This window comes from Capricornis sumatraensis, chromosome 1, assembly GCF_032405125.1.
Source record: "Capricornis sumatraensis isolate serow.1 chromosome 1, serow.2, whole genome shotgun sequence".
In the NCBI taxonomy this organism is placed as follows: Eukaryota; Metazoa; Chordata; class Mammalia; order Artiodactyla; family Bovidae; genus Capricornis; species Capricornis sumatraensis.
Genome location: NC_091069.1, coordinates 90,005,647 through 90,066,594, shown reverse-complemented (window position 1 = coordinate 90,066,594; position 60,948 = coordinate 90,005,647). Strand labels below are relative to the sequence as shown.

General features: G+C 39.4%; 1 non-coding gene across 1 annotated transcript; it reads right to left on the bottom strand.

Annotated features, from left to right (window-relative positions):
• Window positions 1-22,192: 22,192 nt before the first annotated feature.
• Window positions 22,193-22,265, bottom strand: TRNAS-GGA (transfer RNA serine (anticodon GGA)). Its single transcript has one exon. It is a non-coding gene; the product is annotated as a tRNA-Ser (tRNA).
• Between the last annotated feature and the right edge of the window lie 38,683 nt (window positions 22,266-60,948).

Sequence of the window (60,948 nt, the reverse complement as noted above, 5' to 3'; positions counted from 1 at the left end):
TGGAGAATGGGGGCTACTCTCCAGTTGTGATGTGCAGGCTTCTTCTTGTGGTGGTTTCTCTCGTGGAGTGCCAGGCTGCAGGAATTGTGGCATATGGGCTCAGTTGTATCACATGCATTTAGTTGCCCTGTGGCATGTGCAATCTTGTGGGACCAGGAATCGAACCAGCATCTCCTACATTGTAAGGTGGACTGTGGATTCTTATTCATTGGACCGCCAGGGAAGCCCTCATGCCTATTATTTTAATGCATTAGATTGGCCAAAAATTTCATTTGGTTTTTTTCTGTATCCCTCCTGTGGTTCATCTGTATGTGGAAAATCAGCAAGTTTGCTGCTAGGTCTCTGATCTCTGTCCTGTTCAGCTAATGGCCCATCAGTAAGAACTGTTTCTACTCCCCCAAGCTTTTCCTTCATTTATTTTAGAAGCTTGTCTCCTCAGTGCCTCAGTGGCAACACTGTTCCTCAGACAAAGCACTTCAGACTCAGTGTTAGCTTTTTTCTTTTTTTATGCCATTCTGGGTATTCAGTCTTTATATCTTGATCAGATAGGGGTTTTCCACCTCTTAATCTGTATTGCCGTGTTAATTCTCCAGTCCCTGGTCATTTCTGATCTCCCATGCTATATAAATGTGGCTATAGACCAATGAAACTAATTTTGCTTTGTACTGATTCTAGAATTCAGTCTTAGCACATTAGCTTAGAGTCGTACCCTGCATCATTTTCACCTCATTGATCTCTTTTCAAATGCAGTGCTAGCCATCTTGATTGTCACTGAGATTATGTGACAATTATGATTATTTTTATCCCTTAAATCTTTCAGTGGTTCTCTGTTTTCCTCTTCATTATCAATGTTAGTTGTAGTCAGTGTTTTGTCATATTATTTCCTTTATATCCAAAGATAAACTTTCCTGTTTCTTCTGTACCCTTTAGAAGTCTTTGATCTGTAAGCTATTGCTTATCTTTTCTTTGCTATCTTCCTTCCACTGTACTCTAGAAATATGACTTCTATTCCAGACTTCAATCCATATATTTTATTAAATTGTTCTCAATTATTTAGAAGAAAATACAGGCTGATAAACCTCAAGCAGTGAGGGTATCTTCCCTCAGTGCTAACACTTCTGTTACATACAAATGAGGATTAATAATTGCTACCATTTCAAGAAAGGATGAAGTCACCTATAAGTGTTTGATGGCCTCTTTTGGTGCAGCTGGCTCTACCCCATGAAATATTTTCTGAAGCCAAAGTTATCTTGTGGAGTTAGGTGACAAAACACATCCATTGGATGGGCTAATAATAATAAAATTATTCCTTTTATACACTCTGAATCTTTAATAGCTTCTCTACATCCAGTTAGACAAATAAGCCAACAGTGAAAAGATATGGAATTTTGGAAAAATTTTGGAAACACTTAGTTAAAGTGTATTTTCAAGGCTGGTATCTTAACTTAGACTACTGTAACAAAATATTATACACTAGGTAGTTTAAACAATAGACACTTATTCTTCACAGTTCTGGAATTTGGTAAGTCCAAGATCAAGGTACGAGCAAGTTTGATTCCCGGTACTTGTCCAAGGTACTAGCCTGCTCCCTGACTTATAGAAAATCACTGCCTTGTGTACTCACATGGCCTTTCTCTCAGTCTCCCTATTCTTACGAAGACATTCATCTCATCATGAGGGTGGAGCCTAATTTAAACCTAATTGCCCCAAGGGCCACATCTTCAGGTACCATCTTATTGGAGGTTAGGACTTCAACATATAAAGTTTGTGGGGACACAAGCAAATTTCACTAACAGTGGTTAGGACTCCTCTGTGTGTTTGGTCCCTTGTTGGGGAACTATGGATCTTACAAGTCATGAGGCGAGGCCAAAATAAAGGAAAAGAAAGAAGTGCCATTGGAAGTATTAAACTATAAAACTTCGCCCTTCTGCAGTCTCTCTTGACATGTTAATAGTGTCTTTTCCTTGCTACTTAATGTCATATTCCCTTGAGCAAGGAGATACTTGTTGGTTGAGTGTAGATCCTCACAGGTACCTGGGGCCCCACTACTGACTGCCAGCACCCCACCCCCCACCTTCTTGTCAGTACTAGACCTCCATGGAAAATCAGTCTCCCATTCCCATGGGATTGCTATCTTAACCAGCAGTGGATAGGTGATCTCCAAGTGATTGCAGCTGCCACACTAGGGTGTGCTGGATCACTGGATAAGGGGTAAGTTAGAAGCTTACCCTCCTTGTCTCCTGCTAAGCTTACTGTGGTGCTTCCAGTCCAAAAAGGGGATGGCCAACACCATATTCCCCCCTGAGACAGGGGTATGTACTTTCTTTTACACATCACCCTAAAGCCTGCCACACCCATACCGCAACCCACTGGGAGGTTGTGTGGAGAGGGTGCAGAACACCACTGAAGTCGGGAGCTGGGCAGCTGAGAACACATCCCAGGGAGGCAGTGGGGGTCAGGATTACATGTAAGCCAAGTGTCCAGCGCCTCCTGGCACATGCTTCATTGTCCTATTGGACTTCACTTAAAGAAACACAAATTGAAAGATGAAATTATTAAGAATTTTAAGGCAAAGATTGCAGTGCCTTAGCTGCAACCAGGAGTCCCTTCTGAGTGTGAGTCTGTGGTGCTGTACTGGTCATGCACACATAGAGGCAGCCTTACATGCAGTTGGTGAGACTTGACTGGTACATAGTGTAACATTTAAGATCAAGTTAATAAATCCTCTAAGAATTGAAAGGATAGCATAGCACTGTATCCCTCCTTGGGAAAGGCTATGTGGCATATTCATTGTCTGGCATGCTCAGTCACTTCAGTCGTGTCCAACTCTATGTGACCCTATGGACTGTAGCCCTCCAGGCTCCTCTGTCCATGGGGTTCTCCAGGCAAGACTACTGGAGTGAGTTGCCATACCCTCCTCCAGGGGGTTTTCCTGATCCAGGGATCAGACCCACATGTCATTTTCTGCATTGGTAGGCAGGTTCTTTTCCACTAAAGCAACCTAGGAAGCCCTAGGAAAAATAATCTGAGGGGTACCTTTGTAAAGAGAGTGTCCAACATGGGAACATATATGTGTAAAATTGAAATGTCTGTTTAAAGTATTATAAATTATATCACTAAATGGATTATATCTAGTTGTTGGTTCACTGTCTTGATATATGTTTAACTAATAACCTTTTCACGTATGCTAATTGAGGGGATACTGTGGGGTTCAGAGAGGCTTCCCAGGTGACACCAATGATAAAGAATCCACCTGTAAGATGTGGGTTCCATCCCTGGGTCAGGAAAATCCCCTGGAGGAGGGTATGGCAACCCACTCCAGTATTCTTGCCTGGAGAATCCCATGGACAAAGGAGCCTGGCAGGCTATGGTCCATTGGGTCGCAAAGAGCTGGGCATGACCGAAGCAACTTAGCACGCATGCACACAAATTGATCAATATTTAGGAAGGAGGAGCATTCACAGATAGAATCCACAAGGAGGAGCTCTGAGCTCATTTAAGCTTCGCGATTTGCAGTTTCTGTCTCAGAGTGTATCCATGGAGAGTAGGATTATCTTGAAGTATATAATTAGTTCCAAGGGAGAATTTTATCAGGTAAGTCTTTGGGGAATAGTAATGTGTAAATACATATTAAAATGTTGTGGGAGAGGGCACAATTCTGCATAAGTCAAATTAGACAGATGCAAATAAAACAAAAGGCTTCCTGCCCTTGGGATTATTTGTTCTTTGGTTGAAGATATATGTCACATTTTGGATTCTCATCTATGTTAAGAGATAGCAAGGAAAGAGTATGGACGTTTTTGCAGTTTTTGATTAGCTCTGACAAATAGAGATATAAGCTTTGCAGATTCTGGTACTTTTCCCAGGGCAACTTTCCCAGGGAAAGTTATTGAATTATTTTTCTATATATTGTTTTCATATCAAGAAAGCATGAATTAAAGTATATTGTGGATGTCTTTCTCTTCAAGAAAATTAGAGATACCAAGGGAACATTTCATGCAAAGATGGGCACAATAAAGTACAGAAATGGTATGGACCTAACAGAAGCAGAAGATATTAAGAAGAGGTGGCAATAATACACAGAAGAACTATACAAAAAAGATCTACACGACCCAGACAATCACGATGATGTGATCACTCACATAGAGCCACACATCCTGGAATGCAAAGTCAAGTGGGCCTTAGGAAGCATCACTACAAACAAAGATAGTGGAGATGGTGAATTCCAGCTGAGCTATTTCAAATCCTAAAAGATGATGCTGTGAAAGTGCTGCACTCAATATGTCAGCAAATTTGGAAAACTCAGCAGTGGCTACAGAACTGGAAAAGGTCAGTTTTCATTCCAATCCTAAAGAAAGGCAATGCCAAAGAATGCTCAAACTACCACACAATTGCACTCATCTCACACACTAGTAAAGTTATGTTCAAAATTCTCCAAGCCAGGCTTCAGCAGTACACGAACTGTGAGCTTCCATATAATCAAGCTGGATTTAGAAAAGGCAGAGGAAATAGAGATCAAATTGCCAACATCTGTTGGATCATGGAAAAACAAGAGAGTTCCAGAAAAACATCTGCTTTATTGATTACACTAAAGGCTTTGACTGTGTGGATCACAACAAACTGTGGAAAATTCTTCAAGTGATGGGAATATCAGACCACCTGACTTGCCTCTTGAGAAATCTGTATGCAGGTCAAGAAGCAACAGTTAGAACCAGACATGGGACAATGGACTTTCCAAATTGGGAAAGGAGGATGTCAAGGCTTTATATTGTCACCCTGCTTGTTTAACTTATATGCAGAATGCATCATGAGAAATGCTGGCTGGATGTAGCACAAACTGGAATCAAGATTGTCGGGAGAAATATCAATAACCTCAGATATGCAGATGACACCACTCTTATGGCAGAAGAAGTAAAGAGCCTCTTGATGAAAGTGAAAGAGGAGAGTGAAAAATTTGGCTTAAAACTCAACATTCAGAAAACTTAAGATCATGGCATTCACTCCCATCACTTCATGGCAAATATATTGGGAAACAGTGACAGACTTTATTTTTGGGGGCTCCAAAATCACTTTAGATGGTGACTGTAGCCAAGAAATTAAAAGAAGCTTGCTCCTTGGAAGAAAAGCTATGACAAACCTAGACAGCATATTAAAAAGCAGAGACATCACTTTGCCAACAAAGGTCCATCTAGAGCCAAAAAATTGATGCTTTTGAACTGTGGTGTTGGAGAAGACTCTTGAGAATCCCTTGGACCGTAAGGAGATCCAACCAGTCCATCCTAAAGGAAATCAGTGCTGAATATTCACTGGAAGGACTGATGGTGAAGCTGAAACTCCAATATTTTGGCCACTTGATGTGAAGAACTGACTCATTGGAAAAGACCCTGATGCTGGGAAAGATTGAAAGTGAGAGGAGAAAGGGATGACAGGATGAGATGATTGGATGGCATCATTGACTCGATGGACATGAATTTGAGTAAACTCTGGGAGTTGGTGATGGACAGGGAGGCCTGGCATTCTGCGATCCATGGGGCTGCAAAGAGTTAGTTGGACATGACTGAGTGACTGAACTGAACTGAAAGTTTGTGTGCTGTGCTTAGTTGCCCAGTTGTGTCTGACTCTTTGTGATCTCATGGACTATAGCTTACCAGGCTCCTCTGTCGATGGGGATTCTCCAGGCAAGAATACTGGAGTAGGTTGCTGTGCCCTCCTCCAGGAGATCTTCCCAACTCAGGGATCGAATCAAGGTCTCCCACATTGCAGGCGGATTCTTTGCCATCTGAGCCATCAGGGATGCCCATTGTAAGGTTGGTATCAGTGATTTGGGAAAGAGTGATATAGTTTGACTGGTAGTTCTAAAAGAGAAAGGAAAGTTTCGTTAGACTCACAGGGTGAAAAACTGAAGAGGTCTTTCTTGGCAAAGTAAAACCACCTACCCTTCTATCACCACTCTTTTCCTTTGATTTTATTTTTCACTATCTAGCTTTGTGTTGTATATTTATTTGCTTTTAACCTGTTCCTCCTACTAAAGTGTAAGTGTCATTCTGAGGACAGAACTTTGATTTGGTTTAGATTTATCCTTAGAGTGTAGAACTGTGCATTGCACAGAGTAAGTAGGTGCTCAATAATTATTTGTGAAATGAATAAATCAATGAATGTAATACCACATGATTTATTTTATCATCTTTTAAAATCATATTTTTTTATCATCTTTTGATTGAGGTAAAAATCATAATGTTGTGATGTAGTGCTATTCCTATCTTGATATTGGGAAATAGGGAAATTCTCAGTAGTAACTAGGCTGATAATTATAACTTCTTTGACTGAGGGAGTCTCCTATACCTCCCTACTTGAAGTGAGTGTCTGCATATCAACAGAACCTGGGGTCCCTAACCCAGTGGTATTGAGTCAAGATATGCATTTTCACATAATATCCAGGTGATTTGTGTGTATATTAAAATTTGAATAGGTGACTCCAAAGAATTGGGATTTTAACCAAGCATGTGATTAGATTAAAAAGTCTGGCTTCTATTTACTCCTGAGCAAAGCTGAAGAAGAAAGGAGGCTGCAAATGGGATGAAATGGGATGTTTTGTAATGCCCTTCACTCTTTCTGCCTTTATACCCTCCTAAATACTTCTATATAAAGTCCTTTCAACTGTAAAGCTTTGTTGATGGTTTTCATTCCTTTTCCATCTTCATTTTTTCCAGGTTTCATACATTGTAATAGTTTCACCTAGTATGTCAATAAGCAAATAGAATGCTTTGTATTTCACATATGAATGCACTTTATTCAAATAATGGCCTGTCCTAAAGTTCTTACCTCTCTGTATATAAATATTTTCTTCCTCTGCATTCTTAGATGTTAAGAACAAAGTCCATTTTATAAGTAACAGTTTACCCTTCAAGTAACATTTTACAAAGGATCTTTCTTCATCTTTGGTTTTAAAAATGTTTTTTAATTGGAAGATAAAAGCTTTACAATGTTGTGTTGGTTTCTTCCTTACAACAGTGTGAATCAGCTAGAAGGGTATGTGTATCCTCTCCGTCTTTGAACCTCCCCTCCCACCCCCATCTCATCTTTCTAGGTTGTCACACAGTAACAGGCTGAGACCCCTGAAATATATAGCAACTTCCCCCTTGGTATCAATTTTACACTTGGTAACGTATTAATACATGGCAGGCTTCCAGGTGACTTAATGCAGAAGACTTGGGTTCACTCCCTGGGTCTGGAAGATCCCCTGGAGAAGGAAATGGCAATCTGCTCCGCCTGAAAATCTCATGGACAGAGGAGCCTGGCAGGCCAGTCCCTGGGGATGCAAAAGTCAGACATGACTGAGCACATATGCAGGAATGTATATGGTAATGCCCTCCTTGGGTCTGGGGTCTTTTCTTCAGTGGCTTTTCCAGTACTAACTGAGAATGCTTGAGTGAGAATTATGTTCAGAAATGAGGTGCTATGTATTTTAATAAAGGTTTCCTGAGCTATAGCCTCTGAAAGGGTTAACTTCTGATGAATATAATTTATAGTCAGAAGGTCACTCTTAGAGACAGGACAGGAAAATGCCAATAGTGGTTTGATTTTTTTTTTTTTTGGTTAAAAATGTCCTGGGTCCACATGCTAAGATTTCATTGCTAAGTGTTAATACATAGGATAAATAATCTTCCTCCATTGCTACCATCTAATCTCCACACTGAAATTTAGTTTCCTTGATGAAAAAAGTCTACCTTGTATTTTCCTCCATGGAGTGTCTAGCACAGTATTATGCACTTCACAGTGTTCAATACAAGTTCATGATTTGAAATTTGAAAAAAAGAATCAGCTGCAATAGAATTGCGAGTAAGCAAAAGACATAATAAGGCAAATAAGTCATGCATTTAGTAGACAGAAGTCTATGGACATTTTAAAGTTGCATGAATCATTATAGTAAGCAGTCATTAGAAATGTTTTACATATAGCCAACATATCTTTATTTTTTAATATGTATTTGGGTTTAACTAAGTGGTATACCTGTTTTCTTTTGGAAGCTATATTCATGCCTTCATCTAGGTAAAAATTCATGATGCCAAGATAGCATCATTTTGCTTCATTCATATTCCCTAGTGATGATCATACTATTTTTCCTCAGCTGAATAACAAAAACCAGTTTCTTTGTTCTGTCTTGAAAGGTGATATGAAATGAACTCAGCCTGCCTTTGTTTGTCTATATCTCATGGCAAATTAGTCTTAGTGAATAATATGAAGTCAGAACAGGCTCTCTTTTCTAGGTCTTGGTGGTGCTGACACACACAGACACAGTGCTTTATACTTTACAAGTTTAAGAGAATACTATGTTGAATACAGCCTCACAAAAATAATGTTATATAATTATGCAGTAAATTAAGCAGTGCTGACATGGATGTGATAAAAGGTAGGCAACATCAAACTGTTAGGCTTACTGTTGTAGCTTTTTTTTGAACTAATGCAAAATATAAAGTACTCAATTTTCATGTCATTGGATTCTACTCTGTTATAACTCCCCACCTCAATTTCATCAGGTCCTTGGGTATGTTCCAGTTTAACCCTGCATGTGCTTACTTTTTATGTTAGGTATATTGTGTTGAATTATAGAGGCAAAGTTTGATCCAATTACCCATTGGGGCTGATGAGAGAAAATCAGTGATGTAAATGAAACTGTCTTTTGGGCAAGTTTTCATTAAAAGTAAGTCCCAAAGCTATAGCTAAGGCAAGGCTATTTGAATTTAGCTTTTCCTCTTCCTCTTCCTCTCTGCATTTACTTTTTCACTGCTGAGAAGTGAGAGAGAGAGAGAGAGAGAAAGTGTTTTTTGAATAGCTTTTTCCCTACCTGCTATAATAAAATCAAAACCCAAAATATCAAAGATCAGAAAAGCATGACAGGGCTCGGTATCTCCTAAGCCAAAGAGAATAGGAGAGGGCCTGGTGAAGTAGCTTAAGGTCAGGAAGGAGTGAGAGATAGTCTTTTATTATAATATGATCCAGGAGATCACTTCTACATTAGTGAAGTAGGAACCCATGAAAATCCACTTCTCTATAAAAAAAGTGAGACCATTGACAAGAATTACCAAAATCAACATTTCCAGAACTCCAGAAATTAATCAAAAGCTTGCAGTTATTTGATGACCTTTTATTCAAGGAAAATGTTTATATCTTGGTAAGAGCAGTGAGTTTTGTGGTGTTTGGTTTGCCCTATCCTATCCCCCTTTTACTGACCTTGAAATCATGATAGCCAGGAAAATCAACAGCCCACTGGTTACTGGGAGGGACAGACTAGGTTTGAAGATTCTTAAAAACCCCACTCCCAGATAATTGCCATCATTTGGCTTGTCTGTCAGTTCCCTGGAAACTTCCTTGGCAGAGCTTGTCTTATTTGATCTGACTGTCTCAATGCTTACAGTCTTTTCTCCTGAAGCATTTATCAAAAATAATCAATGACAGTTATTTAGAATTGCAGTTGCCTGATATGGTGATAATATCTGGGCCACACAGGAAGCTGGCCAAAGACCTAAAAGGAAAAGCTGGGTAATGAGATGTTTATGAAGATGAAAAGTGAAAGTCTTTCAGTCATGTCTGACTCTTTGTGACCCCATGGGCTGTAGCCCACCAGGCTCCTCTATCCATGGAATTCTCCAGGCATGAATACTGGAGTGGGTAGCCATTCCCTTCTCCAGGGGATCTTCCTGCCCTAGAGATTGATCCCAGGTCTCCTGCATTGCAGGCAGAGTCTTTACTGTCTGAGTCACCAGGGATCTTTAAAAAGCTCTGACATATTCCTGGGAATCTAGAAGGCTATTCACATGCAAAGCTGTGTGCATGATGTCTAGAAATAACCTCAGAAAGCTCTTACCTCTCACTTCTGGTTGACCTGAAGTTCTGCACTAGCAGGAAGTGAAGACTAAGGTAGTGCCTGGCATTGAAGACATAACTGACATAGGGCCCCTTAGCAAATGTTGGGATACTTACTGGTTCTAGACATTTAAGAAAATCTCTGTCCAATTATTAGTTGATCCAAAGCTAATCAGTGTCCACAGATGACAAACAAGACAGATTTCATAGAATTAGTCCAGGAAACAAACAGCAAAAACAAAAAACCTTGGGGAGAAGATCTGATTTTTAGCCTTGCCATATTATTTAAAATATTTAGTTTTTGCTATAACATAGTATTTAAAAGCATGCAAAGAAAAAGAAAGTATGGTCCACACACAGGGGGAAAACAAAGATTTCAACAGTAACTGACCCTGGGGAAACTCAGATATTATTAGAATAAATTTCTAGACAGACCTTAAATCGGTTGTTATACATATGTTTAAAGCACTAAAGGAAACTTTGTTTATAGAATTAAATAAAAGTATGAGAGTAATGCCTTGCCAAATAGAGAATATCAATAAAGAGATAGAGATTATAAACATGAAATAGAATATGTGGAGTTGAAAAGTACAATAATTGGAATAAAAAGAGGAGCTCAATATTAGACTTGGCAAAAGAAAGAATCAGAGAATTTTGAAATCTTAATAGGTCAACTGAGATTTTATAGCCTGACAAACAGAAAAAAAAAAAATAGAGCCTCAGAGATATGGGGAGGCCCTGAAGTATATCAATAAAGGCATAATGGGAGTACCAGAAGGAAAGGAGAAGTAAAAAGGTGCTGAAAGAATGTTTGAGGAAATAATGTCCCAAAACTTCCCAGACTGATAAAAGTCATTAATCTCCACATCCAAGAACCTCAAGAAGGTCCAGGTGGAGTAAATTCAAGATCCACATCTAGACACATCCTAATCAAAGTGTAGAAAGTCAGACACAGAGAGATTTCTGAAAGTGGTGAGAGAAGCAACTCATCACATACAAGAGATGCTCAACATGAATAACAGCTTGTTTCTTAGAAGAAACCGGGGAGGTCTGGAGGCAGTGGTATGACATATAGAAACAAATACTGAGAGAATTTGATGCTAGCAGACCTCTCATACCAAAGATACTAAGAGGATCATTTAAGTCAAATAAAGGACCTTGGGAACTACCTGGAATCCATATGAAGAAGTAAAGAGCTCTGGAAAGGGAAGTTATAATAAAGATTAGAGATTTAGAAATAAATGAGGTAGAGAATAGAAGCATAAGGGAGACATCAATGAAACTGAATTTTTAAAAAGTCAAGATCAAGAAAATTGACAACCTTTAGCTAGACTGACCAAGAAAAAGAAATTAGACTCAAATTACTGAAGCCAGAAATAAAAGAGAAGTCATTACTGACCTTAAGGAAATGAAACGACTGTAAGGGAATGCATAAATGACTATATCCCAACAAATTAGATAACTTAGATGAAATGGGCAAATTCCTAAAAGGACAAAAATTACATAACTGACTCAAGAAGAAGTAGAAAGTTGGAAAACAGTTGTAACAAATAAAGAGATTATACATTTAATTTAAAAACTTTTCACAAAGAGAAGTTCAGGCCCATATGGCTTCACTGGTGAATTCTACCAGATGTTTAAAAGGAGTGAATAGCACTCCCTTACAAATTAAAGTATGCAAGTAGAGAAACACTGTTCTGAGGCGGGCTAAATAAGTCTCCACCTTCCCCTGTCCCCAGATAATTATGTCTTGGTCCCTGGAACCTATAAATGTTACCTTATAGAAAAATCTTTACAGATCTGATTAAGTTAGGGATCCTGATACCAAGGGAGGGACTATTCTAGATTAGGTCATCCCTAGATATAGTTATAAATGTCTTCCTAAAAGAGAGGAAGAGGGAGGGAGATTTTAAAGAGAAGAAGAGTCGGTGTGACAGTAGAGGCAGAGATTGGAATGGCGCAACCACAAGTCAAAGAAGGCTGGCAACCGCTTGAAGCTGAAGGAGGTGGGGAATGGGCTCTCCTCGAGAGTCCCCAGACTGAGCATAGCTCTGCCAGCCTCTTGATTTTACCTCAGTAAAGCTATATTTGGACTTTTGGCCTCCAGAAGTTTAAGAGAATAAATTTTTGTTGTTTTAAGCCACCTGTGTTTTGCTAATTTTTAATAGAAGCTATAGGAAACCAGTATACTTAACAACTCACTTTGTGAAACTGGTATTATTCTGATGCTAAAACTGTACAAAGACACAGGGAAAAAAAGAAAACAAAGACTGATACCGTGTGTGAGTATAGATTTCCAAATACTCAGCAAAATACTAGCAAACTGAATTCAGCAGTATTAAAAACCAACTATACAACATGACCAAGAGGGATTATCTCAGGAATGGAAGTTGGTTTAATATCTGAAATCAGTGAATTATAGTATAGAATAAAGAACAAAACCCACTAATCATCTCACTAGATGGGGAAAAACAATTTGACAAAATCCAGTACTCTTTAATGATAAAAAAAAAAAACTCTTAGAAAAATAGGATTAAAGGTGAGTTTTTCCTTAGCCAGATAAAGGACAACTATGAAGAGCTCACAGCTAACTTCATATGTAATGGCAAAATGCTGACTAATTTCTCATTTAAGGTAAGCAAGACAAGAATGTGTGCTCTTCCACTTCACTTTGACATTGGACTGAAAGTTCTAGGCAGGATAATTAAGCAGAAATAAAAGACACCTAGCCTTTTGCTCAGAACTGCCATCTAGTAATTTGCCAAAATAACCAATACAGACAGAAAGAGGAGAGGACCTACTCTATGTTCTCTAGGTTTTTCATAAAGTGTAGTGTTGATCCTTCGGCCATGTTCATGTTACTCTATAAGAAAAGTGATGTTATCAAGGGGATGGGCACTGTTTAAAAAGAGATGCCCCCACAGATGTTATCATGGCAAAACTGGAAGAATCTACAATGTTCTAGATTGTTCTAGATCTAGAAAAGTCCCAGAATTGTTCTAAACAAAAAAATTAAGGACAAGATTCCTGTCAACAGAATTAATGTACATATTGTGCATATTAAGCACTTTTAAGAGGTGAGATGAATTCCTGAAATATGTGAAGGAAAATGCCCGGAAGAAGAAACGAAAGATAAAGTTACTTGGGTTCAACTGAAGCACAAATCTGCTCCATCTAGAGAAGCAGACATCATGCAGCTTGTGAGAGCTTAGCTCTCTGACCAGGGACTGAGCCTGGGTCCTCAGCAGTGAAAGTTCTGAGTGCTAACCGCAGGACCACCATGGAATTCCCTAGGTAGCACACTTGTAAGAACCAGTGGAAAGGCTAAAGGAAAGGACCTGAGCTGCTGAAACACATTTCCTATCAATTAATGGCATGAAATGAAGTGAAAGTCACCCAGTCATGTCCTACTCTTTGTGACACCATAGACCATACAGTCCATGGAGTTCTCCAGGCCAGAATACCGGAGTGGGTAGTCTTCCCTTTCTCCAGGGAATCTTCCCAACCCAGGGATCAAACCCAGGTCTTCCACATTGCAGGCAGATTCTTTACCAGCTGAGCCAGAAAGAAAGCCCGAGAATACTGGGGTGAGTAGCCTATCCCTTCTCCAGCAGATTTTCTCAACTGAGAAATTGAACCAAGGTCTCCTGCATTGCAGGCAGATTCTTTATCAACTGAGCTATCAGGGAAGCCCATTCATGGCATGCTGCTGCTACTGCTGCTAAGTCGCTTCAGTCGTGTCGAACTCTCTGTGACCCCGTAGACGCCAGCCTACCAGGCTCCCCTGTCCCTGGGATTCTCCAGGCAAGAACACTGGAGTGGGTTGCCATTGCCTTTTCCAATGCATGAAAGTGAAAAGTGAAAGTGAAGTCACTCATGCATGTCCGACTCTTCGCGAACCCATGGACTCCAGCCTACCAGGCTCCTCTGCCCATGGGATTTACCAGGCAAGAGTACCAGAGTGGGGTGCCATTGCCTTCTCCATTCATGGCATCAGTTCAGTTCAGCTCAGTCATGTCCGGCTCTTTGTGACCCATGAATCACAGCAAACCAGGCCTCCCTGTCCATCACAAACTCCCAGAGTTCACTCAGACTCATGTCCATCAAGTCAGTGATGCCATCCAGCCATCTCATCCTCTGTCATCCCCTTCTCCTCCTGCCCCAAATCCCTCCCAGCATCAGAGTCTTTTCCAATGAGTCAACTCTTTGCATGAGGTGGCCAAAGTACTGGAGTTTCAGCTTTAGCATCATTTCCTCCAAAGAAATGCCAGGGCTGATCTCCTTCAGAATGGACTGGTTGGATCTCCTTGCAGTCCAAGGGACTCGCAGGAGTCTTCTCCAACACCACAGTTCAAAAGCATCAGTTCTTCGATGCTCAGCTTTCTTCACAGTCCAACTCTCACATCCATACATGACCACAGGAAAAACCATAGCCTTGACTAGACAGACCTTTGTTGGCAAAGTAATGTCTCTGCTTTTCAATATGCTATCTAGGTTGGTCAAAACTTTTCTTCCAAAGAGTAAGTGTCTTAATTTCATGGCTGCAGTCACCATCTAAAGTGATTTTGGAGCCCTCAAAAATAAAGTCTGACATTGTTTCCACTGTTTCCCCATCTATTTCCCATGAAGTGATGGGACCGGATGCCATGATCTTTGTTTTCTGAATGTTGAGCTTTAAGCCAACTTTTTCACTCTCCTCTTTCACTTTCATCAAGAGGCTTTTTAGTTCCTCTTCACTTTCTGCCATAAGGGTGGTGTCATCTGAATATCTGAGATTATTGATATTTCTCCTGGCAATCTTGATTCCAGCTTGTGCTTCTTCCAGCCCAGCGATTCTCATGATGTACTCTGCATATAAGTTAAATAAGCAGGGTGACAATATACAGTCTTGATGTACTCCTTTTCCTATTTGGAACCAGTCTGTTGTTCCATGTCCAGTTCTAACAGTGGCTTCCTGACCTGCATACAGATTTCTCAAGAGGCAGGTCAGGTGGTCTAGCATTCATATCTCTCTCAGAATTTTCCACAGTTTATTGTGATCCACACAGTCAAAGGCTTTGGTATAGTCAATAAAGCAGAAATAGATGTTTTTCTGGAATTCTCTTGCTTTTTCCATGATCCAGTGGATGTTGGCAATTTGATCTCTTGTTCCTCTGCCTTTTCTAAAACCAGCTTGAACATCTGGAAGTATTGCTGAAGCCTGGCTTGGAGAATTTTGAGCATTACTTTACTAGCGTGTGAGATGAGTGGAATTGTGTGGTAGTTTGAGCATTCTTTGGGATTGCCTTTCTGTGGGATTGGAATGAACACTGACCTTTTCCAGTCCTGTGGCCACTGCTGAGTTTTCCAAATGTGCTGGCATATTGAGTGCAGCACTTTCACAGCATCATCTTTCAGGATTTGAAATAGCTCAACTAGAATTCCATCACCTCCACCAGCTTTGTTCGTAGTGATGCTTTCTAAGGCCCACTTGACTTCACATTCCAGGATGTCTGGCTCTAGGTGAGTGATTATACCATTGTGATTATCTTGGTCTTAAAGATCTTTTTTGTACAGTTCTTCTGTGTATTCTTCCCAAGCAGAGACATTACTTTGCCAACAAAGGTCTGTCTAGTCAGAGCTATGGTTTTTCCAGCAGTCATGTATGAATGTGAGAGTTGGACTATAAAGAAAGCTGGGAACTGAAGAATTGATGCTTTTGAACTGTGGTGTTGGAGAAGACTCTTGAGAGTCCCTTGGAGTGCAAGGAGATCCAACCTGTCAATCCTAAGGGAAATCAGTGCTAAATATTCATTGGAAGGGCTGATGCCCACTGAAACTCCAATACTTTGGCCAGCTGATGCAAAGAACCTGTGAAAGATTGAAGGTGGGAGGAGAAGGGGATGACAGAGGATGAGATGGTTGGATGGTATCACTAACTCAAAGGATATGAGTTTGGGTAAACTCAGGGAGTTGGTGATGGACAGAGAGGCCTGGTGTGCTACAGTCCATGGGGTCACAGAGTCAGACATGACTGAGCAACTGAACTCAACTCAACTCATTCATTTATTCATTATTAAGATACAAAGTGTGCTTTAAGTATTTCTTTGGGGGAGGAGACACCACACTTCTACCCAATTAAAGGAAATATATTCCAGAGAACTTTTATTTGTTTATTTTTAGGATCTACTATTGAAGGAAATATATTCCAGAGACCTTTTATTTATTTATTTTTTAAAATATCTACTATTAAGGGAAATATATTCCAGAGACCTTTTATTTTTTTAAGATCTACTATGCCATGGCATAGATCTTAAAAAAATAAAAGGTCTCTGGAATATATTTCCGTTAATTGGGTAGAAGTGTGGTGTCTCCTCCCCCAAAGAAATATTTAAAGCACACTTTGTATCTTAATAATGAATAAATGAATGAGTTGAGTCGAGTTCAGTTGCTCAGTCATGTCCGACTCTGTGACCCCATGGAGTAGCACACCAGGCCTCTCTGTCTATCACCAACTCCCTGAGTTTACCCAAACTCATATCCTTTGAGTTAGTGATGCCATCCAACCATCTCATCCTTTGTCATCCCCTTCTCCTCCCACCTTCAATCTTTCACAGGTTTTTCACATCAGCTGGCCAAAGTATTGGAGTTTCAGTGGGCATCAGCCCTTCCAATGAATATTTAGCACTGATTTCCTTTAGAAGTGACAGGTTGGATCTCCTTGCACTCCAAGGGACTCTCAAGAGTCTTCTCCAACACCACAGTTCAAAAGCATCAATTCTTCAGTTCCCAACTTTCTTTATAGTCCAACTCTCACATTCATACATGACTGCTGGTAAAACCATAGCTTTGACTAGACAGACCTTTGTTGGCAAAGTAATGTCTCTGCTTTTTAATATGCTGTCTAGGTTGGTCATAATTTTTCTTCCAAGGAGCAAGTATCTTTTAATTTCATGGTTGCAGTCACCATCTGCAGTGATTTTGGAGCCCAAGAAACTAAAGTCTCTCACTCTTTCCATTGTTTCCCTATGTATTTGCCATGAAGTGATGGGACCAGATGCCATTATCTTAGTTTTTTGAGTGCTGAGTTTTAAGCCAGATTTTTCACTCTCCTCTTTTCACTTTCATCAATAGGCTCTTTAGTTCCTCTTCACTTTCTGGCATGGGGTGGTGTCATCTGCTTGTCTGAGGTTATTGATATTTCTCCTGGCAATCTTGATTCCAGTTTGTGCTTCATCCAGCCCAGCATTTTGCACAATGTCCTCTGCATAGAAGTTAAATAAGCAGGGTGACAATATACAGCCTTCATATACTCCTTTCCCAATTTGGAACCAGTCCATTATTCCATGTCCATTTCTAACTGTTGCTTCTTGACCTGCATACAGGTTTTGGAGGAGGCAGGTCAGGTGATCTGGTATTCCCATATCTTTCAGAATTTTCCACAGTTTGTTGTAATCCACACAGTCAAATGAAGCAGAAGTAGATGTTTTATTGGAATTCTTTTGCTTTTTCTATGATCCAACTAATCAGAGAAATCAACTATAGTTCAATAAAAATTTTATTTTAAGTTGTATGAAAGGCCAGAAGAAGAGAAAGAGGAAGTGGGGGTCTTCCCAGAAATAAGAAAATTGTAGGCAGCTGCTGTCTACATTCCATCTGAAGCCTGACAGTAGACCATAAGGCCCAAGAAACAAACTGTTATTGATGCCATTGCTGCAGAAGTCTGAACTTCAGTGTGAGGAACAGTAGATTCTGCCTCCTTTCTGCCTTCCAAATCACACACAAGTGCTTCTTTTTCATGGCATCTCAGTTGGAATCCTACTGGCAAGAGGTTCTGAGAAATGTAGTTCCCAAGCTTCTAACCCCTGCAGCACCAACAGAATATGTACCAAAGAGTGCTGGAATGTTACTGAGGTATAGCCAGTATAACATGCCTTCAGAAATCAAAGCATTTGTCAAAATGAATTATGGGCAAATGATAGTTTAAGTTTAGCGGTTTACCTTTGTTCTTTAAAATGCTAGGGAATTTATACTGCTTTTTTTTTTGCCTATTATTTTATTACTTTCCTATGTCTCTGGCTACCTAACATTAAGTTAAATCCAGAACATATATGTCTTAGTGTGTCCTTTCTGCTGTATCAATTGCCACAAACCTGGTTGCTTCAAACAGCACAACTTTGTTCTCTTACCATTTTAGAGGCATAAAGTCTGAAATCAGTCAAAAGTCAGTGTCAGCAGGGCTGGTTTCTTCAGTAAGCTATGTGGGAGAATGGGTTTCCCAGCCTGTCTTAGCTTCAGGAGGCTGCCTGTATTCCTTTACTTGATTCCTTCCTTGAGTAACTTAACTCTAGTATCTTGTTTCCATCATCATGTTTCCTTCTCTTTTGTCGTCAAATCTCTCTCTGCTCCACTCCCGTAAGAACACTTGTGATTATATTTAGGGCCCACTTAGAAAATTCAGGATAATCTCTGCATCACAAGAATCTTAATCATACCTTTAAAGTTTCTGCTAACATAAAAAAAGGCATTCACAGTCTCAGATTTCTTTGGGAGCCATTGTTCAGCCTGCTACGGCATTTAAAAAATATATGTTTTTCCTTTTAAAGACACTTACCCTTATTCCTATTTTGTGCCAATACTTTTCTGTCCAACATATAAGTTACAGGGCTTATCCCATCACTATAACTCTGGATCTGGGATTTTACAGAAAGCATACTCTGGCATATATTGTTCTTTCTTTGATGATCCTTGTTTATATGATGCTAAGTACTTTTCATGTACAGAAGGCTCTGGGGAAGTGGATGCATTAAAAAGAACCATTAATTTTTTCAAATGTCGTATCCTAATTTTTCTCCAAAAAAAGTATTATCTGTTTTCTGCTAAATGTTCTGTTTTCTCTTCTGGTTGGTTCTTGGTTCATAAGTCTCGTTTAGTGGTGTCATGAATTTCTTTTTGTTTCTCAGGCATGGTCTGGCGTTGTATTATAGTTGGAGCCTGGTAAAAGGACTGGGACCTATGCTGAGCGTTTTGTTCCTCAGGAGCTAAAATGTATTCCCTCTGTTCCATATTTTTGGATCTTGCTTTACCACTTGGCCCCCGTTTTCCTAAGGAAGCATTCCTAGTGTACTTACTTCCTGCCAGCTTTAGTTCTTATGGTTCTTCTATTGCGGATGAGGGTTTGTTTTCTGAGGCCTCAGTCATAAAGACAGGAGAGTTGTAGATGGACGTCTGAGAACCTTTCTATCAACTGACCATTGATTTCACTCAGATTACATTAGAAAATTCTTTATTACAGCAGGAGTCTGTTACAGAAGAAGAAAGATGACAGAGTAAGAGTATGCAATATGGGAATCCATGATGATTCAGTGGGTAGTGTTGTAGCCATGGGTTCTGGGAAACAAACTCACTCAGAAGGACAGTGCAGATAGTGGAGTGCAGTTTATTACACCGCCGGGCCCAAGGCAGAGTCTCCTCTTAGCCAAGGACCCCGACCAACATTTGTGAAAATCTTTTATACCCCATGTTTAGGTGTCTGAACCCACCACTGCAAATTCCTTGAGACTTACATAAACCAAGGAAAATACAATCCCAATAACCCCATCATTCACGTGCTATGTGCTCATGTGCTCAAACAGTCAAACAATTAGCCAATAATCAATAAACCCAAGGTTACACTCGGATAGATACAGAAAAATTTATGGCCTGTCTGGAGGAAGGGGTGATTAGTGTATGTTTTCTCTTAGGCAATGAGTAACCTAGATACGATCTTCAAGGTTCCTCTGTCTGGAGGGGTCTTATCCTTCTGTTATTGTCTTCATGGGCACTAAACACAGAGTTCAGAGTCCATTGGAAAGGTGGCCAACCATGATTGGCATGAACAGGCCTAATATGAAGTCCAGGCCCGATGAATTCCTTCTTCAGTAAGACTCTGCTTTTTCACTGCCAAGGGCCTGGGTTCAATCCCTGGTTGAGGCACTAAGATCCCATAAGCTGAGCTGAGTGAAAAAAAAGAAAAAGAATATGCAGTAATTGGAGTCACTGAAGAGTGCTGTGCTCTATGCTCAGTCATGTCTGACTCTTTGCAACCCTATGGACTGTGTGTAGCCCTCCAGTCTGCTCTGTCCTTGAGATTTTCCAGGAAAGAATACTGGAGTGGGTTGCCATTTCCTCTTCCAAGGGATCTTCCTGACCCAGGGACTGAACTGGAGTCTCCCACATCTCCTGCCTTGGCAGGTAGATTCTTTACTGCTGAGCCACTAGGGAAGCCCAGGAGATGAAGAGTGGTAAATGCCAAATAATCTCTCAGTTTTGGGGAATTGTACTGTCTTTCTCATTTGAGAAAGAGAGAACAGAATTCTCATGGAGAGAACAGATGTTCTAGAAATACAAATTATGCAAACATAGGCTGTATATAGATTTTAAAAGACCTCGAAAAACAAACTAGAATTAATAACCTATTTCCTGCACTTAATTCTTATTTTCTTTCTTCTTATTTTCTTATGTTACCATTTGAAATGGACTCATGTAACTGACTAATCTTAGGTAGAATTGATTGCTGATTTCCTAGGATAGTGAAGTGTTTGGATAGTTGTTTTTATCATAGGTTTTATTTTTGCCCCTATCTGAAATAAAGTAAACAAAGGTCTAATTTATGTTAACAAAACACTTTTTGAAGCTGACTAAATGACAATGTCAATAAACGCTTGAAAGAAAGATTTGCTTCCAATTCATTGTGAATAATTGAGGTGACAAACATATCAAGAGTTCCTTCCTGAACTAAAGCTTTGGATTAAGTAAAATGTATTAGCACACTATCTTCTTGCATCCATATCTCACTAGTTTTTTCCTGTGGTAGCAAACTGACATTCAGGCAACACAAAGATTGGTAGCAGTTGGGAAAGGAAAGGCCTCTAGTGTTTGGTTATACAGTTGGATACTTGCCAGCATCTAACATCAGACTACTTTTTACAAACTCACCAGTCAATCAGGCAAGTTATCCAAAGCTGGAGACACAGAGGGGTCACTTAGGTGTGAGCCTTACCTTTAAAGCAAAGTTTTTTTTATTTTTTCTTTTCTTCTTTTCTTTTAAGGGCCAACAAGGAAAGGCTTCAGTGTGGAATCATGCAGAGGATTTCCTTTGTTCTATGAAATAATTGCATATGCAGGAATGATCCTTTATTTACACAGGGAGTTTCTAACAATAGATTCTGATTTTGCTATTAAGGCTCCTATTTCTCATTTATTCTAAGAGAATTTGAAATTCAAAAAGAAAGAACAACTGTGTAAAAGCAGAATGTCTTGAATATGCTATTGATGTAAAGATTAACCTTTAAAACAGGGCATCTGCTATGGCACGGCTCATGCAGAAAGTCTGTTTACAAAAAAAGGCATTAATCAAGACATATAAATCCATTTATAATGTCTTTGCACTGTGGCTAACTTAGGAGTAAGCTGGTGAGTGAGATGGCTGAAGTCTGACAGCTAATTTAAACCCAAGGTCTTCACTGTCCAGAGATTTATCAGAGAGTCAAGCAGCCAGTATCTTTTTATGACTTGCACCTTCTCCTTTTTCAGAGGTAGTAAATGAAAAAGACTGGAAAAGGAGGTGCCATCTATTGCAGCTGTGTAAAATCACATAAACACTGTGCCCTAGGCTTTCATTATAACACCTCCTTCTTAGCTAATTACTGTCAGCATTAAATTACAGAGTCAGGAGGCCCCACTCGGTATCAATTCATTCATTTCAGGTCACAGTTTGGCAGAAAACCTGTAGTGAAAGGCCAAACCTTTATCCACTAAGCCTTTTATTTGTGACTAAACAAAAGTCTTGACAAGTAGTATAATTTGCATCAAGCAGAGCCACACCGAGAAGCGATTAATAGTGTTTTTTTTTAAAGTAAAAATTTACTCTAGCCTCTAGTCCACTTGACAGGATTTATCATTTTGCTTATCAAAAGACACAAAAGGTGGTCAGTTATATTTTCCAGGAGAAGGCAATGGCAATCCACTCCAGTACTCTTGCCTGGAAAATCCCATGGACAGAGGAGCCTGGTAGGCTGCAGTCCATGGGGCTGCACAGAGTCAGACACGACTGAAGCGACTTAGCAGCAGTAGCAGCAGCAAGCATTATACCTTTCAGTGAATGAATAACATTATTTTTTAAAAAAGAAGCGTGACATTTTACATACATCAGATCAAATTTATTGTCTTTTAACACTGTACTGGAAAAGTGAAAGTGAAGTTGCTCAGTCGTGTCCAACTCTTTGGGACCCCGTGGACTGTAGCCTACCAGGCTCCTCCCTCCATGGGATTCTCCAGGCAAGAGTACTGGAGTGGGTTGCCATTTCCTTCTCCTGACCCAGGGATTGAACCTGGGTCTCCCGCGTTCCAGGCAGACGCTTTAACCTCTGAGCCACCAGGGGACCAATTGTATTGGAAAGGTAAGGTTTTTGGTAGTATTGGTTTTTATAAAATGCTGATTGGAGAGGTTTACTATCCTAACCCTTTTAAATTCCATTATTGTGCAGTTCAACATGCGGGGGGGGGGGGTCAGATCAAAATGTGTTTTTAAGAAATTGCAGAAATGTTTTAATATGCCTAGGTATTTTCTATAATATAAAAGTCTATAAAGCTACCAGCCTTTCAGGGGGGTTGATTTGCTTTTTTACTATAAGCTGTCATTCTTCAGACAGCTTATTTAGGAAAAGAAATCAAATGTACTATAGAGCCCAGTATATATGGTTGGTAGTTTGACATAGCTTCTTAAACTGATTTTCTGTTCATATAGATACAAGATTGAAATGAGAAATTCAAAATCAGTGAAACTCAAACTCACATAGGGTAGAGTGATGCTATTAATCCATAAGAATCAATTTCTTCTCATCTTCTCTGCTTCGGTTTTAGGACGTAAGAGAAATGCTTTTGGTGAAAACATGTGTTATTGTTTTCAATGAAGAGTTCTTGTGGCCTTAATGATGTCAGAGCCTAGCTAGCCATCCTGGACTAGCTAGGCTCAGGGCTAAGCTGGAGCCTGGACTAGCCATCTTCTCACTTATGACCTGTGTATTTAATTCCCACAAGGATAATATGAGTTAAGGGTAATCTTTATTTTGTAGATGAAAAAAGTCAAGTTACAAGAAATTTAAATATCTTGCTCAAGATCATATGCTGCTAAGAGGCAGGTCTGGAATTCAAACACAAGTGTCCTATCTTGAAGCCTCCTGGTTTTTCTCCCTCATCTCCTTCTCTTCTGCATAATGGAGTTGTCAGTAGGGGAAGATTGTATCTCTGTTGGGCTCATCATTACCATTTTCAATGGTCAGTGTTTAAATGCATTGCCCCCAGCAAGGTTTTTGGAAGAATAGCCTTCTCTCTGTCAATTGCCAGACTGAGAAAACTCTAGTTTTAATTCCCTTCATGGAATGAAGTACTTGAGATTATAACTGAAGTGAGTAGGTATGGAAATGTCACACTCTGTGGGATCCTTAAGATTTTAAACACATGAGACTTGCAGGGATTGGGGCCTGGTGGTTACATTTGTGATACAAACAGCATCATACATGTCAGTAGCTTGTTAGTCCTGCCCTATTCTGTCTCAGGGCTCAGTGAAAGGCAACCTTTCAACTAAGATGGATTCTATTACTGCAGAATGGTTGCTAACAAGGCATTTATTTATGTAACAGGTATGTTTTGTGATTTTTGCCTTAAAAAAAAAAAAAAACTAAATTAGAAAGAGATAGCCTTTATGAGTGTCTACAAAGTGCCTGGCACTGTGTTGGATGCTCAGGGAGGGATCAGCACTGAATAGGACATAGTCTTTAGTTGTACCTCTATAGGAAATGGTAGTACAGTTGGATAGCAAAAATAGGCAGGTGTTACAGTGATAGGTGCAATAATAAAAAAGTACATAATATAGAATAGAGCTATAAAGTGGGTTTTAGGAACTCTGGGTAAAAGAAGGTGCCTTTAAAGCATAAATAATGATTCACTAAAAGAAATTTCAGGTTCAAAGACAAGCAAGAGGATATGGAATTACCAAAGTGCCATGGGTCCAGGGTAAGGGTAGGTGGGTTGAAAGGTTTTTACAAGATGGCAGAGGAGACTTGTGGCAGGTTATGAAAAGACTTGTGGATCATGGAGCTCAGACATATGAAGACCACTGAGAGCCACTGAAGGGCTTCAGCAGATCACCATGATCACAGTTGGGGTTGGGAAGCATCAATCAGTAGTGTAGGGACAGATTTCAGAGCAACAATATCAGAAGCATGAGACCAGTTAGGAGTTAGGATCTCACGTCGTGTAATCTTTAAGGATAAACAGATTAAAGAAGCCCTGGCAATCTTAATTAACTCCTAAGATTGGTTGTGGGGCTGCTGTAGTGTTTTAATATTTATAATTGCCTTAAATGATCAACTTAGCTCTTTAGCTGGATTCCCCAAGGAAAGGGCAGTGAGATGGAGATCTGCATATGGAAGGTTACGCTGGCAAGTGCCCTCAGCATCAGTGCCTGTAGGGGAGTAAAGAATGCAGGCCTGGCAGAGGGAAGAGTTGAGAGGTAATGAAATCACAAAGAGCCAATGCAAGGGATGCTTTTTAGGAGACGGTTGGTGCTTAAAGGCGAGGGAGCTAGATCTTTATACCTCTGTGGCCAGTCATTGGATATAGACTGTCCCCAGGGATGAGGGAGACTTTTATGCTGTGGGCAATTCCTGAGATTCATCTAAGAACCATCAGTTGCAACAGTCTGGCTGCTGGGGGAACAAGTGCTCAAATGAAGCAGTGCATCCACTATAGCTAAAGGTGTAAATATTCTCCTGAGAACACCCTTGTAGAGTAATCAGGCTCAAAACAGCTCTCCTAGGCCTTTGCGTTTGCTCTTCCCCTGCATATATTATTCTCTCCCAAGGCCTTTCGTGTGGCTGGATTTTCTTGTCACTGGGTTTTTACTTGTAATATCTCCACCAAAAAGGCTCTTTTGATCACCCTCTGTAATCATCCCCCAGCCCAACAGTCATTGCCTAGGACATCACCCTGTTTCCTTTATAGCAGAACAAGATGAATACAAATCTCACTGTCTCCCCATTCCTAGAATGTGATCTCCAGTAAACTTTTTTGTCTTGTTCACTGTTGTATCCCCTGCACCTAGAACAGTAGATGCTCAATCAATCTTTGCCAAATAAATGAATAAAAATTAAATTTAAGAGAATGGATATTAAGAGAGGTGGAATTTTCCAAATGAGGGATCCTGAGGAATTCTTATCTTTTGCTTTTGACATTGGCAGAACTCAAGTCCAGGAAAAGGGTTTGTGTCTCATAACTTTTCTACAGTTTTCAGTCACCCACAGAGAACTACTGGAGAATATCTCTTGATCATGTAAGATGGATAGGCCTCTGGCAAGAGTTTAGCTCTTAGATCTCGCATTGGGTATCATTTTTTTTTTTTCCTCTGGCCTCTGGGATGTTTGAGGGCTTTTATTATTCAAAAATGAAACTATCTTAGGGGAACATAAATTATCTATTAAAGAGACTTTTGGAATTTTAGCATAAAAAATCACATGCGGAATTTGTGCAGAATTGACAGGCTGCTACTCCTCTATAATCACCTAAACCATTTTCTTTCAAACAGAAACAAACTGAAAAATGTAGTAATTTTCAAGTGTACAAAAAAGCACTTAGCCCAGCTTGAAGATTCGAATTATGGAAACAACACTGCTGTACTTGGCTTTAATTTGAACTTCAGCTCTTAGAAATAGGTTTAACATCTAGCCTCATGACAACTGCTGACTTCAGAAGGGCCCGTGGAGGGCAAGGCATAGAGGGAAGAGCCTTCTTTTCACTTGCTTTTGACTTTGTCTGCCTGCTTCATCCCTGTAACTGTACCTTATAAGGTGCACTTCTTGTGTTTGGAAGCACTTCTTGTGTTTGGAAGCACTTATTGTTGGAGAAGAGTGGAAGGAATCTTTCGAAGTCATTTATTTAAGTCTTTGTCACTAGCCAGGAGTAAATGGACATCAATAATAAAAATTCACTCTTAGTTATATTTAAATATTTAGATTCTTTACTAAAATGTTTGATCTTCTGATTCAACTAACAGTCTAGAGAAGAGACAGGAAAGCATTTGGGTTATTATCAAAGGCGCTGAGTATACGTAGGGCAGATCTGCAGTATCTTCAAACAATAGGAGAGAGAGTAAAAAGTCACAGGGTAGAAGTGGAGCCAATGTGTATATGCAGATTTGACCTTATTAAAGGAGTTTCGTGTCAACAATTAGAGAAGCGCAAGGTAGAAGTGGAATGGCCCAGAGCGCGGTGAATGCTCAGGTGTTCAGAGAGACCATGGACAGCTTTTGCAAAAAGAGATTCCTAAAGGAATTCACAAAACAGAAGGAAGATGATATTGTAGCCTTAAAGGTCTATCACAAAGAGAGTGACTTTTTATGATTTTTTTTGTCACTAGGTAGTTTGTTGCCAAAAACGCTATATGCTTTTTTTTTTTTTAAATAAGTGCTATTCTCTTTGAATCCAAGTCTTCCTTTTGACTTCTGCATCTTCCCAGTCACTTAAATGTGAAAATCCAAGTCTAAATAAATACAGATCTCTCTCTCTTTCTTGTACCCATCATTCCCTCATCTTCAGCCTATTGGGTTTTTAATTTAAAAATAGTGTTTTTATTCAGTCTTTATCTTTATTGAAGTTATATATGCACAGGTAACAACAGAATCAGCCCCAAACTGGCCCTATGCCATTTCCAACAAGTTACTGAGTTGCTTTTCAGGGAGAGCAGAACAATACTGCAAGTCATGCAACTGAAGCATACTCAGCAGAGAAAATTTTTACTTCAAACAACACCCAGAACCAAAATTAGCCCCTTCCTGCCACTCTGAGGTGAATTCACACCTCTGGAGTAAATATGAATTTATCTAATGAAACTAAGAGAAATTGTACAGAGTTTTGAAAAGGCCATATAATTTGGAGCCAAATTTGTCAAGTAATATTTTATAAAAATAATATGCATTTTTTTCATTCTTCATCAGACTCATAATTCAGAACTGAGCCCAAATGTCACATCCCATGTGGCAATTCCTTTTTTCCTCTCTTCATGGCAGAATTAGACTTTCTTCTCTGGACTCAAATAGCCCCTTCTCCTTTCATCTAAAACAGAGCTTCCAACATGATATTGCAAATTTTTGGTTTCCTGGAGGGAGATTATTTTCTATTACTCATCTTCGAGCTGCTTATGCCCGTCAGAGTTCTTGGCCCACAGTAAGAGCTCAGCATGTTTGTCAAATGAATAATGCAAATTTCCTTAAAGCACATGAATTCATTTCATGCTGCAAAATTTCATGTTCGAATGTGTATTAGCTAGTTTCTATAACAAACTCCAAAATGTCAGAGGCTTATCCAAATAGAGCTTTATTTTTTATTCATATAAGAGCAATGTGGTCAGCAGATAGGGGTGGCCTTTCTTATAGCTCTTCCTTTCTCTAGGACCTAAGAATGCTAAATTTGTGATGGTCTACATCTTCATGTGAGAAATTCCTGGACATACTCTTATAATTAAAGCAGTACATGCTGTTTTAGGCCAGCCACTTATCTCTCATTAGTTTATCCAACTAATGTTTATTTATGAGTCTACTATATGCAAGGCACTGTTTTAGGCATTTAGATCCCTGCCCTTGTAGAACTTAATTTTATTTCAGATACACAAAAAACCATAAGTTAAATGAAATAATATAGTATGTTAGAAGGTGATAAGTGTTATGGAAAAATAAAAGGTAGAGCACGGTAAAGGCAATCAGGAGTATATAGGAGGCTTATTGTAAGCTTGTTGTTGTTGTTTAGTTGCTAAGTCATGTCCAGCTCTTTGCGACCCCATGGAGTGTAGCACACCAGGCTCCTCTGTCCATGAGATTTCCCAGGCAAGAATACTGGAGTGGGTTGCCATTTCCTTCCCCAGGGCATCTTCCTGGCCCAAGGATCATCCCTGAGTCTCCGGCACTGGCAGACAGTCTTTACCACTGAGCCGCTAGGGAAGCAGAATTTGAAAGAGGGCTCTTTTGAAGTCAGATGAGATGGAGCAGTATGAAATTTTTGCCAGCTGTAACCAGCATCCCAATGTGTGCTTACTTCGCATATTCAAATTGCTCATGTCTAAACTTCATCGCTTGTCCTTTCCTAGCTTCCTATTCATTGGACTAGGCTTACCCCCTGGTGCAGACTCTAGACCCCAAAGCTATTTATCTTTTCAGTTACTGTTTCATATGTTCTACTCTCTAGTTCCCCTGGATTAAGACATGGACACAATTGTAAATTTTCTGCTTGACTTTCTTTTTTTATTTTAAAAAAAATTAAAAAATTTTGTTTACTTTACAATACTGTATTGGTTTTGCCATACATTGACATGAATCCACCACAGTTGTACATGAGTTCCCAACCCTGAACCCCCCTCCCCCCTCCCTCCCCATATCATCTCTCTGGGTCATCTTAGTGTACCAGCCCCAAGCATCCTGTATCCTGTATTGAACCTAGACTAGCGATTCGTTTCTTACACGATAGTATACATGTTTCAATGCCATTCTCCCAAATCATCCCACCCTCTCCCTCTGCTTAACTTTCAATAATTACCTAAACTTCTACTATGCCATGTGTTGAGCTTAGAGACTGTGGTTACTCATCCAACCAGAGCTTACATCGTACCAGCAGAGTGACTCTTTTGTTGGCCACTTTCTACTCATGGGCAGCCACTTCACCCCTTGTAAGACCTCTCTGCCTTGTACTCATCTTCCTGGATATGCTTTGAGATGCCATCAACTTTCTTTCAACCTTCAACTTTCTCTCTTTTGCTGCCAACAGAGCCTGACTGTTCCAGGAGAACCCCTTGGCCTATCTTCTCCTATCCTGACCTAACCTGACTGTTATTTCCCAGGAAATAAGTAACATGTATTTCATTCCTTTCAATGGAAATGCCTCACCCTACTCTCATTTTTTTTCCTTTTAAGGCTTGGTTCAAAAGTTCCCTCTTTTGAGATATCGTGACCAACTCTATCACATCCTTATCACTCCATCATCTGTCTCTCCAGTCCTCTGTGTGAATCTGGTGGATTCATGTCAATGTATGGTAAAACCAATACAGTATTGGAAATTAAAAAGAGTTATGTTACCTTACAGATACTTATGTGTTGCTTTGTAGCTATTGTGGCTACCACTCTAATCTTTCTTTAAACATCAATTTAATCCTGATTATCTCTTCCCTTTTTCCTATTGCTTCAGGCCTAAAAACACACTGTTCCCATGGAGGCTTCCACTCCTTTTGTCCCCCAAGTAGCAAGCTGCTTTCCTGGACTCACAATGATCCTAAATTCATTTCCTCCTTTGTATCAGCCTGGTGTTTTTTTCTTTATTCACCTGAATATGTGGGTTCTTCCCATCCTTTAAAGCCTGCTAATGTCTCATTCATCTCACTGAAAGACTTCTCTGATTTATAAACTTGCTATTTGAACTCATAAGCCAAAGAGCTACTTTTTTCCTCATTGATCTTTTCCTCATTGATCTTTCCTTTGAACTCCTGCTCTCTCTCACACACACATATACACACACAAGCACTTAATTATATACTGTTATATATTGTTTACTAATGTTCCACCTATTGTTGTGTTTACTTCTCAATTAGCTTATTAGCTTGTTAAATTATAGCATTTATGCATTTTCTACAAAATAGCCACCATTCCCCTGACAGATCCTCAGTCTACCCACCCGCTTGTATATGAGGGTCAATATTGGAATGATCCTGGGAAGTAATTTATGTTGTGAAATTGAGATCTGTTATCTTTTTTGATGTGGACTTATATGGCTAGGTCGTAGGAGTATCAGTCAGACTTAGTTGATTTATTCACGCAATAAATAATATGGAAGAGCAGGCGTTTAGGTCCTTGAAATAAAGTGATAAGCTAGACCTTGCCTTCAGGGAGATGCCATTCAAGTACTGCAGTATGTAGACAACAAACACATAAATACAGAGATGTGTTAATCACTCAGTCATGTCCAACTCTTTGCGACCCCCTGACTATAGCCCTCCAGGCTCCTCTGTTCATGGAATTCTCCAGACAAGAATACTGGAGTAGGTAGCCATTCTCTTTTCCAGGGGATCTTCCTGACCCAGGGTTTGAACCCAGGTCTCCTCCATTGCAGGCAGATTCTTTATTGTCTAAGCCACCAGGGAAACCCACGGGGGAAGCCCACAGGGGAAGCCCATCAGGAAAGCTTCACTGGTGGGTCAGACAGTAAAGAATCTGCCTGCAATGCTGGAGACCTGGGTTTGATCCCTGGGTTGGGAAGATCCCCTGGAGAAGGGAATGGCTACCCACTCGAATATTTTTGCCTGGAGAATTCCATGGACAGAGGAGCCTGGCAGGCTATGTTCATGGGGTTTCAAAGAGTCAGACATGACTTAGTTGCAGAGTGTGCATACACATACATATCCATCTTTGGAGTAGGGGTTAAAAATAGTACAAACCTTAAAAGAGAGTCATAAAGATTGAATGAGTTAGTATTTGTAAAGTGCTTAAAATGTAACTTGCACAGGATAAGTGCTATTAAGTGATTATTAAGTAAAAAATAAATATTTTTGTGGTATGCTTAACCAAAGTTAGAAATGTCCAATGAATTGGTTGTGCAACATGAGGGAAGGAGAAGGAGTCAAGATGACACACACATTTTGTTTTTTTTTTTTGACTTTGGCAGTTGCATGAATGATGATGTCATTATCGGTATGAGAAAGGCTTGTTGGTTGAAATGGGGGTAAATTTACAGGATATTGGTGATCAAGAATTTTGTTTGACCAAACACATTACAGAAGAGCTGTCAAGTGGGCAGGACACTTTAGCAAATGGGAACTTACAGACAGAGAACTGAATCTGAAATAGGAATTTGAGAATTACCAGTGTGTGGATGGTATTTGCGATCACAAAAATGCGTGTGATATTTTAGGGGGAAAGCTAAGATTGAGAGACGAGTCCCGAGGATAGGGCAACATTCAGAGATTTGTAGAGGAGGCAGAGCCAACACAGCTCTGAGAAGGAGTATCTGGTATTACAGATGGAAAACCAAGGAAAGGTAAGCATATAGTTCAGTGCAGAACGAGATTAAAGGAGAATACGGACAGCCATACCAAATAAGGCTGAGAGGACGAATAAGATGAAAGTGGGAGTTGTCAGTGGGCTTTGGGAAAAAGGAGATAATTGCTGATCTTGGTCAGAGCTATTTCTGTGGGGGTGGTGGTGGGTAAAGCCTGGTTGGAGTGGGTGGAGGAGAGCTGGGGAGCGAGGGGTGGGGATGACAAGTATACAGAACTGTCCTGAGAAGTTTTGCTGTGAAAGGCAGCAATAAAGTAGGATGGTAGCTGGTTGTGTGTACATGGACAAGGAGGGTGGTTTTCTCTCTTCTTTTCTCTGATGGGTATGATATTAAGATATGTGTTCTGTCAAATGGAATGACCCAATAGAGACTAGGGTATATTGTTAAGGCCGTGGGAGATAAGATACTTCCAGAAGTGAAGCCACGAGATGGCCAGAGAGGATGGACTCACAGCTCAAGTGGAGAGCTTTTCATGAGGGAAGTAAAGTGGAGAGCAGTGCAGATAATGAAGAGCTTGGGCTCTGTATGAGGCAGACTTCTTCTCCCCCATTTAGTCTATTGAGTAATTTCTCTAGGTTCAAATATTCTGTAGATTTAGGAGCTTATCTGGACTTGAAGGATTTTATTATGTTGAAACAGATGGTGCTTTCATTTTGATGGCTGAAATGATGGTAAGGAGTTGTAACATGCATTGGTCACCTGGCTGATTCTTCCTACCATTATGCTCTCAGTTTTCCATTTCCTCTAGATCTCCACCCCTGCCTAGTTTATTATGTTCTGCTGTTTGCTACTGTGGAGCATGCCCTTCTCTCATTATGTTGCCTACAGAATTTTGTTTTTTATTTTTGATTAGTTTTCTTGGTTTTTCACTGAACTAAAAGCTTTATAAGGACAGAAGCACATTTCTCTTTTTCCGCAGTGTATCCGCAGCATCTGGTGTAGCCAGCTATTCAGTGAGAGTTTAATATACACTTGTCTGGCATGCAGTGGAAATTTAACATGTACATTTGTCCAAAAAATAAATACATGAGATTTTTGAGTGAGAGAGGATGTTCAAATTAAAATTAAGTACCTTTTCTATGTCTCTAGCAAGATCCCAGGAAATCCTTTTCTAATTCAATGAGAGGTAGGGATTTATGTGGAAGGGAGTCTTTAATGATATCCATGGAGACATCCATTTTTCTCCTTGCATTGTCACAGAACAATTTGAATTAGATTATGACTGAAAAATATAACTGTATTACATACAAGCAAATTTAGTGACACGTTATTTGTTATAAAGTTTCTTACACATATGTAATAGATGCCAATTTTCTTCATAATACTCAACAGTTTTATTATTTTTGAGAGGGATTTTATTGGAACTTATATTAGCCCCTACATGTCCAAACTGCTGCAAAATCCAATGTTAATCATTTTTAGAGGTCTCTTACCTGTGTTATATTATCATACTCTGGGCTTCTGTCATTCTGAAAAGAGGTCCTGCAGCCTCCCGATTCTTGCCTAGGGCAAATCCTGGTCCTAGGCCAGGGTTGTGCTGCGGTGGTTATTCCTTATGGTCACATTATTCCATGGTTAAGGGGCTGGTTCCATTTGTGGACCCAGCATTGCCATTTTATGTCTCCAGATCCAGGTCTCTTGCTCAGTTCTCCAGAGATTCCACATGCCAGGTTGGTCTCACGGTGTCCGGTCCTGTATCATTTATGGACCTAACATAACCAAGCCCTTTCCCTAAAGTTACTACAGAATCTGCAAGCCTTGTTTTTATTCCCAGTTCTGTGTTATCCATTGGAGGAGTGTCTTCCTCTCCACTTACAATCTTTCTAACACAGAAAAGGTTCATTCCACCTCCTCTCTCAACAATAGAGCTTGAGGGAGTAAGAGATAGCCCACAGCATCAGGCCTCAGATCCACCACAGATGAACCTGTTGTCCTTTTCTAAGAGTGGGAAGGGCTTGACTTGAGGAATGCAGATGCTTGATTCTTGTCTTTTGGATGGTTCTACAGCAGTAGGAAACAAAGCATATATTAATTTCCCAGCTCATCACCCTGCTGTATCATGTTCTCTATAAATCCATGTTTGCTGAATGTATTGGAGTTTAACATTATGCAGGGAATGAGAAAGCCTTTTAAAAACATATAGATAACATTTTTAATGAGTAATTTGCATAGATAGTTGAGCTAACAGGCTTAAAATTTTGTGTGCTCAAAAGTAAATTAAATATTATCTTTAACCCTGCTGTCTTTAACATTGTTGATTTGTTTGAAACATCATTTCCATAAAACTGATCTCTTCCTATGTCTGATTAAAGGTGTTAGCCTATGTAGCATCTAGCCATTGACATTTTATCTTCTATACCCCATGGGTTGAAATAATTTAGTAGCCTGAAACATACATTTACAGTCTCAGGTTTTGGGGTTTACAAATATGGTATTTGCAGACAAAGAATGATCAAGCTCTTTCATTTCTCTTTGTTTCTCCCTGCCATTTACAGAAAATGTTTCTTTGGTCACAGAATTACCTGGCTGATCTGCCTCTGTGGCAATCTCTTATTTCCCATGATTTCTGGGATTAGAACAAATGACCAGAAACACATTTTGTCTCCCAGGATACAAGCCCATTGTGGTTGCTGGGAAATGAGTACAATTAGGATCAGCTCATTAGCTGAATGGTTTTTAGTGCATCATACAGGGCATGTATCCCTGTGTGGTGAAAGGCATTGCCTGTTAGCCTGCATCAGGGCAATCACCTTTTCATTTGGTTTCTTTGAAAATTTTCACACTCTATAATGGAAGCAAGGAAAATAGAACACCTTTGATGAGCAATTACAATTAACATACTGACTCTGTAGTTAGTAGAGATGGGACAGGAGTGTGGCTGTTTGTGTGTTTCCCTTAGTGGTACAGCCCTGCCAACTGTTAGCATTGCAGTGGTCCCTGCAGTGGCATTCTCTCTGGGTCACAGGCCCAGGGACCACCTTCCCCACCCCACCCCGCCCCATCCCCAAGTTTGTACTCTCACTGCCTTCACTGAAGCAGTCCTGAACTAACCCTGGCGAGCTAAACCTGGTGGAGCATTGTGGGGAGGAGGGGGACTGACGGGGAAGGCTGCAGCAGTATCAGGAGCAGCTTCTCCTCCCTGTAGCTTCTTGCTTTGGGTGAGCTGTGCAGCAGGGCAGGCACACTGGCAGGTACACTGGCAGTCAGGTGGAGATGGGAACGCTCTGTCTGATTGTGAATTTGGCAGCTGCTCTGCTAGCATGAAAAGCCATTTGAAGATGCTGTGGACTGGAATATCATGACTAAACCATGACCTGACCTATGCGGATGACTGCAAGAACAAAGGTTCCTACATCAAGAAGTTTGCAACAACTAACCACACCTCTCCCCCACCTCGCCCTTAAAAGGGCTTTGCTGAAAGCCTCTGGGGGAGTTTGGGAGTTTTTAAGGCATGAGCCACTAGTCTTCTTGCATGGTTCTATAATAAACCTTTCTCTGCTCCACACGATGTTTTGTGTTTCCGTATTGTTTGGCCTCACTGTGGGTATATTTGAAAGATAGCTATTGTGATACAGTGTACTGACTCTTAGGGTACTTTTCTGTATTCATGTTTGATTTTTTATTTTCTTTTAGCTTTACAGTTAGCATTTTTTCTAAGATAATTTTTTGAGTATTTTTGAAAAGAAGCCATAGTTCTGGTTCAGTGCAGATTCAAGGGAGACTAGAAAGATATTTTGTGGACCTGCCCATCTTAAATGCTCTCAGGCAAGCCTTTTTACAGGTAATAAGGAGCTGGCTTAAATCAGTGCTTCTTCATCATGGCTGAAGAATCCTCTGAAAGTGAAAGTGTTAGTCGCTCAGTCGTGTCCAACTTTTTGCAAACCCGTGGACTGTAGCCCCCCAGGCTCCTCTGTCCATGGATGTCTCCAGGCAAGAATACTGGGGTAAGTTGCTGTTTTGTTGTCTAGAGGATTTTCCTGACCCAAGGATCAAACCTAGGTCTTCTGCATTGCAAGCAGATTCTTTACCATTTGAGCCACGAGGGTATCTCTAGTAGAATCCTCTTCCCTAGGATTCCCTAGAATTCTCTAGGAAGTTTTTAAAAATACCATTTCCCAGGTCCTGTCACAGATTAAATAAATTAGACATAGTGGAGTGGGACCTGGCATTTTTATTAACAGTATGTAACAAGCTTCTCCTGGTGATTTTACTGTGTGTGCCCAGGATTGAGAAGCATTGGATTAGATGATCTATTAATGTTTTGCCAGCTTCCACACTCTATGAATTAGTTTTTCTCCCCCCTTGTGGAAGGAACTTTGTATTATATTGCAGTCTTTTTTTATTAAAAAATGTTAATAATGAAACCACAAACAAATCTGAATAGCCAATCCAATCCTGAAAAAGAACAAAGCTGGAGGCATCATGCTCACTGATTTCAAAATATATTACATAGCTATAGTAATTAAAACAGTATGGTAATGAACTAAAAACAGACATAAAGATCAACAGAAGAGAACAGAGAGAGCCCAGACATTAACCCATGCATATATGGTCAATTAATTTATGACAGAGGAACCAAGACTATATTAATACAATGGGGAAAGGACAGTCTCTTCATAAATGGTGGTGGGAAAACAATAGTCATTTGAAATATATTTTTTGCACTCACACATTAATTTTGCGTGTGTTTTTAGTTTTTGTAAAAATCACAGATATTAGTATTAAATTCTCCTCAGTTGTTGCTGGGGAAGGGAGGTAGATATTACCCAGAAAGGATCTATACAAATGGGGTTGTTCTACTTCCAACAGAAATAACTTTTCCAACTAAAAGAATTTAATCTCTCTCATCTATTGCCAAGGCACAATGCTGATTCCTTGGGCAACTGCATTTCTTTTTAGAAAACAAACACACAGATATGGACAACCCAGAGATAAAAGAGCTGCAGGACTTCAGGCATGACGTCATTGTTTTGTAGGGCATATTGGACTGGAGTTATGGTATAAACCTGTTAGTAAATATGAAGTGCCTGTGGTTGATGCTGCTGCTGCTTCTGCTAAGTCGCTTCAGTCATGTCCCACTCTGTGTGACCCCATAGATGGCAGCCCACCAGGCTCCCCCGTCCCTGGGATTCTCCAGGCAAGAACACTGGAGTGGGTTGCCATTTCCTTCTCCAATGCATGAAAGTGAACAGTGAAAGTGAAGTCGCTCAGTCGTGTCTGACTTTTAGTGACCCCGTGGACTGTAGCCCACCAGGTTCCTCCATCCATGGGATTTTCCAGGCAAGAGTACTGGAGTGGGGTGCCATTGCCTTCTCCTGTGGTTGATGAGAAGAGCCAAACGATTGGAAAAGACCCTGATGCTGGGAAAGATTGAAGGCAGGAGGTGAGGGCGACAACAAAGGATGACATGGATAGATGGCATCACTGACTCAATGGATATGAGTTTGAGCAAACTTTGGGAGACGGTGAAGGACAGGGAGGCCTGGCGTGATGCAGTCCATGAGCTTGCAGAGTTGGACATGACTTAGTGACTGAACAACACCCTGTGAGTGGCTTGAAACATGGGCATTTACTAAGGTGTCATAGATAAGGGCTTTCTGTGACACCAGAAAGAGAATTTCCAACCTATTTCAGACCTCATAGGTTGCCAGATGCCCAGTTAAATTTGAATTTTTGATAAACAACAAATAATGTTTTTGGTATAAGTATGTCCCAAATGTTACATAATTTTAAAGTATAAGTATGACCTATGAAAACATTTGGGATATACTTACACTAAAAAAATATCATTAGTTGTTTGTCTGAAATTAAAATTTAATTGGGTTCCATATATTTTTAGATATTAAATCTGATCATTCTACTTTGGGGCAAGATAATCTTGGGATTCTCAGAAGAGTATGCAGACTGGTTCAGAACTGTTCCTCTAGCCATACTGTTTTGGGTCAGTCACCAGGTCGTTGTGGGGAAAATCTTGAGGTTAGATGAGAGCCCACTGCCTATTTCTTATATAGTTTATCATATTTTGACTATGAATGGTGAGTTGAAGCAAATTCTCATTAATAAGTAGTATAAACTTGGCCATGCGTACATACTTATTTGCTCAGTCATGTCCAACTCTTTGCAACCCCTTGGACTGCAGCCTGCCAGTCTCCTCTGTTCATGGAATTTTCCAGGCAAGAATACTGGATTGGTTTGCCATTTTTTCCTTCCGGGGATCTTCCCAACCCAGGGATCAAACCCACATCTCCCGCATTACAGGCGGAGTCTGTCTCTTGTGTCTTGTGTGTCTCCTGCATTGGCAGGCGGGTTCTTTACCAGTGAGCCACCACTTTGCACTTGTTAATTTGGTCACTGTGTTAATGTACATTACTTGCATTATTTTATTTGATTGTTACAACAGTCTTATGAAAGAGAAACTATTATTAATCTATTTTAACAGATAAGAAACAGAGGGTTCCCCCAAACTGTAGTATAATTTACATACCATAAAATTCACCTATTTAAAATGTATAATTCCATGATTTTTTATATAGTCACAAGACTGTGCGCAGTCTAATTTCAGAATATTTTTAATACCCCCAAAGCAGTCCCTCTCATTTCTCCTCTTTCATTGGCTCCTGGGAACCATTAATCTGCTTTGTATCTCTGTGGATTTACTTATTATGGACTTTCATATAAATGGAATCATGTATAAAAATGGAAGTGACTGGCATCTTTCACTTAGCATAGTATCTTCAAGACTCATCCACTTTGTAGCATGTATCATTGTTGCCTTCCTTTTATTGGATGAGTAGTATTCCATTGCATGGACACAGCACATTTTGCTTATCTGTTCATCAGTTTGTGAACATTTGTACTGATGAACACTGTCATGAATAATGCTTCTATGAAGACAGAGGTTTCATAGGGTAATTTGCTCAATGTCATGCAATAAAGAGATAAAAGATCTAGTATATGAATATCCAAGATGATAAAGATCTAAGATGATTCAGAGTCTGAATTTGTAACAACTTTTTCATATTACTTTTTGTCCTTCTCACAAATCCAACCTTCACGAAGTATCACATTTTTATGCAACTTTTTGGATCTGGATTAACTTGTTTGGCTCTTTCTGATGAGACCCAGAGTAGGTATAACCAGTTGAATGGTCGTCTCCTTACAGAATTTTTCCCTAACAACACCCATTACTGCCTGGAATGCAACATGTTACATATTCCCATGTTCATAATGAGTATGTCATGCTTAGTCTTGCCTGACTCTTTGGGACCCCGTGGACTGTAACTCGCCAGTCTCCTCTGTCCATGGAATTTCCCAGGCAAGAATACTAGAGTGGGTTGCCCTTTCCTCCTCTAGGGGATCTTTCTGCCCCAAGGATCCGAACCCACGTCTCTGTCATCTACTGCCCTGGTGGGTAGATTCTTTACCACTAGTGCCATATTTCCATACTGCAGCTCAAAGAAGGAGTGTGAGGGGAAACCTCTCTACATTTCCCTGTTCTTTGTCTTAATTCCAAATCATCTACTTATCAGTGCTTGGGTTTTAAAAAAAAAGTTATCTAAGAGAATATTTTGTAGTTTCTTCTGAAGTTCTACAAAGTTTGTGTTGCTAAGGAACTGAAAATAAAATCAAGAAAATCAGTGCTAGAAAACCAACCAACAAAAGAGCCAACCATAATGCAAAAGAGAAGTTGTTTGAGGGCCACTGTTGTTGTACCGCTCTCATCAGTTTTCGTCTTTCTGCCCTATCCACCTGTGCAATGGCCTACAGCTCTTACAAGTAAGAGGCAGTGTGTAGGCAGAGTAGCAAACAAACCAAAAACAGCATCCAGTTTTACTTATTGGTAGCAACTTGTGGAATTCCACTGACTGGAAACAATCCCCAAATTCAGAGGGAAAGTACTATACGTTTTTTTCTTCTTACAGTTTCAGCTGGCCAATATTCAACCATTCTGCTAAGAAATATGCATGCTCCTTGTCTGTTTCTTTTACAAAATGCTTTGTCAGGGAGATCATGTTTGAGCCCAGCTGTTTAAAACAAAGCACACTGTGCTGGCTGATTAGAAGGGAGGCAGCTTTCCTTTGGGTCATGACTTGAACCAGGGGCAAACAAAGGTAAAATCCTGAGTTCACATTCCCATTAAAAACCGGGATTATGATTTTGATCCCGCTGATCAGTGTTCTCTTTCTTATTCAAAATGTAAAATCCTCAACCTGTCAAAAACAAAAATTTAAAAGAATGTTTTTGCAACAGAGGCATATGAGTCAACCGTACATTAAAGTTCCTATACAGTGATTCTACTCACATGACCCATGGATACTTCAGTTTGCTTCCTCACAGCAATGGATGCCAGGTACTCTTTGCTATAATTCCAGGGCCTAGAGAATCCCAGGGACGGGGGAGCCTGGTGGGCTGCCGTCTATGGGGTTGCACAGAGTCAGACACGACTGAAGCGACTTAGCAGCAGCATATGTTTGGAGCAAATCACTTACCTTCCTAGTGTCTAAATTCTAACTTGTGAAGTGAGCAAAACAGACTTATCCACAAGGGTTTAAGAAAACTAGTTAACGTTTATAAAGAACTTCTTGGGTGAAACACAATGTAATTGTTACCATAAATAATATATCCATGTCATCTCCTGACGTCCAGGGACCCAATGTGCTTCATGCATATGAGTCTATTTAAATTGCACAGTTCCCTCATGAGGCAGAAAGAAGGAAGTTCTAAACATTCACATTATATAGTGATAAACTGGGGACCTTTGTGGTTAAACTTAGCTGTTTACATTCTCGTTGTCCAACTCCCAGTGGGATATGTTATTTTCCCCATAAATTCATATTATACTTTAGGTAAAATCATGGAGGAAACTTGATTTTACAGTTTAGATTTGTCTTGCAAGACAGCTGTGTATATGTTTTTACTACGCAGTAATTTAGGTAAGAGGAAGAGTCTATTGAAGTACTTGCTCTCTGATGTCATAGCATATGGGTGATATGGAGAAAACAAGCATTGAAAGAGGAAAAATAAGAAAAAAGAATAATTCATCAGAACAGTTTGGATTTGACTAATAAATTTCTGTTCATCAGACACCAACAATTATACACACTCACACTACATGCATACTCACACACATACACATTCATAAACACAGCCTTTGGGGAGTGACAAAGAAGAAAAAGTATAACTTGTATATCTTGTATTTCTATAATGAAAATTACTCTTCAAAATGGCAGTTTAACTTATCTTGATGGAGTATTACCAATATATTAAAAAATTCATATAAATTACTCAACTGGCCTTTATAATATTTGTCTGTCCTGCTGTAACTATCTAGAAGTTATATTATACTTCTAATTGGACTTGATACAACTGGTTAGAAAATAATAAATCTCTTACTTTGGGGAAATAGAATAACTCTTTTGGGCGATTTGAGTGCCATTTGAGTACATTGAATGAGGTAATTTTCTAAATTGTGTCTTAAAATTAATGCACATTGGAAAGAGAATCATTTACCCCTTCCTTAATGGAAGGTTCAGCCCTTACAATGAAATTCAATGACTAAATCTAATTACTGATAAAAACACAAGTCACACTAGTCACTTGATCTTTTTTTAATGCTTGATCAGAACCAGCCTTGGAAGATACCCTAAGTAAGCCTTCCTCTGCAGGGGGTGCAATATCCTTATGGCTGTGGTCTATGCCACTTACAAAGTTTGCATTCAACATTCCATTTAAGCCTACTTTTGTGAACAAGGCCTGGTGAATTCCATGGACTATATAGTCCATAGGGTTGCAAACAGTTGGACATGACTGAGCAACTTTCACTTTCACTTGTCAACAAGCCATGGAATTCTAGAGTTAATGGAGTTGTATCTTTTGGGGATATTTGAGTCTCTTTTACCTTTTCTTTTTTCCTCTCTGTGGGATCTGATGACTAGAATGTCTTTAAAGCTGATATATGTGTGATATATCACATATATGTGTGATATATGTATACACACACACACACACTTATAATTATGGGCTTCCCAGGTGACACTAGTGGTAAAGAAATGAAATGAAATGAAATGAAGTTGCTCAGTCATGTCCAACTCTTTGCAACCCCGTGGACTGTAGCCCACCAGGCTCCTCTGTCCATGGGATTCTCCAGGCAAGAATACTGGAGTGGGTTGCCATTTCCTTCTCCAGGGGATCTTCCCGACCCAGGGATCGAACCCAGGTCTCCCACATTGCAGGCAGACACTTTAACCTCTGAGCCACCAGTGGTAAAGGACCTGCCTACTAATGCAGGAGGCATAATAGACGTGGGTTAGCGACTTAGCATGTGTGGATATTTCTATGTTAAGTTGCTTCATTTATGTCCGAGTCTGTGTGCCCCTATGGATTGTAGCCTGCCAGGCTTCTCTGTCCATGGGATTCTCCAAGCAAGAATACTGGAGTGAATACTGGAGTGCCGTGCCCTCCTCCAAGCAATCCTCCCAAACCAGGGATCCAACCTGCATCTCTTATGTCTGTGGCATTATACTGCCTCTCTCTCTAAGTTTGAATGAAGAGAGTTTGGTTGAGAAGGTAGGTTGCCTTTCTGTGAGTTGGGGGAATGTTGGGGAAGAGGTGAGATTATGGATGAGAATATTATCTATCTTGGTATATGTTCTTTGAAAAGAATGTGTATTTTGGTTTTTTAGGTGGAGTGTTGAATCAATGTTGAATAGATATTGTTGGCTGATGCTGTGTTTGAATTCTTCTATATCTTTACTGAATCTCTGTATAGTTATTCTACCAATTTATGAGAGATAGGCATGGAAGACTGCAACTATAAATGTGTAATTGTCAATTTCTCTGTTCATTTTATCTGTTTTGCTGCAAATATTTTTCATCTCTGTAGTTTGGTGCATACATATTTAGGACTGCTGTTTTCTTAAAGTACTGAACCATTTATTGTCATATAATTATGTACCCCTCTGTCTTTGGTAATTTTCTTTGTTCTGAAGTCTGCATTATCTGATGTTAATACAGCCACTTCTGCTTCCTTTTGATTAATGTTTGCATGTTTTATTTTTCCATATGTTTATTTTCAATTTGCCTAGGTCGTTATATTTCATATGAACTCCTTCTAGACAACATATAAGTGGTTCTTCGTGTTTTTTTTTGTTTTTGAATGGCATGATATATTTATTTATTTATTTTTATTAACTTTATTTTACTTTACAATACTGTATTGGTTTTAAATCCACTTTTCCAATCTTCTTTAGTTGGTGTATTTAGGTAACTTAAATGTAATTATTCATATGTTAAATCTATATTATTTAAAATTTTTTGTTTGTTCTTTTTTTGTTACTGTGCTTTCTTTTTACTTCAGTCCTATGGGTTCAGTTCAGTTCAGGTCAGTTCAGTCGCTCAGTTGTGTCCGACTCTTTGTGACCCCATGAATTGCAGCATGCCAGGCCTCTCTGTCTATCACTAACTTCCGGAGTTCACTCAGATTCACGTTCATCGAGTCAGTGATGCCATCCAGCCATCTCATCCTCTGTCATCCCCTTCTCTTCCTGCCCCCAATCCCTCCCAGCATCAGAGTCTTTTCCAATGAGTCAACTTTTTGCATGAGGTGGCCAAAGTACTGGAGTTTCAGCTTTAGCATCATTCCTTCCAAAGAACACCCAGGACTGATCTCCTTTAGAATGGACTGGTTGGATCTCCTTGCAGTCCAAGGGACTCTCAAGAGTCTTCTCCAACACCACAGTTCAAAAGCATCAATTCTTCAGTGCTCAGCTTTCTTCACAGTCCAATTCTCACATCCATACATGACCACTGGAAAAACCATAGCCTTGACTAGACGGACCTTTGTTGGCAAAGTAATGTCTCTGCTTTTGAATGTTCTATCTAGGTTGGTCATAACTTTCCTTCCAAGGAGTAAGTGTCTTTTAATTTCATGGCTGCAATCACTATCTGCCGAGATTTTGGAGCCCCCCAAAATAAAGTCTGACACCGTTTCCACTGTTTTCCCGTCTATGGGTTACTTGAACATTTTTAGAATTACATCTTGATTTATCTGCAGCGTTTTGAGTGTGTCTATTTGTATAGCTCTTTAAGTAGTTACTATAAGTGTTACTTTATATATATGTGTCTTTGTAATTTATCCAGGTTACTGGTGTCAACATATTATCAGCTTGAGTGAAGCATAAATAACCTACTTATCTTTATGTCCATATACTCTCCTCCATTTATTATATTGTCTGGAATATTTCTTCTACATACTTTTAGAACCATGCCAGTGCTATAATTTTTGCCTCACTCACTGCACATAATTTAGAAAACTCAGGAGTCAGGGAGTTGTTTTAATCATTTTTTTTTGCTTAGCATATTCTCTCTTCTTTCCTGACATTTCATTTCCTTGATCAGTTGTTTCCTTTCTATTTAGAAAACTTTAACCATTCTTTTATGGTAGATCTGCTTCCAACAGATTCTCTTAGTTTTCCTTCATCTGAGAATACCTTGATTTCCCCATCATTTCTAAAATGCATTTTTGCTGGATATCAGATTATAAATTCTGGCAATTTTTTTTTCCAGCCCTTGAAAACTGTCTTTCCGTCTAGTTTCCATGAGAAGATATCCACTGTCCTCTGAATTGTTTTTCCCTGATAGGTAAGGTGTTATTTTTTTCTCACTGTTTCCAAAACTGTTTTTTTTTTTTTTAATTTTCAAAAGCTTGACTACCATGTGTCTTGATGTCGATTTGTTTGGATGTATCCTATTTGTGAGTCACTGAGCTGCTCTTGAATATTTAGGTTTATATACTTAGTGTCAAATTTAGGAATTTTTCATCCAGACTGTCTTTAAATACTTTTCAGTTCCATCCTCTGTCTCCTTTCCTTCTGTTGACTAAAATATTGGATTTTATTTTAGTCCCAGAGATCCCTGAGCCTCTGCTCATTTATTTTATTTCAGCCCATATTTTGTCTGTTTTACAGATTGGGTAATTTCTCTTGTCTGGCTTTAAGTTCACTGATTCTTTACTTTCTCTTCTCTGGTCTGCCTGTTGAGCCTAGTCACTGAATTTTTTATTTTGGTTATTGATTTTCTTAGTTTAAAATTTTCATTTGTTTCTTTTTTATATTTCCTATTCTTTGCTGACAATTTTTTTTTACCCACTTTTCAACTGTGTTCTGTAGTTGCTTGTTGAGGCATTTTAAAAACAGCTACTTTAAAATCTTTGTCAGATAATTTAAAGTCCTCTGTCATGTTGGGGTTGGCATCTGATGACTGTGTTTCTAAATTGTTTGACATTTTTCTGGTTCTTGGTATGATGCATGATTTTTGACTGAAACCTAGATATTTTGAGTAATATTGTGTAAGACTCTGGATCCTAGTTAAACCATTTTTATTTTCTTAAAAGAAATCTTTTATTGTAGCTGACTTCCCTAACACTGCTCATGGGGGACACCATCTCATTATTGAGAGATGTAGATAGAATTTCAACTTCTCTCAACCTCGGTTGACAGCTAAGATGGGAGGACTTCTCACTATTGCTGAGTGGGGATAGCTCATGTCCTTCAAACTTCTTCTCCAAATAGTTGGAGTGAAGACTTTCAGGAAAGAGAGTAGAGCTCATGTATTCTTCAAGAGACTGCTCATAGCTTCAGATGGCTCTTTCTTGTCTTTTACTCAACCCAGTGCCTGCCTGCTATGACTCAGTCTATGAACAAACATGAACTCTCAAATTATAGCTGAGGGGACAAAGCAAACTGTAACCCACACTGTATCAGAGAAAAATTACTGGGACAAAACAGCTCAGATTGAATATGAATAGTATGAGAAGAAATGACAATGCAACTATGAAAACAAATTTCAGCAACAAAAATAAAAAAGAAAGCAAGCATGAACAAGAATAGAAAGGAATGAACAATAAATTTAGCCTGGGATATACTATGACCCAGAACCAAATAAAATCCCCTATAGTGCTCTGTGTTATTTAGCAACTTAATAGAAATGACAGTCATGTTATCTCAGGGAAGGGATGATAGATCTAATAAAGAGGATACTGTGGAGCAAATAATGCTAATTTAAGATCAATACAATACAGAGCCAATAAAGCCATTAGAAACATCAAGGAGTAGACTAGCATAGGTGAAAATAAAAATGATGATATAGACAAAAAGTTCAAGATAACAATAATGAATGTAAAAGAAAAAGAATAAGATATTTAAGGAAGGAAACACCTGGAGTAACAGGCAGATTTGGCCTTGGAATGCAGAATGAAGCAGGGCAAAGACTAATAGAGTTTTGCCAAGAAAATGCACTGGAAAAAGCAAACACCCTCTTCCAACAACACAAGAGAAGACTCTACGCATGGACATCAAAGATGGTCAACACCAAAATCAGACTGATTATATTCTTTGCAGCCAAAGATGGAGGAGCTCTATACAGTCAACACAAACAAGACTGGGAGCTGACTGTGGCTCAGATCATGAACTCCTTATTGCAAATTCAGACTGAAATTGAAGAAAGTAGGGAAAACCGCTAGACCATTTAGGTATGACCTCAATCAAATCCCTTATGATTATACAGTGGAAGTGAGAAATAGATTTAAGGGTCTAGATCTGATAGATAGAGTGCCTGATGAACTATGGAATGAGGTTCGTGACATTGTACAGGAGACAGGGATCAAGACCATCCCCATGGAAAAGAAATGCAAAAAAGCAAAATGGCTGTCTGGGGAGGCCTTACAAATAGCTGTGAAAAGAAGAAGGCAAAAAGCAAAGGAGAAAAGGAAAGATATACCCATCTGAATGCAGAGTTCCAAAGAATAGCAAGCAGAGATAAGAAAGCCTTCTTCAGCGATCAGTGCAAAGAAATAGAGGAAAACAATAGAATAGGAAAGACTAGAGATCTCTTCAAGAAAATTAGAGATACCAAGGGAACATTTCATGCAAAGATGGGCTCGATAAAGGACAGAAAGGGTATGGACCTAACAGAAGCAGAAGATATTAAGAAGAGGTGGCAAGAATATATGGAAGAACTATACAAAAAAGATCTTCACAACCTGGATAATCATGATGGTGTGATCACTCACCTAGAGCCAGACATCCTGGAATGTGAAGTCAAGTGGGCCTTAGAAAGCATCACTATGAACAAAACTAGTGGAGGTGATGGAATTCCAGTTGAGCTATTTCAAATCCTGAAAGAAGATGCTGTGAAAGTGCTGCACTCAATAAGCCAGCAAATTTGGAAAACTCAGCAGTGGCCACAGGACTGGAAAAGGTCAGTTTTCATTCCAATCCCAAAGAAAGGGAATTCCAAAGAATGCTCAAACTACCGCACAATTGCACTCATCTCACACGCTAGTAAAGTAATGCTCAAAATTCTCCAAGCCAGGCTTCAGCAATACTTCCAGATGTTCAAGCTGGTCTTAGAAAAGGCAGAGGAACCAGAGATCAAATTGCCTACATCCGCTGGATTGTGAAAAAAGCAAGAGAGTTCCAGAAAAACATCTATTTCTGCTTTATTGACTATGCCAAAGCCTTTGACTGTGTGGATCACAATAAACTGTGGAAAATTCTGAAAGAGATGGGAATACCAGATCATCTGACCTGCCTCTTGAGAAATCTGTATGCAGGTCAGGAAGCAACAGTTAGAACTGGACATGGAACAACAGACTGGTCCAAATAGGAAAAGGAGTGCGTTGAGGCTGTATATTGTCACCCTGCTTCTTTAACTTATATGCAGAGTACATCATGAGAAACGCTGGACTGGAAGAAACACAAGCTGGAATCAAGATTGCTGGGAGAAATATCAATAACTTCAGATATGCAGATGACACCACCCTATGGCAGAAAGTGAAGAGGAACTAAAAGGCCTCTTGATGAAAGTGCAAGAGGAGAGTGAAAAAGTTGGCTTCAAGCTCAACATTCAGAAAATGAATGGCATCCAGTCCCATCAGTTCATGGCAAATAGATTTGCAAACAGTGGAAACAGTGTTAGACTTTATTTTTTTTGGCTCCAACATCACTGCAGATGGTGACTGCAGCCATGAAATTAAAAGACGCTTACTCCTTGGAAGAAAAGTTATGACCAACCTAGATAGCATATTCAAAAGCAGAGACATTACTTTGCCAACAAAGGTCTGTCTAGTCAAGGCTATGGTTTTTCCAGTAGTCATGTATGGATGTGAGAGTTGGACTGTGAAGAAGGCTGAGCACTGAAGAATTGATGCTTTTGAACTGTGGTGTTGGAGAAGACTCTTGAGAATCCCTTGGACTGCAAGGAGATCCAACCAGTCCATTCTGAAGATCAGCCCTGGGATTTCCTTGGAAGGACTGATGCTAAAGCTGAAACTCTAGTGCTTTGGCCACCTCATGCAAAGAGTTGACTCATTGGAAAAGACTCTGATGCTGGCAGGAGGAGAAGGGGACGATAGAGGATGAGATGGCTGGATGGCATCACTGACTCGATGGACGTGAGTCTGAGTGAACTCCGGGAGTTGGTGATGGACAGGGAGGCCTGGCGTGCTACAATTCATGGGGTCACAAAGTGTCAGACACGACTGAGTGATTGAGGAACTGAACTGAATAGACATAAAGGATAGACAAAGACAGTCAATCCAGTTCGAGGATGACTGAGACCCTGAAATATACTCTTTGACAAATGGAATTGAAAATGTATTCAGAGATTGAAAACAAGAAAGTTTCATAAACTGAGTGAACAAATTGGAGAAAGCTACTGTATTCTAGGAAAAAATAATAAAAACAACTGACATCTAGACATAGCCTGGTTAGGCTGAATTTCAGGAATAAAGAGAGAATTCTTAAGGTGATAAATCACCGTAGGAAACCAGCATCAAATACAAGAAAAATAACATGCTGCCTTCAAGTTTTTTTTAGTATGGTAATGCATGCTATATTGAAGAAATAGTGGTCTAATATTACAGTATTTAGAAAGGTTGATTTTGAGTGAAATCAAATCCCTTATTATTATACAGTGGAAGTGAGAAATAGATTTAAGGGACTAGATTTGATAGACAGAGTGCCTGATGAACTATGGAATGAGGTTCGTGACATTGTTTGCACAGGAGGCAGGATCAAGACCATCCCCAATAAAAAGAAATGCAAAAAAGCCAAATGGCTGTCTGAGGAGGCCTTACAAATAGCTGTGAAAAGAAGAGAAGTGAAAAGCAAAGGAGAAAAGGAAAGATATACCCATCTGAATGCAAAGTTCCAAAGAATAGCAAGGAGAGATAAGAAAGCCTTCCCTGGTGATCAATGCAAAGAAATAGAGGAAAACAATAGAATAGGAAAGACTAGAGAGCTCTTCAAGAAAATTAGAGATACCAAGGGAACATTTCATGCAAAGATGGGCTCGATAAAGGACAGAAAGGGTATGGACCTAACAGAAGCAGAAGATATTAAGAAGAGGTGGCAAGAGAATACAGAAGAACTATACAAAAAAGATCTTCACGACCTGGATAATCATGATGGTGTGATCACTCACCTAGAGCCAGACATCCTGGAATCTAAAGTCAAGTGTGCCTTAAGAAGTATAACTACAAACAAAACTAGTGGAGGTGATGGAATTCCAGTTGAGCTATTTCAAATCCTGAAAGATGATGCTATGAAAGTGCTGCACTCAATATGCCAGCACATTTGGAAAACTCAGCAGTGGCCACAGGACTGGAAAAGGTCAGTTTTCACTCAAATCCCAAAGAAAGGCAATGCCAAAGAATGATCAAACTACCGCATAATTGCACTCATCTCACACGCTAGTAAAGTAATGCTCAAAATTCTCCAAGCCTGGCTTCAGCAATACGTGTACCATAAACTTCCAGATGTTCAAGCTGGTTTTAGAAAAGGCAGAGGAACCAGAGATCAAATTGTCAAAATCTGCTGGATCATCGAAAAAGCAAGAGAGTTCCAGAAAAACATCTATTTCTGCTTTATTGACTATGCCAAATCCTTTGATTGTGTTGATCACAATAAACTGTGGAAAACTCTTCAAGAGATGGGAATACCAAACCACCTGAGTTGCCTCTTGAGAAACCTGTATTCAGGTGAGGAAACAACAGTTAGAACTGGATATGGAACAATAGACTGGTTGCAGATAGGAAAAGGAGTCTGTCAAGGCTGTATATTGTCACCCTGCTTATTTAACTTATATACAGAGTACATCATGAGAAATTCTGGGCTGGAAGAAGCACAAGCTGGAATCAAGATTGCCGGGAGAAATATCAGTAACCTCACATATGCAGATGACACCACCTTTATGGCAGAAAGTGAAGAAGAACTAAAGGGCCTCTTGATGAAAGTGAAAGAGGAGAGTGAAAAGGTTGGCTTCAAGCTCAACATTCAGAAAACGAAGATCATGGCATCTGGTCCCATCATTTCATGGCAAATAGCTTTGGAAACAGTGGAAATAGTGGCTGACTATTTTTCTGGGCTCCAAAATCACTTCAGATGGTGATTGCTGCCATGAAATTAAAGGCTCTACTACAAAGCCACAGTCATCAAAACAGTATGGTACTGGCACAAAGACACACATATAGATCAATGGAACAAAATAGAAAGCCCAGAGATAAATCCACACACATATGGACACCTTATCTTTGACAAAGGAGGCAAGAATATACAATGGAGTAAAGACAATCTCTTTAACAAGTGGTGCTGGGAAAATTGGTCAACCACTTGTAAAAGAATGAAACTAGATCACTTTCTAACACGGCACACAAAAATAAACTCAAAATGGATTAAAGATCTAAATGTAAGACCAGAAACTATAAAACTCCTAGAGGAGAACATAGGCAAAACACTCTCAGACATAAATCACAGCAGGATCCTCTATGATCCACCTCCCAGAATTCTGGAAATAAAAGCAAAAATAAACAAATGGGATCTAATTACAATTAAAAGCTTCTGCACAACAAAGGAAAATATAAGCAAGGTGAAAAGACAGCCTTCTGAATGGGAGAAAATAATAGCAAATGAAGCAACTGACAAACAACTAATCTCAAAAATATACAAGCAACTTATGCATCTCAATTCCAGAAAAATAAATGACCCAATCAAAAAATGGGCCAAAGAACTAAATAGACATTTCTCCAAAGAAGACATACAGATGGCTAACAAACACATGAAAAAATGCTCAACATCACTCATTATCAGAGAAATGCAAATCAAAACCACAATGAGGTACCACTTCACACCAGTCAGAATGGCTGCGATCCAAAAATCTGCAAGCAATAAATGCTGGAGAGGGTGTGGAGAAAAGGGAACCCTCCTACACTGTTGGTGGGAATGCAAACTAGTACAGCCACTATGGAGAACAGTGTGGAGATTCCTTAAAAAATTGCAAATAGAACTACCTTATGATCCAGCAATCCCACTGCTGGGCATACACACCGAGGAAACCAGAATTGAAAGAGACACATGTACCCCAATGTTCATCGCAGCACTGTTTATAATAGCCAGGACATGGAAACAACCTAGATGTCCATCAGCAGATGAATGGATAAGAAAGCTGTGGTACATATACACAATGGAGTATTACTCAGCCGTTAAAAAGAATTCATTTGAATCAGTTCTGATGAGATGGATGAAACTGGAGCTGATTATACAGAGTGAAGTAAGCCAGAAAGAAAAACACCAATACAGTATACTAACACATATATATGGAATTTAGAAAGATGGCAATGATGACCCTGTATGCAAGACAGGAAAAAAGACACAGCTGTGTATAACGGACTTTTGGACTCAGAGGGAGAGGGAGAGGGTGGGATGATTTTGGAGAATGGCATTCTATCATGTATACTATCATGTAAGAATTGAATCGCCAGTCTATGTCTGACGCAGGATACAGCATGCTTGGGGTTGGTGCATGGGGATGACCCACTGAGATGTTATGGGGAGGGAGGTAGGAGGGTGTTCATGTTTGGGAACACATGTAAGAATTAAAGATTTTAAAATTTAAAAAAAATAAAAAATAAAAAAATAAATCATTGATAAAAAAAAAAAAAAGATAAAAAAAAATAAATAAAAGACGCTTACTCCTTGGAAGGAAAGTTATGTCCAACCTAGGTAGCATATGAAAAAGCAGAGACATTACTTTGTCAACAAAGGTCCGTCTAGTCAGGCCTATGGTTTTTCCAGTAGTTATGTATGGATGTGACAGTTGGGCTATGAAGAAAGCTGAGCGCTGAAGAATTGATGCTTTTGAACTGTGGTGTTGGAGAAGACTCTTGCGAGTCCCTTGGATTGCAAAGAGATCCAACCAGTCCATCCGAAAGGAGATCAGTCCTGGGTGTTCGTTGGAAGAACTGATGTTGAAGCTGAAATTCCAATATTTTGGCCACCTGATGCGAAGAGCTGACTCATGTGAAAAGACCCTGATGTTGGGAAAGACTGAAGGCAGGAGGAGAAGTGGACGACAGAGGATGAGATGGTTAGATGGCATCACTGACTCAATGCACATGAGTTTGGGTAAACTCTGGGAGTTGGTGATGGACAGGGAGGCCTGGCGTGCTGCGATTCATGGCGTCGCAAAGAGGTGGACACGACTGAGCGACTGAACTGATGAACTGAATGGAGGGAGATCTAGTGTGCTGTGGTTCATGGGATTGCAAAGAGTCGGACACGACTGAGCAACTGAACTGACTGGCTGAGTGACACACAACCTTATCTTCCTGGTCCCTGAATCATAGCTTATTGTATCAACAGTGGGCACTTACCTTGGGGCAGGCAGTATTTCAACTGGCTTTGACAACTAGATAGTTTGACTTGAAGATTTGATGTGTGCAATTTATAAATTATGTTCACTTCACTAATTGGTTTCATATGCAGCAGACTCAGAGATGCTTAGTGTATAGGGTGGTCCTCCAGAAGTGCTCTGGAGATCTACATCTGGGGAAAAGGAGGATAAAGGAGAAGTGGAAACGAAGGGGAGGGGAATGAAGGGAGAACGGAAGCAGAACTGGGCAGAGTGAAGAGTTGAATGGTGATGCAGTCTCAATTCAGGGTTCAGCCAATATCCTAGGGAGTTCTGGACCTGAAGTGATCCTTTGCAGATGTCCTGAATCAAGATAAGAGGACTAGGCCTTTATCCTCTCTAAGTCCCAGCTGCCAGGAAGGGGACAATGCCTTGGATAAGGCAACTCTCTTTAGCTGAGACAATCTGTGTGTCTCTGTGGGGCCTGAAGGCTGGGAGCTGTCTCTCAGCAATACTTGCAATGGCTAGGGGAGAAATCCCTTTTTTTTTGAAGGAGATCTGGGTGACACATCCTATTGTTTGTCCACCACAGTGCTTTTCACCTTTTTGCTGGCAATCAGAATATCTGTTTTGGGATTTAAAGTAGGTAACATAGTGTCTATTATCATTGTCCATGGAAGAGTGTGTAAGTCATTGTGATGAAGCAGTCAGCGAGGCCATCGTGAGGTATATGGAAGTTAATCATAAAACTGAAGCTCTAAGGGACTTTCCTGGAGGTCCAGTGGTTAAGACTCTGTGCTGCCAATGCAGGGCTTGCAGGTTTGATTCCTGGTCAGGGAACTGAGATCCCACATGCCACTGCCAGAAAAACCAAAAGCAAAAAATATAAAGCTGTGAGCATACAAGGAAGAGCTTGAAGCCGGCCAGAAATCACAGAATGGTGTCACCAGCTGGAGGTGGGATATTTGAGCTCCTGTGGCTGAGCCTTTAGAGATCCCTCAGCTCCAGTGTGGTTCTTGATTTTCCATAGATGAAATTTTCCTTTAGGTAGTAGCCCAAAGATCTGAAATTCCATGGTGATCCAAGTATACATAATTCCTTATAGCTTCCTATATAAATGGAAGGAACTCAGATAGGACCACGATAATGTAGGCCATCCTGTTTTGGGGTTCATTGATCTTTTCACTATTTCTTAATAACAGGGCCCCAAGTTGCACAGGATAATGACAGATACAGATTTCCAATTAATGGTCATTTATCATAATGACCATGTGCTACTTCTGTGCTCTTTCCCATGTCATTTATTCCCATATTACATTGTGTGCTGGAACAAAATATTACCACATTAGGTATTTGTTTAATAAATACCCTGAGAGTATTTAAATAAATGTGATTGAACATCATTTGTTATTTACTTTCATAATAATATCAATAATGTGAACATTTTATTGTGTAGCTATTACATGTCAGCTGCTATGCAAGGGGATTTACATATGTTATTTCAATTATCACTTGAATATCATAGTGTAGGTAAGCTTTTCCTTTTCTTTTGCAGATGAGGAAACTAATGGTTAAGGGATAAGTGTCTTGTCAGAGGTCATAGGGCTAGTAAGTGGTATACAGCCAGGACTTAAACCAGGCAGGTTACTCTAGACTACACTTAATCATAATACATTGCTCTGTATTATAGATCTCAAGGAGTATATAATCCTTATATCTCCAGCATTGGATTTTTGATGGAATAATGGATGGTGGTCTGGTGAGCTCGGTTCTGCTCACCCAGGCACTGCTCTTCGCATTGATTTTGTTTAAAGAAAAGCTTATGTGTAGTATATAACCTTTAGCGTGCACAGAAAATATCACCCCGGGTCGTGTAGCAAATGGCAGCTGAATTTTAAAAGTTGAACACAATCCAAACAAGATTTATTGTACTTTCTTCACTTATTTTGTAAATCAACATATTAAACTCAATAAAACATGATCAAATACAATTTTTGGAGAATGGTGGTATTTCTGAGCTCTGTTTCAACTCCTCGCTGTCAGTTTTCTTTCATTGCTTTAAGCAAGAACCTTTAGGTGGTAGCAGTACAGTAGTTTTTCTGTTACCTTGAATGCTAAAGCTTGTGCTGGGTGGTTGCCTAGCAACCCTTGTCTCTTTTGTGTTCTTTTGTGAGAAGGTATTTTTGTACTATACAATGCAAAATTTTGTATTTGTATTTATTGGTGATTTAAAATAAGATTCTTATTTTTTGTGTTAGAATACAACAAATTCCATGTGGGTCCATCAGACCTCTGAGTAATAATTATGAGATAGTGAAGCCTTATTTGGGAAAATGACAAGCAATAACAGCCCCACAGTAAAAAGATTTCAAAATCCTACTTGAAAGCATAAAGGACAGAGAGTGTGCAGTTCTAATGGAACTGTGTGTTTCTTATGAAATGTTGCTTTGATATATGTACACACACACACACACACACATATGTATATATATAATTAGTGCTCTCATGGGCTAAATGTACTTTTATTGAAGATATTATCCTAAAGTTGCTTAGCACTTAAAACTATAGCAATAAGATGCAGAAGAATATAAAACATATGTAGAATATTTTTTGCTGTTTTTTTTCCCCAGAATTTATGAACATGATGATATACCATTCTTTTTCTCTCTCACTGAAGAAACCCTTAGGCTTTTATGTGATTTGCATTCTAATTTTCATCTTTGAACTTGTCTTTTATTGGTCTCTCAAGGGTTCTGAAGGTTGATATCGAGAAGGCTTGAGAACTGAACCTCTATAAAGTATTCATGGCAGAAGCCACAGTCTTCTTCAGTCTGGATAAATTAGATTCTGATCTGGAGAGATAATCTTAAGGCATATATGAGCTGCTACAAACATATAAGTTGTTTGTGTAAACAGTGAAACACAAGTATAGAGTCGAACTCGTGCAAAAGCTTCCTGATTAAGTAATGCCTAGATCAAATAGAAGCATATTTTTAGAAATCAGTGTGGTCCTTTTAGTAACATGGAGCTAGTATTAAACAGCGTTCATAAGGTTTTAAATACTCTTAACATTTAACAAGACTTTGGTAGAGGATGTATTATATAAATAACCAAATTAAGTAGGTTCCCTAAAAGGCCTACCCAAATGTTCTGCGGTGGAAACAAGAAGCAATGGATCATTCTTTCGCCAGTGATTCCTTTGGAACAACATCTCATCTGCAATATGAAAATTTTATTTACTGTACCTTCTAAAATAAGACAGGATTTGAATAAAGAAGTAGAAGGAAGCTCTCTTCTGCAGTCCTGACCCAGAGTTTGCAATGAGCTGAGCTTGCCCTGTAGGGGCTGTGTTACTGAGAGCCCTCTGCAGAACTGATTCAAGAAGGTCATAGGTAGCAAGAAGGAGATTAAATTATCTAATATTTTAAAAAGACCTGAAGTTGTTTTATTTCATCATCCTCTAATCTGTGATCAACACACCCATGATTTAGGCAAACTGAGTGCGTTTGTGTGTGTATGCATGTGTGACCTCTTGCTTTCCTTCATTCTTTATTTGCAAGTTTTGAAATTAAACATCTTTTTCTCTATTAATCCTACTCTAGATGTTCATTTTGACTAAGTTTTATAGGCATGAAAAAGTGTGCGTGTGTGTGTGTGTTTAGAGGCATGACTGGAGGGAGACAATGATGTGAATTGACTGTGTAATTCATAGCAGGGTCTACCTCGTTGTTTTGAGTTGACTTGTGGACACAGTATGTCTTTGCAAAATTATATCCATAGGAAGTGTGGGTGAGGAAGGATTTCGAATTTGAGAACTGCCTGATTTTTCTTCCTTCACACTTAAGTGAGGAGAGCCCTATGTGTGGCAGTCTTATTCAAGAGCCAGTTGTTCTTCTGTATCTGGATCTATCAGGAAGGAGGAACTGTTTCCTACTTGTTATTTGCATCAGTGTCCCCTTTGTTTGAATGAATAAACATAGCGTTCGAATCCAGTTCCTTTTCCTTTCTGTCAGAGAACAGAAAAGAACTAAGAGTCACTTGAAATTTTCCTAGTCAAATATACCTCGATGTCAGTTTCGAAATTTCACTAACTTGTTGGCTTTTCCATAACTTATGGGTAGACCTCACTTTCAAATCTTTCCACTTTTTGTGTACTTCTTAGAGTTCTCAGGGGAGGTCTTCTGTGTTCTCACAAACTGACCCTTTTGCTTCCTTCTGGTACTGGACTAGTCCGTGTCATTGCTGTTGCTGCCATGATACCTGCAATGTGAGGTGTTACTGCCCTGCCCTGGGACCCTGTCTGTCCAAACTGTTGGTCTCCGGCAGCCACCATGCTGCTTGAGAATCCCTTCTGTTGGTGCTGATTCTCTCTAGGAGTCTAGCTACAAAATGTCTTGGTCCTAATACTGTTCTATCATCCTGTCAGTTTTCTCAGACCAAAGAAACAGACTGCTGTTTGTTTATCCAGTTTCTTATTCTCTTCATCCTAGCATTCCTTTGTGGATCCATCCCTCCCTCTTCCATATGGTCTGGTGGGATTCTTTTTCACTGTGGTTGCACACATGTGGCCTACAGCTGTCTCCATGACGGAAGGTAGGATAAGCTTAGTCTCTAGGCAATTTGCACCTTAAGTGGAGGGACATGTTGTTGAAGGGAAGTTGTTCTTCTAGTGGTATTGCCTTCAAGAGACTATGAGATTTTGACATTTGTGCTGGTGCTACTCTGCCTTCTGTCCTTTCTGGGTTTAGTTGAATCAGCTTACCTTCTATGGCTAAGATATCCAGTCTGTTTTGGTTGCTTAAAACCCATTAGCTATTACTTATACCACTTATACCACAGGAGAATGTTATCTCTCTGATCACTTAGGGTTAGTTGCAACAGGTTGAAAAGTAAAAGTGTTAGTTACTCAGTTGTGTCTGACTCTTTGCGACCCCATAGACAGTAGCCCACCAGGCTCCTCTGTCCCTGGAATTCTCCAGGCAAGAATACTGGAATGGGTAGCCATTCCATTTTCCAGGGGGATCTTCCCGACCCAGGGGTCAAACCCATATCTCCCACCTTGCTGGTAGATTCTTTACCATCTAAGTTGCAACAGGTTAGTTGACCCTTAAGGTATGAGAAGAGTTAATAAGATGCCTATTTAGGTTATGACTACAACTTCTGTCTTTCCTGAGGATATGAAGATTTCCTAGGTGAGTGGGGTGGGAGGTTCAGGTGACATCCAAGCACTTCATCTTGTCTTCTCTACCCTCTTAGTCAGCTTGCTGCTGCTGCTGCTAAGTTGCTTCAGTCGTGTCCGATTCTGTGCGACCCCAGAGACGGCAGCCCACCAGGCTCCCGCATCCCTGGGATACTCCAGGCAAGAATAGTGGAGTGGATTGCCATTTCCTTCTCCAGTGCATGAAAGTGAAAAGTAAAAGTGAAGTCGCTCATTCGTGTCCGACTACTAGCAACCCCATGAGTGCAGCCTACCAGGCTCCTCCATCCATGGGATTTTCCAGGCAGGAGTACTGGAGTGGGTTGCCATTAGCTCTTCATATATGTTGCCTCAATCATTTTTTCCATGTACGTTTGGCGTCTGGGCCTCTTTCTTCATTGTCCTCACCTAGAAAAGTCCCGGCGATGCTCGAACCCACTTCACCTATTCTGCATCTCCCCTCCCCAACTGTGACCCCCACTCACTCTCTCAGGGCTGGATACACTTGAGAGAAACCATCTAACCATTGACTGGCCTTACTTTCAATTTATGACCCATAAATCCCAAGTTGGTCCTGAACCCAGTCCAGTGATCCTAATTATTTCCCTCTTCGCTCTGTCACTCTTCCATGATCCCCCAAAGACTATTTTTCATCTTAACAACCTGCCTCAATTCTCCAACATCTTGCACCATTTCTTACTCTGATGATTTTGATTCTTCCTTCAATGAGAAAATAATGACCGTAGAGCTCTCTCCTCTTTGCATCTTCAAATTTTTCAAACTTCTAATACCGTTATGCTCTGCCCTTGTTCCTTAATACAGAAGAGCTGTTCTTGCTCTTTAAGGCCAGCTACCCTGTTGCAACTCACAGATATTCCACCTGAAACTGTTCCCTTTCTCTCTGTTAATAGGAGTTTGTTTTTTTTCCCCCTTTTCTTTCCATGGAATCAACATATGTGTTAGAATATACCCCAAACAACCAAAAAACCCCTTTGACTCTACACCCTCTTTTAGCAATGACCCTAGTTTTCTCTTTCTCTCTGTAGTAGAACTCTTCCAAAGGTTGTTCATACTTACCACAACATTTTCCTCTTTCATTCTTGCTTGAACACTTCAATAAAAATTTTATCCTCACCATGACAAGAAAACAGCTTTTATCTGGATTACTAGTGATTTTCACACCAACTCCAATGATCCTTTTGCATTTCTTATTTTACATGAATCTCAGCAACATTAACAGAGTAGATCACTCCGTTCCTGGAATAATGTCTTCACTTGAATTTTGGAACATCTTACTTTCCTGATTTCTCTACAGTTTTATTAATTTGAAAAACTATGTATTTCTTACTGGCTTATTATTCATTAATATTTGGAGTAAATTATGCATTTTATAAAATGTCTTTTAGTATATAACAAGATTTTATGATTTCTCTCCTTTAAACTTACTATGATAAATATTTTAATATTTATTGACTATTTTGTCATTCTTATGGTATATTATTCTTTCATTGAACTATCTAACTCTATATGTTTATATTTTAATTGGGATTTCTACTTAAAGATTCATAAGTGAAGTTTGCATGCTATTCCATTTTTGTGCATTTTTTGTCACATTTTGATATGTGTTATGTTGGCTTTTTAAAATTAAATGTCATTTTCCCCTTTCTTTATATTCTGTGATAATTTGTTGGTTTTATAAAAATGATTCCCATTCCTTATAAGTATTTAAAAGAAAAATGAAACAAAATGAAGAATCACTCCAAATTCTATCATTTAAAAATAAGTACCATTAATATTAGATGGACATGATGCCAGATATTTTTTGATGTGTTTGTCTGTGTGTATTTGTATTTATACAAAAAAATAGTGTGCCTAGAATATAGTAGGGTCTCAGATAATGATGCCTATTTATGGAATGAATAGAATGTTAAGTGAAGTTAATTTTGTAAACATAAGATCATATTAAATTCTGTTTTTATCAAATTTTATTAATATTTATTTAAAATAAGAATTAAAAATTAATTTTACTTGATTTTAACAGATTAAAAACAAATTATTGAAAATAACTCATAGGTGATATTTCAAAAATTTTGATACATTTTATCATAAAATATTAATTTATAAAAGATACCCCTGTAATTCAAGAAAACAATTCCATAAAAAAGGATAGTTTATTATATTCATTAGTTTTTACTTATATTTGCTCAGCTTTTAGATAATATTCATTAGTAACATTTTAATAATTCCTATCTTTCATGTCATTATTTTTTAGTAGATTTATGTTAGTTGCTCAGTCATGTATGACTCTTTTTGACCCTCTGGGCTGTCGCCCACCACGCTCCTCTGTCCATGGAATTCTCCAGGCAAGAATACTGGAGTGGGTTCCCATTCCCTTCTCCAGGGGATCTTCCCAACTGAGCAATCAAACCCATGTCTCCTAAATTGCAGGTAGATTTGTTATTGTCTGAGCCAACAGAGAAGCCCAGATTTATGTTGTTATATTTTTTTGGTTACTTTCTGTAAAGACTCATGGTTTCTAGTTTTAACAATCTGTTTTTATTCATCTCAGTTGCCTTGTTTCCATTTGTCAGTGTAGTTTGTGGGAAAGTCTGGTGGGTGCTATTACTTTCTGAATTCCTTTATGTTGAAAACATAATTAATCAAGTTCTTGGCTGAATAGGTTCTTGATTTTTCACATTTTCTCAGAAATTTTCATGTCTTGTTAATGTCTTCCCACAACGAATGCTTCTATGGAAAAGTCTAAGACCGACCTATTTTTTATTTCATTTCATTTTATTATTACTTTCTAGTGGTATGGTAAAGAATCTCCCTTCAATGCAGGAGGCCTGGGTTCCATCCCTGGGTTGGGAAGATCCCCTGGAGAAGGGAATGACAACCCACTCTAGTAATCTTCCCTGGAGAATTTCACAAACAGAGGAGCCTGGCAGGCTACAGTCCATGGGGTCACAAAGAGTTGACATGACTGAGTGACTAACCCAAAACACACAGCAGTGTTACCATAGAGTTTCTGTTAAAGAGGCAGGTCTCTTGGATTCATTTCATCTTTATTCACCCATCACCCCAAAGCTGTTCCCATTCTTTCTGCCGACAAAAAGGAAATAATAAGGGGGCCTCCCTGATTCTGGTCCTATTAGCACAGACAGATATAATCCATCCAGTTAAATTTGAATCTCTGGTAAGCAGTGAGTACTTTTTTAGTATAACTGTGTCCAAGTAGAACTGGGTGTCCTGTAATTTTATTTGCTTAAATGCAGCCTTAGTTACTGTTGATTTTCTCCCCTTTGGTAGGGTGTAGGTTGGGTGATAAGAACTTAACTGAGGCCTCTCTTATTCCTTTGTTTCCTGGCTTATTCTCAGAGGGTCTCAAGCCATTATTTTTCTTTGTTTTCAGTCCTGCTAAGTGCTTGTTTGGGGGGAATAATTAGATCTGAGGAGAACTGTTTGATCCTTCTCTTCTCTCTGCTTTCTTCCTTGTCTGTAGAGACAGTAATGGTCATGGAAGCCTATAAAAGTTGGCAAGGACTTTTGCCCCCTTCAGAATTTGTCTGTCCAAGTCTTTCCAGGACATATTCTTGGCTTCTCAGTTTGCTTCTCTTTGAACTGGGGTATTAGTGAGAATTCTCAGTGTATTTTTCCTCAGCTCTCCCTTGTACCTCTTGTGATATTGGTCAAAAGTCATCCTATGTCATGCCATACCATACCAGAATCTTTGCCTCTTGTTTTCTAGACATTTGTGGCAAAATTTTGGACTCTATATTTGACTTGTTTGCATGTGTTTATATGTGCATGTTTATTAGTTCTCTCTACCTTTTCCCTTCATTTTGGGCATGGGGGGATGGAACATCTGTGATCTGGCTCTAATCTACCATTTTTACTAAAAAAACAGTGTAAATAAAATGATAATTATCCTAGCTTAAAAGTTTGAAATATTTCACTGGTGGCCTTGTCTGAAATCAATGTTTTTTAGGGGATTAGCTCATTGAAAACTTTGGAATTTCTTTCATGTTTTTGTTTTAAATTTTCTTTTTTTTTTTTTGTTTGAGGTTGTCAGCATTAAAAAAAATAAAGTGT